Genomic DNA, 72,089 nt, shown 5'->3' with positions numbered 1-72,089 from the left:
GAAAGCAACAAATAGCATAATCCAGAGATATCGAAAGTACAAAAAAAAACAAAGAAGCGAATCCATTATTTATTGGGGAAAAAATAAAATAAATTACAGACACATACATACATTTGTGAGAAATAGCCGTGTGTATGTGACTTGGAATGAAGACAGAAGAGCTGACCTTCGGAACATGAATGGTTTTTGTTTGATCACTTTGCTCTTGTTTTGTTTTACTTGCCAGTTTTGTCATACCCAGTATTTGTCTCCAGCTGAGAAAAATAAATGAAATAGTTCTGGTTGGCAAGTTTGATGCTTTGATTTTAAGGGGTTGGCTTGCAAATGCTCATGCTGCCATGGGAGGATTGAAGATTAGAATTTGGAAGTCAAGTTCCACATTTGAAATATGCGTTTGGAACCGAACACCCCCATGTCTCAATCATATGTGTAAATTTTTTTAATTTGATGAGTGTTAGGTAATACAGTAAAAATTGTGTTTTTTAAAATTTTAATTTTTAAAAAATTATTTTTATATATTTTTGGATTATTTTGATATGTTGATGTTAAAAGTAATTTTTTAAAATAAAAAAATATTTTTTTATAAATTTTCAAGTAAAAAACATTTTAAAAAATAATGATTATGAATACTTACTTAAAATTCTACATGGAAAAAAGTTTTTAATAAATGATTTTTTCACATCTTGTATCAATTCCAAAAAATATATGTATACATTTCCTTTTAATTTTTTTAATTAGTGAGTTTTCAAGAAAGAACTAATGTAACATCCTTAAATAGTTTTACCATTCAATATTACATCACGTGTAATTATCACAAGAATTTTTTTTATTTTATATTTAATAATATAACAATTCTGATCCAAAATCAGTAAACATCTATATACCAAGTTACTAATATTTTCACTTTAATCCACCATTTCAAATTATTCAATCTCAATTTTGATTTCGTCATCTAGGTGTTAAAGTAATTCAAATTAACAAAAAAATATCTATATAAAAAGAAAAGAGATTAGGTTTCATTAATCACAATATTATGAAGTGTTACTTTAACCTAAATATAAATATAAATATATTATATATAAACTAAACTAAAAATATTATTTTTAATATTTCTTCTTAAACTCACGATGTAGTAGCTACAATTATTGAGATTTTTGCCAACTAGAAAATAAAAACTAAAAATAAAATGTAACTTGGTAAAGAAATCTACAAAAAAAAAAAGAAATAAAAAGCAGAGTAATGGTGTCATGTTTAAAATGATGACTAGTAAAATAATAATTAATTTTATTGTGCTTAGTTTTTTCATAAAAAATCAAGTTGTGAGTAATCTAAATAAAAATCTAATTGTTACAATACATAAGCATGGTGGTCAAGTGGTAAAGACTTGAGACTAAGGGGTTTGTTCTCTCTGTGGTCTCAGGTTCGAATCCTTGATTGCTCATATGATGGTCACTGGAAGCTTACATGGTCGTTAACTTTAGAGCCCGTGGGATTAGTCGTGGTGCGCGCAAGCTGGCCCAGACACCCACATTAATAAAAAAAAAAAAAAGATTAGAATTTGGAAGTCAAGTTCCATATTTGAAATATGCGTTTGGAACCGAACACCCCCATGTCTCAATCATACGTGGAAATTTTTTTAATTTGATGAGTGTTAGGTAATACAGTAAAAATTGTGTTTTTTAAAATTTTAATTTTTAAAAAATTATTTTTATATATTTTTGGATTATTTTGATATGTTGATGTTAAAAGTAATTTTTTAAAATAAAAAAAAATATTTTTTTATAAATTTTCAAATGAAAAACATTTTAAAAAATAATGATTACCATATTCTTAAATACTTACTTAAAATTCTACATGGAAAAAAGTTTTTAATAAATGATTTTTCCACATCTTGTATCAATTCCAAAAAATATATGTATACATTTCCTTTTAATTTTTTTAATTAGTGAGTTTTCAAGAAAGAACTAATGTAACATCCTTAAATAGTTTTACCATTCAATATTATTTCACATGTAATTATCACAAGAATTTTTTTTTATTTTATATTTAACAATATAACAATTCTAATCCAAAATTAATAAACATCTCCCTGCATAACAATGTACCAAGTTACTAATATTTTCACTTCAATCCACCATTTCACATTATTCAATCTCAATTTTGATCCCGCCATCCGGTTGTTAAAGTAATTCAAATTAACAAAAAAAAAAACATAAAAAGAAAAGAGATTAGGGTTTCATTAATCACGATATTATGAAGTGTTACTTTAACCTAAATATAAATATAAATATATTATATATAAACTAAACTAAAATTATTATTTTTAATATTTTTTTTCAAACTCACGATGCGGTAGCCACAAATATTGAGATTTTTACCAACTAGAAAATAAAAACTAAAAATAAAATGTAACTTGGTAAAGAAATCTACAAAAAAAAAGAAACAAAAAACAGAATAATGATGTCATGTTTAAGATGATGACTAGTAAAATAACAATTAATCTCATTATGTTTAGTTTGTTCATAAAAAATCAAGTTGTGAGTAATTTAAATAAAAATCTAATTGTTACAATACATAGAAATAAGATTAAAAATAAAAACTTTCATGTCTGTAAGTAACCAGTATAATTAAAAAAAAATTATAATAAACATTATAATACAATATTTTATTTCAATTGAAAATTAAAAATTATTACTTCTAGGTGTTCCTCTCATTTTGATTTTATTTTTAAAATGATGTTTTATTGTTTTTTTGTATTAATATCTTTCTATTACGTTATGTTTTTGCCTCACTCATTTTTTTACATGATACTTTTAAGATTCTTAATTAAAGACTTTCATATTTTTAAGACTTTCTATCAATATTTTCTTTTATCTAAGTTGAACCTTTAAAAAAAAACTCTCATTTTGTAAAAAAATTAAATTTTTATTTTGAGTGATTTTGTAAGAAATTTTTGTTGAAAAATCAAAATAATATGATTGTGGAATTGCTACAAAAAAATAGTTTTATTACAAAATTGAGACTATCATAATAGTAAATTTGATGTTCTTTTCAAAAACAAATAGCAAGTAACCATTTCAAACATAAAATTAAAAATAAAAGGTAAGGTCTCACGGAAATTCTATGATACTCAAATTGTAATTACAAATATTTAGTGAGCTAAACATAAGAAAAATAGAGAAATAAAAGAGAGGAATTCCTATCATTTTTTTAATGAGAACGAATGTGATTTTTTATTTTTTGTTTTTATATCCCTTTTCCATTTATTTCTCTTCTAATACTATAAAAATAACTTGAATATCATAGAATTTTTCGGTTCTTAACTCCGTATATAAAAATTTAGCAAATTAGCATTGTCGACAAGGACGTGAAGGGACGCTCTCTCCCTGTGGATGGGGAACCAAAATACAGAAACATGGAAAAGTGAGCAAAGCAAGTCAAAGTGCAGACTCTTCTTCATACACGAGGAGCGGCGGTGGCCGGAGGTCACGGGCTGCTGCTCTGCTGCCATGATTCAATTGTCAACATATTGCTTTGCAACTGGCTTGTTGGGTCAACTACTCAACCTGCTTTGCATGTGAATTCACCTAACTCACTTAGCTTTTCCACTAAGTTATATGTTAAAAACAAAATTATTATAATGGATAAATACCTAAATTTATCAAAAAAAGATATCATATATTTTTTTAGATTAATATAAATATTTAAATCAATTTATATATATTTTAATTTATTTTATGAACCTTTAAATTAATAATTATATAAATTTTTAGTGTTTCTAAATTTTATAAGACTTGAATTAGTAATATTTAAAAAATAAATTCGGAATCTAATCAATTAAGCTATATTACTCAGAATTAAAAATAATATTATAAAATACTCTAACAGACATGGAAAAATTACGGTAGCTCTCCCACACTTTTCACTTTCCCATCTTTAATATATTATATTATTATATTATAATTATATTATATTATATACTAAAAATTAAATAAAATACTAAATTGTTTTTTTTTAATTTTTTTGTTTTTTTCTTTTAATAAAACTTTTTTGTTTGATCTCGGGTTTGATGAATTAGCCTAATTTAACGAGTTAACTCGGATTTTTTTCTTTTTAATTAATTTTTTCATTTAGTCTAGTTTGTTAATGTTAAATTTCTTTATATTTAATTGTCAGACTTTCATCACACGTATTTCGGGCTTGACAGGTTAACTTGGTTTGATAGGTTAACCCAGTTAATTTTAGGTAAACCCATCACACGTATTCCGGGCTTGACAGGTTAACCCAGTTAATTTTAGGTAAACCCGTCAATTATTTTATTCTATTTAGTTATCAAACTTTCATTATACGAATCCCAGGTTTGAAGAGTTAACCTAGTTAATTCAGTTTTTTTTTCTTCATTAGTTTTTTCTTCCTAATGGTTTTTTTCTTTGTTTTTTTAATTAATCTATTTAATTATTATACTTTTATAACACGACCTTATAGCTAGACTCACATCTAATGCTCCAGGGCCCGGTGTTGCAGTCAGACTCACTTAAACTTAAGTAATGTAAGTTTAATGTTATTATTAATATTATAAATAGTATTCTTAGGTCAAACATTTCAGCTAGACCCAAGACTTTTGAGTATATCTTTACAGAAAGACCTAACACTTTTAGATCTTAGCTTTTTTTATATATATTTTTTATTCAAGAAAAAAATTAACTCGTGGCGTATGTTTTTGTTTTTTTCTTTTTCTTTTTTTTTAAAGCTTTTTACTGTGAAAGCATGGTGCAATTCACAGTGAAAAAGCGTATACCTTTAGTTTATTTTTTTTTATTTATAGTTTTTTAATATTAAATTTTTTCTATTTAATTATTAAACTTTCATGACACAGATCCTAGGTTTGATGGTTTAACCCAATTGATTTATATTTTTTTCTTTTTCATTAGTTTTTTCCTTCATGTAGGTATTTTTCTCTTTGCTTTTTCCTTTTTAATTATTTTTTTAAATTAGTTCATTAATATTAATTTTTTTTCTATTTAATTATCACACTTTCACGATACGAATCTCATGTTTGACGGGTTGACCTGATTTGGCGAGTTAACTCAATTGATTCTGAATTTTTTTCTTTTTTATCATTATTTTTTTCTTTTTGTTGGTTTTTTCTTTGTTTTTTTAATTAATCTATTTAATTATCATACTTTTATGACATCACCTTACAGCCAGACCTACATCCAATGTTATTGGGTCTGGTATTGCAGCCAAACCCACTTAAACTTTGGTCATGCAAGTTTAATGTTGTTATTAATATTATAAATATTATTCTCAGGTCAAACGTTGTAGCTAAACCCAAAACTCTTGGGTGTAGCTTTGCAAAAAAATCTAATACTTCTAAATTTTAATTTTTTTAATATCTTTTATGCAAAACAAGTTAACCTGCAGCATCGCGCGGGTCATATAACTAGTCTATTTACAATAGCATGTTGTAGCACATTGTAAGATACTTGAATATATAATTATTAGATTTAATTCAATATCTAATCTAAAAAGAAATTTAAGTTATTAAGTCAATTTGCAGAATTAAATAAATTTATTATTTTATTTAAAATAAATCATTTCATTATTTTATTTTTTTAAAATTAAATTTAACTTAATCAATTAAATCATGAGTTAATCTAACTAAATCAATTAATTTAATTGAGTCAATATCAAAACAATTTTCACGTAAAACCTGCCTTTGAGTTAAAAGTTTTCCAAGTCATTTAGTAGGAGGTTGTGCCTTGTTCAACAGTAATAGTAAAAGCAAACTCCGTAGTGTCGTCTCGAGAATCATGGATACATGTGATTTTGGGATACGGTTGAACCATAAGGAAAAAAGGTGTTTATTTATTATGAAAATCTCCCGTCGAAAACGTTATTGCATTTGAAATTGAGGTGTAATGATCAAAGTTTTGTTCACATCCTTTATAGAGCATTTCATTGGTTCGTCCTTTATCACATATATTACTTTTCATTTTGGTCGGATCAAATTCAATAATTTAGGTTTTAGATTTTTTTTATTTCTTTAAAAATTATTGATATTATCTAGATATTATTTTTTTAATATAAAAAAACACAACTTATATAATGAGAAGGAAACAACTTCAAAATTTTTTTTGAAACCAAGTAAATATTAAAAAATAAAATTTAAAAAATTAATTTAAAAAAGAATAAAAAGTTGATTCACAATTGTTTGTCAAACCCTCAACTTAAATCTTGTAATCATGATAACTCTATATAAAAATTAAAAAAAAATTATAAAATTAAATTTTCAAATCAATCTAAGGCTGAAGGGAAAAATTAAAGGAAAAAAATTAATTTAAAGAAAAAGTGAAGAAAAAATAAGAACCAATTCAATTCGAGATAACCTGTTAAACCTACAATCCAAATCAAGAGATCAAAATAATTTCATAAAAAAAAATAAAAACAAATTATGAAAAGAAAATCCTTAATAAATTCAACGTTGAAGAGTGAAATTAAAAAAAAATAGAAAAGAAAATAGAAAAATACAAAAGTGAATTTGAGCTAATTTTTTAAATTTATGACCTAGGTCAAAAGACTGGTATTACCTCATATAAGCAAATCATAAAAAAATCATGAAGTTCACTTTCCAATCAACCTAATGTTGATGAATGAAATTAAACAAAAAAAATTTAATTTTAAAAAATAAAACAAATAACAATAAAAAAATAAAATTCAAATTTGATATAAAAATAAAAAGACAAGACACATTGCTATTCTGGAGAGAATTTTTAAAAAGAATAAAGGGAGAGAGGAAAAGAGAAAAAAAATAAAAAATAAAAATGAAAATACATGTGCCTCGAACATCCACACGCGTCACTTCACCAACAAATCCTTATCGAGACACTTCCAACTTCACCAAGAAAAAGGGCATTTTAGCATTGGTGTAAGTTGCATGCGCCTTCAAAGCACGATGACTTTCTTTATACATGTCAACCTCCTTGTCATTGTTTAAAAATGAAAATACATGTGCCTCGAACATCCACACGCGTCACTTCACCAACAAATCTTTATCGAGACACTTCCAACTTCACCAAGAAAAAGGGCATTTTAGCATTGGTGTAAGTTGCATGCGCCTTTAAAGCACGATGACTTTCTTTACACATGTCAACCTCTTTGCCATTGTTTGTTATTTCAATCTTTGTAATTATTTTTAATTTCAAATTTGATCTTTTAATTTTTAATTGTGTTGAATCAATAAAATTAAAGTTTATTTTGTAAAATCAAATATCAATCACATATTATAATTTTTTTTCGGTCTTTGTGAGATACCATATCAAGGCAACTAAAAAACACTATTAAATATTATCTCAAATAAATTCAATGTAAAAAGATCAAAATAAAAAATAAAATTAGAAAAAAATAATGGTGTTGATCTTTTAATTGCTTGTGCAATTAAGTCCTTGATTCTTTCAAGAAAAATGGGCTAAATACTTGTTTATTGTTAAAATTTGATTCTCACAACCTTAATTATTTTAAATCAATAAAATTTCATTTAATTTCATCAAACCTAGTGATATAATGTTTTTTTCAATACCTCAAGATCTCATAACCAAAGTAACTAAAACAAACCACCAAGTTAAATTCCAAATAAACATAACTAAGTTCAATTTCAAATAAACACAATTTTAAAGAGAATAAATATAAAGACCAAAATTAAAAAAGCCAAAAAACCAAGGAAAAGAAAAAAAAGAAGAAAATACACTAAAACACTGTTAAAATCCAAAATGACATTGAAATCACCACTCTCTAGTTTTGTTTTAATAATTTTTCAAATAAAACAATTACCTAACTACTATATAACCTTAATAAACTTGATTAAATAATATGTTTGTTTGGTCTTGACTTAAAATTAAAGTTTAAATAAGATCTTGATTAATTAATAAATTTTCATGGTCCTAGTAATATTAATTTATAAAGATTTAACTGTAATAAGTTGCAAGTAAAACATTATTACATATGGATTCTTATGGATTTTAAAAATTATATGGTGAATTCGTATGTATGAATTAATAAACTCTTATAAATCATTAAATTTATTGAAATCATCAATTCAATGAGTTATTGTAAAAATTAGTGAAATGTGCAACAACTTTATAATAGTTTTGAGAAATTATTAGGTGAATATGATTCACCATCTACAATCATGATTAAACTCTTACATATCATCAAACTTGCAAAAAATATCAAATTACACCCTTCCCATCAAAATAAACAAATAAAAATTTCCCAACTTATTTTATGATAATGGATAAAGCTGCAAAATTTAGCATAGATTCCACCACCAACAACCAGAAGCTATTTGTGGAATACACGACCTTACTGCCAGCAGGAAAAAAGGCACTACAAGAAGCTACAATATAATCTTATAGGATCCTCGCTGCCACTAGTTAGTGTATGTTTGAGAGTGTATTTTTAAAATATTTTTAAAAAAGTTTAAATTTTATTTTAAATTAATATATTTTTAATACTTTTAAATTATTTGGATATATTAATTTTAAAAATAATTTTTTAAAAATAAAAAAATTATTAACATACTTTTCTAAATGACAAACATTTTAAAAAACAACCATAATTATATTTCTAAACACGCATTTAAACATAACCATTAAATATAGAGAAGGTTTTTTTTTGTTTTTAATAATAATAGTTGTTAAAACTAATATACATGTATTTTTACTAATCTTTCAAGATATTAAAATTAAAAATCAAATAAATCTTCACTTAGTCTAAAATTTATAAATTAAATTAATAATTTTTTAAAAATAAATTTAAAGTTGATAAACTCAACTACTCCACTCATGGTTATAGAATTTCTTACAAGGTAGGTATACTGTAAAAAATTTCCATTATGTAAATGGTAAATTTTTTTCATAAAGTTCTATGTTTATTATGATATTTTGGCTGGTTACTCCATGGGTTTTTTTACTTTTTTATTTTATTTTATTTTTGGTGCTAGATCATTAGTGATGATAAAATATTTCTTGGTAAGCTTGCAGAAACCGAGGCATTTCATGATACTCCATTGATGGCATCGTGCACCGTTTCAACTATAATGATTGCCAGTTTCCATGCCTTTTACAGCGAGCTGAGAGTTGACATTTTTCATAAAAGGATTAAAAAGATTGTCCACCTTCTATCATGTCCTTTTCTTTCTTCTATTTCGTCCATCAGTCACCTTACTTAGGTAAATTATCACGTTTATTTTTTGTTTTTAAAAAGTTTTGTAAACAAATATTTTTTTTATTTTTTAAATTATTTCTATATATATATAGATGTAAAAAATAATTTCTTTAAAAAAATCTAAAAACCAATTGCTAATAGTTTTTGTTACTTTAATTTTTTAGTATTTCGTTATTAAAAATATTTTAAAAAATAATTATTATTACCTTCTCAAACCCCCTCTTTAAATGTGTTTATCAATATAGGGCTAATCTTAAAAATAAAATAAAAAGATTTAGATGGGCCTAGGTTGTATTTACTGAAATGGGTCATGAGCCTCCATTTCTTATTGGTTGGAATCTAGTGGTTTGTTTGGCTATTGTTTTATTATCCTCTACGTTTCTTTTTACCTTCTAAACAGAGGACGTTCCTTTGACCCAGACTGAATCATGATTACGAAACTCGCATGCAAGACACAGTAAGATTCACAAAAGAATTCGAGAAAATATAATAAAATATTCAACCAAAGCCTACAGGAATTACGGAAATTGAAGGCATTAAGTTCTGTGCTAAAAGATCATAAAGCCACGTTGAGAAGGCAATGGAAACCATATTTTTAGAGCTTTTTTATTTGAGGTAATTTTTTAAATAATTTTTTATATTAAAATATATATTAATAATTTATTTATTTTTTAAAAAACATTTTTGATATTAATATATAAAAATAATTTAAAAATACTAAAAATATATTAATTTAAAATAAAAAAAATAAAAAAAATTAATTTTTTTTAAAAATATTTTTAAAATGTAGACACAAAGTACACAAATATGATAATTAATGGCGCATTCCCGCAATGAGTAATTTCTATGTAAAAGGGTTGGTTCAAGTTAATCATAATTCTCAAATATTATACTATTAATCATTATGGATAATTATACTATTAACAACAAATTATGATTAATAGAAAAATTAAATGCAAGATGACTATGATTAAAAGGGTGTGTTTTTATGATTAATCATTCATTATGGATAATTATACTATTAACAACAAATTAAATTCAATGCAATCCTATAAATGCAAAATGACTATTAAAATAAAAACAGACAACATTCATCCTCCATGACTCTTTTATAAATAAAAAAATTATAAATAAAAATTAAATAAGCATACATTTATCCTCCAACAAAGTTATTTTCACATACATTTCAAAATCAAGAATACAGAGCTTTCGAATCCTCTTTTAACACTCTATATACATTCAATGGTGTCAAGTTTATAATTAGATTTTATATAAAAACTATTAACAAAATATTAATTAAATTAAATAATTATATTAATTAATTACATTTAACAATCAAACATTAGAAGACCAAAACAAATAAAAAATTTAGTCTTAAAAATGTTCGTGATATATAGATAGCAATTGTTTAGCTTAAGTTAAAAGTATGATAACTAAAAATTAAATAACATGTAAGCTTATAAATCAAAATAAATTACTTAAATTTGAATTTGAATTAAAAAAGTTTTTTAGCATGCATATTAAGTATATAGTGAAGTAATCAAAGTTGTAATTGAATAAAAAAAGATCCTAATATATATACTATCATCTACAAAACAAATTATTATACTTATATAAAAGTTATTCAATTAAAACCAATGCAAATATATGACATTTGCTTGTTGGAAATATTTGAATGAGAAAATAAAAATATTGCTGTCAATGATTAAATTTTTTATCTTTATGGCTAGAATGCATATCATTTGATGCAAATGATCTTGTTGTAAATAGTCTCTCAAGATTCTATCAACTAAATTCTTAAGGGATGTACTTCTTTTAAAAGTCTACAAACCAAAAAAATAAGGAAACTTAAAACCTCTCTATAAAGAACAATAGGAGCAAAAGTCATATTGCAAGGTGTGCAAAACATGTTTCATTCAACCCTGTTTTATATTGGTTTTTAAAACCAAAACTAATGCATAATTAATTCTATTTATTATTTAAACTAATTCCCATCATTTTGCCTAAGTTCGCATCATATATATATATATAGAAACTAATAGATTTTATCTTAAAAACTAGATATTTTTACTTAGAAAATAAAACTATTTAGGAAATGGAAGGTTACCATTCATACTTTTAATTCATGAGCTGAAAAAAAAGAAGCAATTTTTTATAGGTCAAGGTATTAATTTATACTGGTTTTTAAAACCAAAACTAATGCATAATTAATTCTATTTATTATTTAAACTAATTCCCATCATTTTGCCTCAAGTACCCATCATATATATATATAGAAACTAATAGATTTTATCTTAAAAACTAGATATTTTTACTTAGAAAATAAAACTATTTAGGAAATGGAAGGTTACCATTCATACTTTTAATTCATGAGCTGGAAAAAAAAGAAGCAAATTTTTATAGGTCAAAGTATTAATTTAAACCAAACCTAAACTTAAGCCCAAACCATGTCTAAAGCTCAGACCTTCGCATACGGTTTAAGTTCATAGCGCATTTTGCTTAGATTTGCTTCTTTTTAAAAGATTTAGTGTTCTATGGGCTCATTTTTAAGTTCTCAATTTCTCATTCTATTATCTACTAAGAAAAATTAATGTTCTTTCAATGTGGATAGAGGGTATTGAGCTTCACAAAACATATTATCGATACATAAGATCATGATAACCAAATGTAAGAACAAATATTCGTTGGAAAAAGGTCTGAATATTTGAAAATAAAGTTGTCACTTAGTATTATAGCTATTAGAAATCCTAACTGCCATACAAAGACCTAACATGAAGAACTGGTTATGCTAAGAAAATATACTATTATCCTTAAAGTATCATACCCAAGGTAAGTTGCATTGTTGATTTTATCTTAAATTGCTAATGGTCTGTTGTATTTAAATTACCAGTGATCTATCTATTGGATCTATTACAATGAGTTAAACTTTAGTATAAAGTTCAATACTTATTCGTTCTAAAAGTTTGGTTAAGTATTTTAACTTGGTCAAACCAGATCATAACTTAAAGTCACGTTTATAAATGTATCAAGGGGCTTTGTTAGGTCTTTGTAAACCTAGCCAAAGCCCTAGAAAAGGTCCGTGAAATATGCATTGAAAGGATTATGTATCATAAAGTACCTAATATATTCTCAACTCTGGTGTTATGAAATATAAGATCGAAAATACCTTTAATTGGCGAGTATTTTAAGAAATTTAGTTTTACCTTTAGCCAAAAATTTCATCGTTATTTTTTTAAGGAATTATTTTGAGAGGTTATTCCTCCTCATATCCAAGGATTAACTCACTATGAGTTCATATACAAAATGATTAAAAATGAATAATTTTTTTTTTAAAGATATCCAAGTATTGGCTTGATATAAGTTTATATACCTAAATATTAAAAGTGTATAACAAAATATTATTTTTTTAATTAGGTTCTAAAATGGTCGTTGGATTTGTATGGATGACGAAAGCAGATTTTAGGCCATTCATGAATCGTTATAATTCAAGCTTGCAAGTTTGTCAATATGTAAATCTAATAATATGTAAACAGGTTTATAAATCTAACAATTCAAAGTTAAGTTTTGGTGTTCTTCCATCCATTCTAACCTTTTCACACACACACATATGAGAAAAAAAATCATCCATTCTAACCTTTTCACACACACACACACATATGAGAAAAAAAAATTGGATGAATTTAGCCAAGGTCTAAAGCTTAAAATCAAACCATTTATCAATTCAAGATCTCAAAAACTCAAACAATACTAATAATCTTCAACATATTCAATAATATTACACACCATCCAATTTTTAGTTGCAAACTCACTAACTTGTTAATTAATTTAGAATTTTCTCAATCAAATTGACATGAAAACTTCATGAATCATCTACAACCATCACATAATATCAAGTTCTTTAAACACTAATGGTTAAATAAATCTTAATAAACCATTTTAAAATCAAATATTCTCATCCAATTTGAATTATATAAACTTAAAATTTATTACCAACAACTCAACCATTTAAACCAACCAGCATAAAAAATCAACACAAGCTTTATTAATTTCACAAACTATATTCAAATCACATACTAATTCAAAAAAGAATCACCGGAAATAACATCTCACTCCTATAAAATTAATCCAAGGTTTATAAAGTTTTAACCACAACTCAAATCAAATATTATTCCATTGTAATCTATTAACAAACATATAAATTATAAAAACCATACACAATATTTAACAAAAAATAATCCATAAACAAAATAAAATTAAGGTGTCATGATTTGAGGGCTCAAAAGTTCAACCTTTCAAGGTGGTTTGTTTAGGTTTGGAGCTATTAGAATTAGGTGAAGTAATGATGGTACACAACAGTGTATATATGTCTTTGTTAGTGATGTAAGAGGCTTGTGGAGGAGCTCCTTTACTTGTCTTCTCTGGTTTTTTTTCTCCATTTCTAGATTGTTTATGATAATAATTTTTGTTTATCATGGGAGATTTAGAGCTTCAAAGTTCTGGTTTTCTTGTTGTTTTTCCTTTCCTTTTCTCTTTTAGCTCTCTTAGACTATCTCTTTTCAATGGGGTGCAATAGTTGCTAGCATTAAATATTGGAGGAGGAGCTTTATGGTGGCTATCACTATCTCTGGTGATGTTTAATGGACGAAAGAAGATGACAGTGTTGTTATGAAAGATAATAAGGAGATCGGGAGATATATGGAGATTATATATTTTTTTTATTCTTATTTATTTAGAGAGAGATACATTTTTGTTGCTTGATTTTTGGAAGAAAGGGTAACTAGTTTTATTTTTTATTTTGAGGGAATTAGGGAAAGTGATAAGTTCTTTTTGCTTTTGGGGAGAGAGAAATGGTTTTTTGATGTTTTAGAGAGAGGGACCAACTTTTGTTTTTTTTTTTTTTATATATATATAGCAAAGTGTTATAGAGAGATAAGTTTTTGAGATTTTTTGATGGGTTTCCTCTTTTGCTTTGTGTAGAAGATTCTCCCACATTGTAAAAAAATAGGTGGTCCTATTTATACTAATTATGAAAACTCTTTTAACATTTAAGTGCTAATAAATTCCACACTTTTATAATCTTTTTATATTTTCTAAAACTTTCTAGTGTTTTCTAAAATTTTCCTTGTTTTTTTTAAATAAAATTTTTTCCCCTCTGTTTTACACAAAATATATTTTCCCCCTTTTGTTTTGAACTTCAAATAAATTTGACTTACTAAAAAATATCTTGTTTGATTTATTGACTTTTTTAGTCTTTTATTGAATTGTTTTGAAAAATTTGTAAATATAAAAATAAGAAGTGAAATGATTGAAAATTACAAAATGACCAAAAATTGGCCAAAACATGTTAAAAATGTATGTTTAGTATTTTTTTCATTTCTTTTGAAAATATAAGGGTTAAAAATTAGATTAAAACATATCTTGATCAACAAGTTTTTGAGATAAATTTATTATTCTAACTCAATTTCTTTTAATTATGTTAATTTTTGTTGTAGAATAATTTCTAATAAAATTTTAACCTTAAAAATAAATCAATTTTATTTTTAATTTAGTTTCAAATATCCTCATTAATCATATTTTCAAAATATCCTTCAAGTTGATCCATTGTTGATCTTAACTTAACTTCTTGCATAATTGCTTGCATGCCCTGTGTGTCCCTTCTAGCGATTTGTTAAAGGTTTGTACCTTAGTTATCTTGGAACTTTGATGGTGATAGCTCATAAGATATGCTTTATCAACAAGATCGTCTTTAAATTCCATGAAAATTAGTGTTTGCAATAGTAATACGATTATAGACAAGGAGAGACGAGCGACTTGCGATAATGGATTGATAGGCACATGCCTTTTCCAACTTCTTTTCCTTTGGCGGCATAGCATTTAATAGATGAATTGCAGATAATAACAATTATTATATTTTTGTTTAAAATCAATTTTTTTTTATTTTAATATATCACTATCAAAAATATTTTTTTAAAATTAAAAAATATTATTTTAATATACTAAAAAAATAATTTCCAAAATAATCATTACCATGCTTATAAATACCCAAAATTCTAATTTATCTATCAAACTAAAAGGAAAAAAATAAAAAAATCATGAAGTTCACTTCAAGTAAAAGTTTATCTTGAAACCAAAGTATGAGCCCGGGACGTGCATGTAAATTATCTTGAAGTTTATCTTGAAACCAAAGTATGAGCCCAATTGGGACGTGCATGTAAATTATCTTAAAATCCAAATTTAAATTGAAAGATAATTTTACTTGGATTCTATACATATACATATAATAGAGTTGATAGAGTTTTAAAAGGACAATATACAAATATAATTTTTTTTAAATTAATTTTTTATAAATTATTTTAATCATGTTAATATATATATTTCAGGTGAAAGAGTTTATATTAAAAAAAGAATTTCAACAAAGTCTCAACTCTAAAAGTTAATGGACCACACTTGTAATTTAAAATTAAATATGTAAATTAACCATGAATTTAAAATAATTTTTCCAACAAAAAGTTAAAAAAAAATCATGAAGACAATCAATATCAGACGGTATTACACTAGTGCTAGTCTTCAACTTACAAGAAAAAAATATTGAAACTTACCATCACATGGTAATGTAAAATATACATGGATGATGGTTGCCAGCTTGAAGATTTTAAATAGAGACAATGTAATCAAAAGGATCCCCTAATTTTCAATATAAGTGGGCTAAAGATGACCCACAGAGAAGAGCTTAATAGGAAGCATTAAGTTCATGCTTGCTCATGGGCGGCCCCATTACGCATTCTAGAGCCGGGCATTATTGGGAAGGCATCTTCTTTATTGAAAGTGATTGATTTGGAATCCTGTCGAAAATAAAGGATTGAAAAGAAGAAAAATAAGATGAATGATGTTATGTAGATAAGAAAGAAGATAGAAAGGCACGGCAAAGCCAAGAGATAGAAAGGCACGGCAAAGCCAAGAGATAGAAAGGCACGGCAAAGCCAAGAGATAGAAAGGCACGGCAAAGCCAAGAGATAGAAAGGCACGGCAAAGCCAAGAGATAGAAAGGCACGGCAAAGCCAAGAGATAGAAAGGCACGGCAAAGCCAAGACTTTTCCTGCACATAGAAGTTCAAGAGAAATTTGGAGACGAGAGGAGAGAAGGAAAAGGTTAGAGATGAAGTTCTTGTTCCAGTGTCCTTGTTGCTCATGTTTCTGCTTCATGAAGCCTAAACAGGGAAGACCAAAGGTGAAGGAAACTACCAAGGAAGCGAAGAAAGAGTGATCATATATTAAATGCAACCACAACGTTGGTGCATAATGTCTGATCTACTTTTAGTGTATGGCTCTTATTCCTTGCTGGTTGTGATCTTGTAATTTGTACGTAGCATTATTTCTAATCCATATGAAATGCCTCTGCCTCTGATTACTACGATTGGAAATAAATGTTACCACTGCATTTTGTTTTTCCCGAGTTAAAACAATGCATCCTCCATTTTCTACTTCTGCTTGCATAATTGCCTGCATATCTGTTTGCCCTGTTAACAATTCTGGAAAATACAAATACTTACATCCATCTGTAAGACCTCTCTCTCTCTCTCTCTCTGTCTCTCTGTGTCTGTGTGTGGATAGGTATATTTTACATTACAAGCTCTTGTAATGGAGCTCACGTTACCCAGCTTGCTACACAACTGGGGTTATTTTTAGCTTTCGCGCAATTTGTTTTTTAAAAATGAAGGAAAATATTACATATTGGGTATGAATAACTCAGAACTCGTATCACATAATGAAGGTAAACATTACATATTGGGCATGAATAACCCATAGCAACATGTCTGGCCAGTGATGAGCTCATGCATGCTCCCAAGCGAATGAAGAGATCAAAGTATGCTAATCCGCGAGACAGCTAAATTGATTATATGTTTTAAGTTTGTTAATAATAATTACAAGTTTGTAAATTAATAATATTATATTAATAATATTAAAAACATAAAAGTAGGAAATAAAAAATAGTGTAAGTAAAAGTTTTCAGAGAAAATCATAGGGTACAAAATTGAAAGAAGAAGGGGGGTTTGACGGGATGTTTTCAATAATTTTTCAAAGGATTAATGTCGCTGGTCTCTTTCCATGAGACGTCAACATCCAATACCTAACGTTTTAGAATGGTTGGGATTGGAAAAGGACTTCAATTTGGTGCGCACTCAATTCTTGACGTAATGGTTAGGACCATAAAACTAAGGTTTTAAAACTGAAGTGTATATATACTTGAATGCCCACGCTTCTTAAAATATTGACGTTTACCAAAAATAATAGTAAGGCCTCCTGTTTTGCTGCAAACAGTGGCTACACGCAGACCTGGCTTACCGTACGCTAAGGCCTCCTGTTTTGCTGCAAACAGTGGGTACACGCAGACCTGGCTTACCGTACGTGTGTGTGTGTGTGTGTGAAACATGTAATTATTTTGATGACTTCAATTTCTTTGATTATAATATGATATAAGAGGGCCTCCTCCCATTGCCTGTTATGCTAAAACGATATATTTTCGCCCTCTAATAAACTTAAGAAATAAAAATAAATAAAAATCAATATCCCCTTGACACGAAAATCCAAATCAATCCCAGGTAACTAGCTGGCTTGTGATGAGCTGCAAGCTATAATAAAGAATCTTTAAAGCAAAAAAAAAAAAAAATATTTTTAATAATGTCATTAATTCCAATATAAAGGCAAATTTTTATCTAATTTGAATTTTAAATTAAATTATTTAAAAGTTATATTGATGTGATTTAGTTGATTACTTTATAAATTCAAAAACAATTTAGATAACTAATAAAAATATAATTTGATTTTATAAAGAATTTGAGATAATATTTTGTTTTAATATTAAGAAGACAATGTATTGAATTGATTCAAGTTTTATGATTTAATTCATCAAACTCGTGATCCGAGTTATAAACTATATTGTATTTAATAATTTTTTTTGTAATTTTTTTATATAATTATATGATAATAAAAATAGATACTCAAAAAATTAAACACCAATCAAATATTGCGATACTTGTTTGAAACTGCATTAATTTATTGAAAGTAAACTGAAACAAGTTATGAAGTCAATTCAAAATTAATCAAATATTAAAAAATAAAAATAAAAATAAAAAATTAATATTAAATAATAAAATTAAAAAACAAAAAAATGTAATATTAATGGATTATACCCATGTACTTGACTTTAATAAAAACACTCAAGCGCTCCAAGCTTGGAAGCCCAAGCTCGCGCATAGGTTTTTTTAATTTTTCCATAAAAGTGAATGATGAATCATCCACATCTGGATTTTTTTTATATGAATGACAACATAAAATTTGATCATGGTAACTAGAAAATCAACAGAAAGGTTTTTAGATTTGCAAGTTATTTTCACCTTAAAACACCTAAAAAAAATCCAAGAACCACCTACCAATCCTAAAACACAATAAAACCACTTAAATATATTATCTGGATAAAAAAATAATCTAAATCCATCCTCATCTACCTTTTCAAACATATTTAGAGTAAAAAACCAGTACCGTAAAACTTTCCTTGTTGAATAACAGGCATTAACTAGTCAGAAGCAGTAGAGCTTGTAGTTTGTGGATTTGTTTCTTAACTAACCCATCACACTTGAGCTCAGGCCGAATATAGGATTTGATTTGATCCACCATAATGGATTAAGATTTTCAAAACGACTTGAGCCTGGGTGGGTGCATAGATTAGGCCACCTAGCCCATTATCACCCATCTATTTTTAATGATTAACGTCTGTATTATTATTGTTGTTTCTTGTATATTAAGAGGGCCTCCTCCCATTGCCTGTTATGCTAAAACGATATATTTTCGCCCTCTAATAAACTTAAGAAATAAAAATAAATAAAAATCAATATCCCCTTGACACGAAAATCCAAATCAATCCCAGATAACTAGCTGGCTTGTGATGAGCTACAAGCTATAATAAAGAATCTTTAAAGCAAAAAAAAAAAAAGTAAAGAAAGTTTTTAATAATGTCATTAGTTCCAATATAAAGGTAAATTTTTATCTAATTTGAATTTTAAATTAAATTATTTAAAATTTATATTGATGTGATTTAGTTGATTACTTTATAAATTCAAAAACAATTTAGATAACTAATAAAAATATAATTTGATTTTATAAAGAATTTGAGATAATATTTTGTTTTAATATTAAGAAGACAATGTATTGAATTGATTCAAGTTTTATGATTTAATTCATCAAACTCATGATCCGAGTTATAAACTATATTGTATTTAATAATTTTTTTTGTAATTTTTTTATATAATTATATGATAATAAAAATAGATACTTAAAAAATTAAACACCAATCAAATATTGCGATACTTGTTTGAAACTGCATTAATTTATTGAAAGTAAACTGAAACAAGTTATGAAGTCAATTCAAAATTAATCAAATATTAAAAAATAAAAATAAAAATAAAAAATTAATATTAAATAATAAAATTAAAAAACAAAAAAATGTAATATTAATGGATTATACCCATGTACTTGACTTTAATAAAAACACTCAAGCGCTCCAAGCTTGGAAGCCCAAGCTCGCGCATAGGTTTTTTTAATTTTTCCATAAAAGTGAATGATGAATCATCCACATCTGGATTTTTTTTATATGAATGACAACATAAAATTTGATCATGGTAACTAGAAAATCAACAGAAAGGTTTTTAGATTTGCAAGTTATTTTCACCTTAAAACACCTAAAAAAAATCCAAGAACCACCTACCAATCCTAAAACACAATAAAACCACTTAAATATATTATCTGGATAAAAAAATAATCTAAATCCATCCTCATCTACCTTTTCAAACATATTTAGAGTAAAAAACCAGTACCGCAAAACTTTCCTTGTTGAATAACAGGCATTAACTAGTCAGAAGCAGTAGAGCTTGTAGTTTGTGGATTTGTTTCTTAACTAACCCATCACACTTGAGCTCAGGCCGAATATAGGATTTGATTTGATCCACCATAATGGATTAAGATTTTCAAAACGACTTGAGCCTGGGTGGGTGCATAGATTAGGCCACCTAGCCCATTATCACCCATCTATTTTTAATGATTAACGTCTGTATTATTATTGTTGTTTCTTGTATATATATTCTAAGATATTTTTTTAATTTGGGTTTTTTTTTGAAAAAAACCATTCATATCTAGATTTATATATTAAAAAAAATTCCAATGACTGCTCCTTTAATTCAAATCCTAAACAATAATGTGAAAAACATTATTGATTTACCGATCAGATTAGATTTTTTAAAGAATTTCTGTGTAATTATAAATGTTCTACTATGTCATAAATAGAGTACATCAGTGGGCTGCTGCTGTTTATTTTCTAACCAAATCTTTCACTTCTTTTTCAATTTTCAGCAATTAACAATATTTATTAATACTTCCTCCTCGATTTAGAAGGTTTTTTTAACTGTGAATATTGTTTTTTTAAATATTTTTCATGTAAAAATATATTAAAATATTTTTTTTTTATTTTTTGAAATTTATTTTTAACATAACACATTAAAACATGATAAAAAATAAAATAACTAATTTGTTTTCATTAAAAAACTGTCCTAGCAGCAGCTCTAAACACCCCCCTTTCACCTTCTCACTCTAAAATTTAAAACCTCAAGCAAGCATTCATGACATACTGAGCATTTGGTACTACCGAGTCAAAATTATAATTAAATACAAACAGATATGATAATTACGATAGTTCAATTACCTAACGAAAGGGACCAAAAAATAAAAAAAATAAAAAAAATTAATTGACTACAATTTAAGAAGAAGGAAAAATCCTTGTCGGCTTGGCCCTTACACGTTTCTCTCAGTTCTGCTTTAAAATAATTGCATAGAATGAAGATCTTTGACTTGTCTTTTCTCAAGGAAAGATTTTAGGGCACAAACTCAAAATCACCATGAATGACCAATAAATGCTGCAGCTATTATTTATTGGTTGCATGTGCCCCAATAAATGAATGACTCGAGGAATTGATGCTTGACACTCCTCTCTCTATAATTTTCATGTCGTTTATTGAATGATAGTTTTTAATCTTGATATTTTCTTAGAAAAGGGTGAAAATGAGATTGAGTTATGAATTTCAATGGTTCTTAACAATTACCAAACAAAACTTCTATAAAATCTATTATCTATATATTTTCAGTTATCATACAAATTCAATTAATCCATGCACGTTTATTTTTAGTAATGGTTTTTTGTTATTTTCCTAAAACATTTAATATAAAATATAAAATTGAAGGAAACATGTTTGTTAATATAAATTGAAACTATTTTTTCAAAACATGTATTTTCTATTTCTTTAATTCTCTAGAAAATTTAAAAAACACTAAAAGGATTATCCAAATTTTCTAATGTAAAATTAAGGATTCATCTAATAATTATTCATGTCATTTTTGTTTTTATTTTGATATTTTATTACATTTTTAAGGTTTTTTCTTTTAGAATAAACAAAAAATAAAATCAAGATGGAAATAAAAAACCCTTGTAATTCAATTTGTAATACTAAATTTGTATTTAGCAAAGTTGACCCTGAAACATATTTTATTAAACTTTTATATTATTTTTAGATATTAAACTTTATTTTTAGAAAGAATTAATAGAATACTTGTTGATATGCTTTATTCTATGTTAGTGAATGCCAAATTGTCTAATAGTTTGTGGAGGGAAGCTTTACTCATTGCTTGTTATATATATATATATATATATATATATATAATATAATTCTTTTTAGAAAATTAAAAGTTTCTCTATACAAATTATGGAAGAAAAGAATACCAAACTTAATTTTCTTGAAGTTCAAGGCTGCCTTGCCTTTTATAGAGTTCCAGATCCTAAAAGAATAAAATTAGAACCTAGAGCTTTAAAGGGAATTTTGCTAGTTATGCTAAAAATTTAAAAGCATATAAAATATTGGATTCAATTTCTAATGTCATTGTCAAATCCAGAGATGTTGAATTTATTGAAAATAAATTTCAATTTGATTGCAATTTAATTAGTGAACGAACTAATAATTATAAAATTGAAATAGAGTCAACAAATAATTTAGGTTTTGACCCAAGTTGTAGAAATAAAAGAGCTCAAATTGATTATTACATTGAACTTAGAAGAAGCTAACATGCTAGAAAAGAAAAAAAAGTTATATCTGAATCATATATCTTTATAATCTATTATTATTTTTAGTTGAAGGCAATAAGTCTAATGTGTTTAATAAGATGTCAATCTTATTAATAGTTGAAGATGATTCTAAAACATACAAAAAGATAATGATGTCTCGAGATGTTGCTTTTTGGAAAGAAATAGTTAATGATGAGATTGTCTCATTATTATATAACAATACTTGGATTATTATTGATTTAGCTCCAGACTCCAAAGCAATTGGATATAAATGAATTTTCAAAAGAAAATATAATGAATTTTCAAAAGAAAATATAATAGTGATGGATCAATTCAAACTTTTAAAAGAAGGTTAGTGGTTAAGAACTTTAGATAATAGAAAGGAATAGAATATTTTGATATATATGCTCTAGTGGCTCGTATAACATCTATAAGAATAATTTTGGCTTTATCATTAATCTATAATTTATATGTACATCAAATAGATATTAAGACAACTTTCCTCAATGATGAATTAGATAAAGAGGTCTATATAGAATAATTAGAAGGTTTTGCTCTACCAGGAAATGAGCATAAAGTCTGCAAATTAATTAAATTTCTATATAGATTGAAATAAGAACCTAAGTAATGGCATTATAAATTTAATTATGTAATTTTCTAATATGGTTTTAAACATAATAGTGTGATAAATGTATTTATCTAAATTTACAAATAATTTTAGTGTGATAATATATCTTTATATGCATGACATGCTCATTATTAATACTAACATGAATGGTGTTAATAATACAAAGAAATATCTAACCTTAAAATTCAAAATGAAATACTTAAATAAGGTAGATATATTTTTGGGTATTAAAATAAAAAAACTTAGTGGAGGGTTTTGCTTTTTATCAATTTCATTATATTGATAAAGTCTTAAATAAATTTAATCATTTGAATGTCAAAGAAGCAAATACTCCTTATGATGTTTTCTTTAGATATACAAAAAATAGTGGTAGATCAATTGCTCAAATTGAATATGCAAGTGCAATTAGTAGCTTAATGTATGTCATGCATTGTAATAGGCCAAATATTGTTTTCACATTATGTAAATTGTCTAGATACATAAGTAATCCTAGTAAGGATCAATGAAAAGAAATTATAAAAGTACTGGGTTACTTGAAAAGACTATGAATCTTGAATTATTTTATAATAATCTTTCAGTTATACTTAAAGGTTATATTGATGCTAGTTGGATAACAACTGTAAGTGATAATAAGCCAACCTCTGAATGAATATTTATTTTAGAAGGTGGTGTTGTTTCTTGGACTTTAAAGAAATAAATATGTACAACTCATTCTACAATGAAATTCAAGTTCATAGCTTTAGTATTCGTAGGTAAAGAGGCAACATGGTTAAGAAATATGTTATTGGATATTAAGTTGTGGCCACAACCGATACCATCTATCTCCTTACATTACAATAGTCAAGCAATTATGCCTAAGACATTTAATAGAATTTACAATGAAAAATCTATATAAATAAGCTTGAGACATGAATATATAAGATAATTAATTTCTGACAGGATAATTACCATTGTGTAAGTTAGATCTTGCAATAATCTAGCAAATCTTTTCATTAAAGATCTCACAAGAAATGTAGTTATAAATACTTAGTAAGAGATTAAGACCATTTAATTAAACTTACTAATAATAAGTACCCAACTTTTACTAGTACTTTAATTAGTTAGGAGTTTTATAGGTAATAACAAGTTGTTAGTAAAAGTGGTATGTACTAATTTGTGAATGAAATCAAGTTTTACAAAATTAGCATTATAAATAGATAGGAGGATGAATGATTAATATTCTTAATGAAATCTCAATGTAAGAAGGAGATTTCACCTATATGAAGTGGTGTTGCTTCAATAAAAGTTTTGAAAACTTTGTAAATGTTCATGAATTTAGGAAGTAGCACAAGGCTATATTATTGCTAAAATAATGGTGAATTTCTGTTTTGGATTAACTGGATCACATATGTAGTATTTTCAATTCTATTGAATGAAATCTTGTTTTAAGCTTTTTTGTCATCATGATTTCTTTAGAGTTTTGAATGCTTACACTAAAAAGAGGTTTAAATCTAAAAATACCTTCTTTTATGTATGAAACACGGTACCACTTAATTTACAAGCTAAGTTGGGGATTGTTGTTAAAATATATCTTGTATATTAGGTAGTTAAAGAGAAATTTATCCCAAATTGAAAAGGTAAGAGGTTTTGTTATATTTTATAATGTGAGGGACACCAATAGGCAACAAAATTAGCTGCATAAAGTAGCTTAGATGGTTGAGTTCTATTGAGACTAAATCATAGTAAGGAAGATTAATAAATATGTTACCTTCATAAAGTCCTGGAATATGAGGATTTTTAGGCATAATTATAAGAAAAACCTTTCATTTCATGTCTATAGCTTTGTTGCTTGATTTCTAAATTCAAGAAGACGAGTACAAAATTGTAACAATGCAACAATAAAAACAACATTTAAAAAAACCATGATGGTTAACAGATCCTCCATTTAAGGGAAAATAACATAGGAAATAATTATACATAAAAAAATAAAAAGTCTAAAAGAGAAAACATGCAAGGAGTCATATAAATAAAAAAACATAGAGCAAAACTAGCATGATTGTTTTCCTCCCTTTGTATTTTACTATTAACCTTAATCATATAAGGAAAAAAGGATGCATACCTTGAACCAAATTAAAGAGGAGACATAAATGTAGCATTAATCTTGTGATAACAATTGAAAGCAAAATAAAATGTAAAAAAAATACAAAAAATTAATAAAAGTTAAGGAGGATAATTAAAACGAGGGGAAAATGAATTTGATTCTTAGGAGTTCGACTTAAACTCTAAACATACTAAAGGCAAACTTAAATAATATCATGCACTCTTACAAAATATCACTACTTACCAATAAGCTCTCCAACAATAAGTTTTACTAAGGTCAATAGAAAATCTCAATTTGGATCGAAAATACATATCTATAAAAGAACCCAACAACTAGAAAACTCAAATGCTCTTTAGAAAGTATTAGTATTTAGTATAACTTAACTATTGTTATTAGAGTATAATATAGATCATATTTTAGACCTTTATCTATCAGTTTAAGTTTCTGGATTGAGATGGTTCCTTAACATTGTATCAGAGTATTATTGACCAAGTAGTCATAAGTTTAAATCTCACTACCTCTATTTTATTTGATGAAATTAAGCACAAGATAATGGTAGGTCTGTGCAAGTTTAAAGCTCAAAAAACTTTTTCATTTAAAGAAGTGAGTTAAAGAATAATATAAATCATATATTACAATCTTACCTAATAGTTTAAACTTTTAGGTTTAGATAGTTATTTAACATGGTACGTGTATTGTTGATCAAATGATCATGAATTTGAATCTCATTATTTTTTTCTATATAATAAAATTAAGTAAAAGATAATAGTGGACCTATACATATTTCAAGCTTAAAAGACTTTACTTGATAAGAGTGTGTTTGAGTTTAATATAAATCATATCTGAGCTTTTATATAATAACTTAAATTTTTAGATTTTGATGGTTCTTTGATAATCACAACATTATTCACCTATACATAGTTCGAATTTTATCATAATGCACTTAAAAATTTAATTGTTTAACAAATTATAAGACTTAAAATCTAACATGTGTTATCCTACCAATATATCAAGTTTTCCAAATGTGGTTTTGAGAATTAAGTCAAATAAGAAATGGTATAAGGTTTAACCACATCTAGCAGATAGAAAACCATAAACTCAAGGAAGATGACATTTTTTCATCTTTTAAATAGCTTCAAAAACCCTTTTCTTATCTTTGACTACCAAAACTATAATAATCCATAAAAAGTCAATTGCCTACATATTTTCAACCTAATCCCTTTATTCGCTCATGTCACAATTGTATATATGAGACAAATTAAGAATGTGTAGTTAGTTAAGGAACTTAAAAGTATAATAAAAATTCAAATCAAGGCCTGAAAATGAAAATTTAAAGCCATCAAATCATGTAAACTCATATTAGATTGTGAAAGAAAATTAAAAAAATAAAATCAGCAATGATTGCTATAAAAACCTATACTCTATACGAGTAAAAATAATAATAAAAAAAAATCTAAAAAATTTGTTCTAAAAAGCATTGAAAGATGAAGAAATATCAAGCTACCTTTGAATTTTCCATGACCACACCATTTCAATCCTTTATTACTGAAGATTCTTCCTCATCCATAATAACACAAAAGCCTTATTTTTAGTTTTTATTTTATTGTATGATAATAGGAATGTGATCAGTAGAGAGTGAACTAAAGTTGTTGTAATGGTGTTTTGTAGTGATTGACAACTACTTTGGTAAGAAGATATAAAGTCACCATGGTCAAAGAGAGAAGGTTGTGTAATCACTACCTTGAAGGAAAAAAAGTGTGGTGGATAGATTGCTAAACTGATGATATGTTATTTACTAGGAGATTAAAGTTACTTTGACACTACGAAGTTTGATGGTTCTCGTACCATTCATGAGCATAACATTAATATGATAAATATTACAACAAGACTTAAATCTATGAGAGAAGATGTGTATTAGAATTATTTTTTATAATTTAGCATTAACTCATTACCTTCTAACTATGGTCTTTTATAAATGAACTATAATACTATAAAGGGCAAATAAAATATACATGAATTATATAATATATTTATTCAGGAAAATATTTGATTTAATAATCAAAGAATTCATTCAATTCATTTTGTAAGTAATCAAAAGACTAGGAAGAAAGTTGAAAATAAGCATAAAAAAGGTAAGAATAAAACTTTTAAAACAAATGAATCTTTTTTCAAAATTCAAGAAAGAACATAAGAATGACAAAAGTCATTTCTATGAAAACCTAATCATTTTCAGAAAGCTTGCCTAAATTATAAAGCAAGGTTCTGGAAAAAAAAGAAAGAAAAGAAGATAAGCACAATGCTACTATATGTTAAGAATTAAATTTATATGAAGTTACTTATAATACTTGATAGATTGATTTAGATTGCAACTTCTTTAAACTATACATAGTGATATATGATTAGTACTTAAAAGTGCATTTTTATCATGGTTTTATATCATCATTTTGCACTTGAAATATCAATAACTCCTTAACTAAAATATGTTTTATAATAATGTATCTAATAATATAAGATACCTATAATTTATGGTAAATGTCTATTTTTAATGCAGGCCTATCACATAAATGAAAGGATTGATTGATGACTTGAAGAACTTAAATTGCAAGGATAAAGAGATGACCAAACTTAGAAAAGAGATGTCGGTGCAATCCAAACCGGAACACTGTTCGGTAATTGGGTCATATCTGGAGCTACAGATCTCAGATTTAGGTCTAATTTATATGGATGGAAAGGTAAGACATAGGCCTACAACTTTCATATGGAGCCCAAGATCTAAAAAGGCCATTATCAAGTCCAAATTGTAGCAACAACAAAGAAGCCCGAATCTGTCTTCTAGCCCGAGCACTGTTCGGTATTTTGGCCATATCTGGAGTTCTAGAAGTCCAAATGAGCTGAATTTTTTACACCAGAAAGCTGAGACAATTGCCTACAACTTTCATGTTTGCAACTGGCTCCAATTTTGACGTTATCAATGACGTTTTGGGCAGATAAGAGAAGATAAGGATTGTCACCAAGTCAAAAGTTGACCACCCACTTATCAATTAGTCATCAAATCAATAGTTCCCAATTTTGGCCTATAAAAGGAGGCATTTGCCATGCATTTAGGCATCTTGGTTTCCAGATCAAGATCATGCTCTTCCTTTCTCTCTTTGTATTTTTTGTAATGTTTATGCTTTGCTTTCATTAATATTAAGTTTATGCTTTTCATTTCCTTTCCTTTACTTAGTTAACTTTTATGTTCTTATTTTGTTTATCTATTTTGCTTTCTTTCATTATGTCTAGCTAATTTAGTTATATCAAGGTGAAAAGGTTACACTAATGGTGTAAGAATAAGTATAATGTAAACTTAATATGGACTTTAATGTTTGATACTAACATGTTTTGTATTTGTTATCTTGTTCACTCTTTAATACTTTGCTTGTTAAATGACTAATCTTGATTTATGTTGTATAACACTTGGTACAACAAATGCTTGGCACTTTCATAGCCCATAATGTATGGTATAACCGACACCTGAGCTATGAAAGGAACTTGATTTGTTGTTAACATAAGTTATAATCATGAATGCTTGACGAGATTTACAAGTATTAGCATTAATTGAATAAGATGACTAATGTAATCATGTTAACAATATATAATCTGATTGGAACCTCCTTTGTGTGTGGTTTCCAATTCAATAATAAGAGTTTATACTATACTTGTTTGATATACCATTAGTGGAACCTCTAACCTTGACATTTGTTATTATTATTGTTTAATCCTTACATTAATATTTCATCTCTAAATTCTCATCATCATCATCTTCTTCTTCTTCTCTTTCTTTATTATTATTATTATTGTTATTATTATTATTATTATTATTAGTACTACTACTACTACTTATAATTGTTGTTTATAATTTGTACAATTAACCTCCCTGTGGTTCGACCCCGGTCTTGCCGGGTTATTATTATTATTATTATTATTATTATTATTGTTGTTGTTGTTGTTGTTGTTGTTGTTGTTATTGTTGTTTTATAATTATTGTTTATAATTTATACAATTAACCTCCTTGTGGTTCGACCCCGGTCTTGCCGGGTTATTTATTACTTCGACACTCCTGCACTTGGGAGAAGACATCAACCTTTTAGTCGTGTCAATATACATTGACCCTTTAATGTTAACTTTTTTAATAATAAAAAATATTTTATTATCTTTATTGATGACTACTTACATTATGGGTTTGTCTATTGATTGCATAAGAAATCTCAAGTAATAACCCTAGAGATGTTTATTAACGAGGTTGAAAGAAAACACACACACACACACACACACACACATAAAGGTAAAAGTTGTAAGGTTAGATAGAGTTCATGAATATTATGAAATATATAACAAAACTGGACAACAATAAGTCCATTTTATAAATTCTTTAAAAAAAATAACATTTATACTAAACATATAATGTTAGGTACATCATAACAAAATGATATAGCAAACAGAAAAAAAAATATGTTTTATTAGATATGATTAAGAGTATGTTAAGTTATTCATTTTACCTATATTATTGTGTATGTATAAATTGAAAAATACCATGTATATTTTAAACAGGTCCCTAGTAAGGTAGTTTCATAACATCTAATGAATTATAGACTTGTCAAAAACCTAGTTTAAGACACCTGTATATATAGGGTTGCCTAATAAAAATAAAAATTTATAATCCACATAAAAAAAATAGATTCAAGAACAATAAGTGAAATCTTCATTGTTATCCAAAAAGATCTAAAAGATATAGATTTTATTATCCATTCATAACACATGAATTTGTAAAACTAATATTGCTAAGAGTTAGTGGGAATGAAGCATCATGTAATTATATCTTCTAAAGTTACTGTTTGTTTAATTGTTGAACAATTTAATCATTACCAAAAGCAACAAATGAATGATTATATACCTTTCTAATGAAAATATTATTATTAAGCTAAAAGAAATAGCATTAAAAAGGTCTCCAACATAAAGAAAAATTGTTATTAAGGATTATGTGGTATATTTATAAGAGTCAAAATTTAACTTAAGAATTAATAATGATCCTATTTTATATTTCACAAGCCACTAAATAATATTAGTAATTTTGATAAATGAGTAGATGTCATAAAAGATGAATTGAAGCAAACAAAATAAAATAACATTTAGAACCTTGTTGAAATACCTAAAGTTTACAAAATAGTTAGATGTAAAAGGGTCCTCAAGACCAAATAAGACTCAAATGATAATATTGAACAATATAAAGCTAGACTTGTTATCAAAAGTTTTACTCAAAAAGATAATATTGAATACAAAGAGACCTTTTCACCGGTTTCTAAAAAAAACACTTCAAATTATCATAGCTTTTGTAGTTATTATGGCTTAGAGTTACATTAAATGAATGTGAAAACTACCCCTCTAATAGAGAATTTAGATGAATAAGTCTGTATGGATCAACCAGAAAAGTTTTTAGCTAATGGAAATGAGCATATGGTATGTAAACTTAAGATATCAATATAAAAAGTTAAACAATCATCCAAAAAATGATATTTAAATTTTAATGATATTATTATTTCCTTTGAATTTAAGAAAAATACTATTAACTAGTATATAAATTCAAAGGTCAATGAGAACAAATTTATATTCATGAACTGTATGTTGATGGAATTTTATTTACATATAATGATCTTGATTTAATATAAAAGAATTAGAAATTCCTCTATAATAAATTTGCGATGAAATATATGAGATAGACAACTTATATGATTGCGATAGAAATATTTTAAGATAGATCACAATGATTGTTATAAGGTTTTCTAACAAAACATATATCTACAAATTTTTATTGAGATTTGGAATAGATAAATCATAGCAAATATGGTTCCAATTAAAAAATGAGATAAATTTAATTTCTTACAATGCCTAAAGAATGAATTAAAAAACAAATAAATAGAAAGAATTCTTGATGCATCAATTGTTAGGGGCTTGATGAATTATCAAACTTGACTAGGCTAGATAATAGTTTTGCTTTTTAAATGCTAGGAAGTACCAAAGTTATCCATGTTTGGATCATTAAAAGACTAAAAGGAAAGTATTAAGATAATTGAAAATAATAATTTTTTTTATTAATTTATAGAAAACTAGATCATATTGAGATGGTTGAATATTTAGATTCAGATTTTGTTAGATATTTGGAGACAAGAAAATCAATATTTGAGTATTTGTTCCCTTTAGCTAAATGAAAAAACTCATGGTAGAGTGCGAAGGGTCTATTGCTATCGTATCCACTATAAAAGTTGAATTTGTGACATGTTTTGAGACCACAACTTAAGCAAATTAGTTATAGAACTTTTTTTCAAGATTTAAAATAGTTGATGGTGTCACCAAGCCATTAAAAATTTATCATGATAATTTCCCAACTATTTTTTCTATAAAAACAACAAGTTGTCAAATAGTGCAAACATATGGAATTGAATATTATATTGTTAAAGAATAATTTCAAAAACAAAAAATACCAATTGAAAACATAGCACCAATCTTATGATTGTTGATTCATTAACAAGATAATTACCGCATAAAAGCTATCATGTTGAAAGAATAAGTATTATTGATGTCATGATTTTTTATGATGCTTATATATTTAACACTTAAAGGTAATCTTACGTATATATTTACTATATTTTTTATTTTTTAATTAGAATATATGTTTAAATTAGCATGATGATAGCATGAATTGTTTTTGATAATGACATTATTGTTGGATCAAGTACATGCTTCGCATTTATAGGTGATATTAAATAAGAACTAATATTATATAGTTCGAGTCCTTGGTTGCTCATATGATGGCCACTGGAGGCTTACATGGTCGTTAACTTCAGGGCCCGTGGGATTAGTCGTGGTGCGCGCAAGCTGGCCCGGACACCCACGTTAATTTAAAAAAATAAAAATAAAAAAATAAGAACTAATATTATATAGTACATGGAAAGAACCACGTCGAACAGATGATATACAACCATGATGACTCTTATTAGTTCTCTTGCTTAATAATTATGATATATGATATGATTAATATATATATAGTTTTAATGTTACTCTAAGCGGATTATGGTAGTATATTTATTAAATCATGAAAAAAGATAATATTATGTGAGCTAAGTAAGAGAATAGAAAATATGGCTTATATCAATGAAATAATGGGCTCTTGAATAATTTAATAAATATTAATATTGAAACCATATTGGTTAATTTTGAGAAGTGGTTTTTTATTATAACCATATAAAATGGATGGATATACAAGATTAGAAGTCTATTAAAAAAATTTAAAAAATTGGTCATTTTTTTATCCTATAACTATATGTTTTCTTCCATAGAAGAAGCATGTGTGAAAATAATTTTTATTCTCTCAAACGACTTTCTATGGATCAAGGCACATTTTCTTTTAATAACTATTTGAATATGAAAATCATAAAGTTACAAGATTATGAGCATTATGATTTATATTTGATTGTTGTTGTTTAAGAATTAAAGAAATATATACTTACATTGAAAATATCCATAATTCAAAGAAAAGGATCGATTGGCTGAACTTATCAGCTTTTAATGGCCCGCTGAAGTTGTTCCAGCAATGAGAGCAGATCAGGTCTCCTGGTGCCTTCTCTTGGTGTCAAAAGGTAATATTATGACTAACACGAACAAGGAGAACTCAACTGTTTAACTAAAGAAGAGAATAAATGGGTTGTCTGTTGAACAAAACAGCTGAAGGAACAACCAAAAACAAACACTTTCTATTATATTTGTAATACGAAGAGCACTTGCAAAACGCTCACACAAAGCAGCTTACTCAATTTTCACTCACACTTCTCTAAGGCACACAGCACAGGGAGGGATCTTGAAAACACAGAGAAGAACGCTCACTTACACAGCATAAGTCGATTTATATGTCGTGAAAATTCTTATGAGCAAGTTCCAGTGAAAATTCTTCTCTGCGCTCATTGGCTGCAACTTGAATACTAAGTTGGCTGCTTTGTCGTGACGCGGTTGGCTTGTTTCTTGTGCTAGTGGTTTGAAGCTTGGTTCACAAGCTAGCATTTTATGATATCTCACCCATCTGGCATTCATATTTGTTTGGTAAGGAGATTGAGCGTATATTAATTAGATTGATCACACATGAACTAAAATCGGGTTGATCTAATGTCTCTCACAAGACCTTGCTTTAAATAAATATCGTCCTTGTGTCTCAAGTATGCGAGGACACATGGAGCCCTAACCCTTCTCCTTACTGCTTCGACCCATAACCTTCAAATAAATATGTGTGAGGTCATGTGAAATCAAACGACTCTTCCTAAACCATTGAATAAAAAAAACCTTACCCTTTAAAATATAAAATAAAAGGAACATAACAGGACTGATTCACCACGTATAAATCTCCTTCATTTTCACCTTTTGTTTAATGAAAAAAGAACTATCAACATAGTATAAGCTTGAAGATAGACGATAAGGCTGGAGAAGGTAGGCCAAGATCAAAGAAATGTTATCGAACACAAGTTTTGAAGCTGCCCCTTTGTTGGGGCGTAGCAACAGTACTGTAGAAGAAGGTGAAAAGAGGAGGCTGCGGTGGAAGAAGGTGTTAGATGTAGAAGAGGCCAAGAACCAAATCTTGTTTTCACTGCCCATGATTCTTACTAATGTTTTCTACTACTTGATAACTTTGGTCTCTGTCATGTTCGCTGGTCATCTCGGAGAACTTGAGCTTGCTGGAGCCACCCTGGCTAACTCATGGGCTACGGTCACTGGTTTTGCCTTCATGGTAACCCAACCTCCCCCTTCATTTCATGATTTTTTTCCGAGTAATAAGTCGGGCTCATATCTTAGTTCTTGCCTTGTATTACTTCCTTAATTCCATCTTCATCCCATTTTTAACGTCTGATTCTAGAATTGTTTCAAACCGATAAGATGTGTCTGCCAGAATTGAAATGTGAGATACTGTCAAGATTTTTGTGCTCCACATGTTGCTGTGTGATAAGATTGACCACTTAAAAAACAACAAACGGAGAGCTTAGTCATTATTGCCATCAAGACTAGGACTCCATAATGTTCGCTTTCAATTCTATTGTGGTATGGTCACCATCATTTGTGATGATGGCAGTAATGAATTTAGCAGCACGTTATCATTGGCTTTATAAAAACATGTAAAAGCCCAGCACATTAGCTACATCAAGGATACATGATTTATCGGGCTGGGCTGAGTTTTATTTAGATCGTTGATTGTATAGTCTCTAGAGCAGTAGAAGAAGCCTGTTGAAATGGTAAGAGTCCAGGTGGGTTGCATGTTTGTTCCCAGATCACTAAAGTAAATTAAGAACAGAGTTTCCATAGGCACCAGGCAGGTGGCGGTGATCAGAATTCAAAAGGTGTTGTAAAATAAGAATTGGTAGTGCATGATTGTGTCAAAACACTGTACAGATCATGATAATATTAGTATAATTAGCTAAAAACACTATGATACGCTTCATTCAATCATAAGTTGCCCTTCCTCTTTTTTTAATGATCAAGGTGTCTTTGGACATGCTTTAGCTTTTGTATCCTAAAATGAAGTATTTTCTCTTTCTGTTCTTAGACGGGTCATCCACATTAGAATTGGTGCATTTACCAGATATTTTTTTTCTGGCAGACTCAGTTTTGATTCCAACTACATACAACCCTTAATTTAGGTTTTTTTTCATGGTCTCGGTGTCCTTTGAAAGCCTCTTTTGAGACGATGATATTTAGTTGATCCTATTTTTATCCTCACCTGTTGTTTTTCTTTTTTTTTCCAGGTAGGTTTGAGTGGAGCACTTGAAACACTATGTGGTCAAGGATTTGGTGCAAAGATGTACAGAATGCTAGGAATTTATCTTCAAGCATCCTGCATTATATCATTCATCTTCTGTATTACCATATCGGTTATATGGTTCTATACAGAGCCAATTCTGTTATTACTCCATCAAGATGCTCACGTTTCTATGACTGCTGCTCTCTACATGAAGTATCTCATTCCTGGATTGTTCGCATATGGCATTATGCAGAACATCCTAAGGTTTCTTCAGACACAATCTGTAGTAATGCCCCCTGTGATATTCTCATTAGTACCACTGTGCATTCATTTCGGCATTGCTTATGCATTGGTTCACTATACAGCTCTTGGGTTCAAGGGAGCTCCACTGGCAGCATCAATTTCACTATGGATATCGGTCCTAATGTTAGCAGTTTATGTGATTTGTGCAAAGAAATTTGAGCATACATGGGGTGGGTTTTCATTTGAGTCATTTCATTACATTCTTCATGACTTGAAACTAGCCCTGCCTTCTGCTGCAATGGTATGGTAAGAGAAAGTTTACAGGATTCTGTTCAGTTCTTGATCATGACTAATAAAATCTCACTAGCATTCCACTTCCCAAAATGTTTTGCCAGCTTAGAGTATTGGGCCTTTGAGATTCTGGTGTTCCTAGCAGGACTGATGCCGAGCTCAGAAATAAGCACCTCGTTGATCGCAATATGGTACGTTCAATTACTATTGTCTGTCTTTACCATCTCTTGAAATAAAATTTCTGTTTCTCGTTCTTACTTTGGTTGTCCTTTTTTTATTTTATTTTAATTTTCAGTGTAAACACAGAAACTGTGGCCTACATGTTAACCTATGGTCTCAGTGCCGCTGCAAGGTTTGCTGATAATTTGAATTAAAATTTCGTTTGTTTGGTTATTGTTTCATTTTTCTGTTTTAGATATTGAAATTAATAACTTCATGTAACAGCACAAGGGTGTCAAATGAATTAGGAGAGGGCAATCCAGATAGAGCTAAGAATGCTATGGCTGTGACTCTCAAGCTCTCTGTCCTTCTTGCTCTTCTTGTTGTTCTGGCTCTAGCATTTGGTCACAACATCTGGGCTGGATTTTTCAGTAGCAGCCCTACAATAGCCAAGGAATTTGCATCAATGGCTCCCTTTCTTGCAATCTCGATTACTCTTGATTCTGTGCAAGGTGTCTTGTCAGGTTCGAAACATGCACTTCTCTGTAGATATGGGAAGTTAATTATTTGAGGATTATTTCCAATTTTTCTCATATTTGTCATCAATGAAAGGGAATCAGATACACTTTCTGATTAGAGGACTAATCACAATTTCCTTGATCATTCTTTTCTCAGAATCAATTTGCTTAGATTTTAGAAATGGTTTAAAGAATGAAGTTATCGTAATTTATTTTATTTATTATTATTATTTTGAAGAATATAAGGTCCTGGAGGGAATATCCTTCAATGATGTGCTTCTTCTATTTCACTAAATTCAGAAGCTCCTTATCATCTATATACAAATCTTTCCTGTCAAATTGAAAACGAAAAACCTTTTTTCACAAAATGCATTTGACATTCTGCAGGGGTGGCCAGAGGTTGTGGCTGGCAGCACTTGGCTGTTTATGCGAACTTGGCAACATTCTACTGTATTGGCATGCCTGTAGCTTGTGCTCTTGGATTCAAGTTAAAGCTATATGTTAAGGTAAAGCAACATTGTCAAAGAAATGTAACAAGGCTGGAGCCTGTACTAACTCTTATGAATTCTCATGTATTCACTTTGGTGCAGGGTTTATGGATTGGCTTAATCAGTGGCCTTTGTTGCCAAGCCGGTACCCTCTTGTTAATCACAATAAGGACCAGTTGGACTACAACAGATCTGTCTATAACCAAAGAGAGAGAGAACCCCATTGTTGTCTAACGGTATGTTCTCCATTAATTGTCGACAGACAGTTTAGCTGAACTGCAAGTTACTAGCAAGTAGCAAAAAGTTAGTCATGAAATCAATATGCATGTGGTAGAAACAAGCGTTGTCTTATGATGCAGTGGCTTTCTATAAAGAAATAGATTTTATATTCACTGACCAAGAACAATGACTCTGTCAAAATATCAGGCTGGAGAGAGCATTTGAACTTCAGTTGCATGCATGCACGACGTTAAGCTCAGACGTTTGTGTACTTGATTGGGATTTGTTTCAACTAAATTGCTCCCTCAAATTCTGTCATGGTTGTCATTCAGATTAAAACAAGTCGGCAAAAACCTACAATCAACTTCTCACTTTTGATGTCCCACGAATCTCGTTGCTTACCACCTTCAGAGGGATTTTACCCCAAAAAGGACATAATCTGAACCATTTCAACATATAATTCAAGGACTCATTTGTTGAGACTTGCCGAGTGTTTCTTCAGAAATCTTAAGTTGGGATATGCTATGTATTTTTTTTTCCCTTTTTTTTAATGAAAAAATACGCATATAATAAGAAAAAGAAGGTGCAGATCCGCTTGGAGAAGCTGCTGCGTAGCCAAACCAACATAAACAATGACTTGTGATGATGTGTGCCCATATCGGCTCATAATAGGCCATCCAAGAGATATTATCCCACTGAACTATATGGTAGGTTTTGTCCTAAAAACAACATTTTTTTTTTTTAGATTAACATGGATGTCCAGGTCAGCTTGCGCGTACCACAACTAATCTTACGGGCCTTAAAGTGAACGACCATGTAAGCCTCTAGTGGCCATCATATGAGCAACCAAGAATTCAAACTTGAGACCATAGAAGGAGCAAACCCCTTGGTCCCAAGTTTTTACCACTTGGCCACCACCTACATGGTTTTTTTAAAAAAAAAACAACATCTCTTGAAGAGAGAGGTTGAGTCTCTGGAACTATATAGTGGCATTATCATAGCCTCCCAGGCGATTTAGACACCGTCAATGATAATGACTAGATAGCGTCAACGATATAAGTTAGCGATAGTACCAATGATGATATCTGTCTACATCCGCACGTGACAGATCCTCTAAGATATATTATCTCACTAGAATCATATGATACGTTTTATCTTCAAATTGTATCTTCGAAGGATGGTTATAAGTAGTCAAGGCTCTCGTCTCCTAATCGATGTGGGATAATAACATCAACTTAGAAGACCATGCTTAATAAGCTACCTTTCACTAGTAGACCACTTATCTTTCACAGCTAGTTTAACAATGAAGCAATACTAGGGATTTGAATGAGATTTGAACAAGAATCATGAGACTTTATATATCCTATAAACTTTTTCTCTAGGTTCCCATGGTTTTAACCTTACTAAATCTTCCACATTGATAACTAACGAAAATATAAAGATCACTTTCATCCTAATAGATTTCTTTTCAAAAAGCTTATATTTTTTTGTTTTTGTTTTTATCTATCTTGCTTTTAAAAGCATTGCGTCAGCCAATATATTTTCGTATACAATTGTAACAGCTAGTCTAAGACTTTGTTATTTATTAGACTCTAGTTACATTGGTTGTTCAAGTTTGAGTTGATAAGCTCTGAGTTTGTAATTCCTTAGGAATCAATCTCCTTGATAAATAGGAGGAACCAGTTAGCATTTGTAATTATATATATGTCTTTCATTAATGAAATTCTATAGAAAATTCTCTCTCAAAGCTAAGTTTTGTTATGGTATCAGAGTAGTCTCTGATCCTCCATTTAATTTTATAAAATGTCAAAATCAATTCCATTAAACATAGACAACCACCTTATCACCATTAACACTGCTCAAGCTCCTCTCAAACTGAATTCTTCCAACCATACTTCCTGGAAAATTCAATTTGAAACTATCTTTGTTGGCTATGATTTTCTTAGTTACATTATTGGATCAAAGTCGTGCCCACCAACAAACCTCATAATTGATGGCACCAGTGCTTTTAATCTTGCCTACAGGCTCTGGGTTAGGCAAGACCAACTCATCAAAAATGCTTTCATTAGCAATCTCTCTCCCCTATTAGTTTCCTTTGTGGCGTGAACCACCTCTTCTCGTGAAGCATGAAATGTTCTTACCACCTCATATGCAAAACCTTCCCGTGGTCGTATCAAGCAAGTGAAAACGCAGTTGAAGAATCTCACCAAATGCACCATGAGCATCATAGATTTTGTCTATTTTGTCAAGGCAAGATCCAATGAACTCGCTGTCTTTGGTGTTTCCATGGATATCAAAGATCTTACTGAAAGGATTTTGGAAGGTTTAGATGACGACTACAAGGAACATGTCCAAACTGTCCAAGCCCGAGATATTGCAATCTCCTTCGATGAGCTTTATGAGAAGCTTCTTTCATTTGAAGCATCGCTTTAAACACAATTGCGTTCCTCTAATCTTGGACCTGTTACTACCAATTCCATGACTCAAAACTCTAACAACACCAACTGGAGACCCTTAAAAACCAACTAAAGACCCTCGTTCTCTCTTCCGGGGAACAATTTTCATCCATCATCCAACACCAACTTTCAATCGTTCATGCCCAACACCCCTACAAATCAAGGCTAAAAAAATTGATTGCCTGCACAGCCCTATCTGGGACATTGTAAATATATGGAATTCAGGGGCACATTGCTAAATAATGTCCCTCATTTCATTTGGTGCCAATTTTAGGTTCTAGGAATGCCAACTCCTTTTATGGTATGACATCATCATGACATCTCCATACTAAATTTACTTTTCAATCTCCATCCAATAATGCAACGTTGTTACTGGATAGTGGAGCATCTCATCACATCACTGCAAATCTGAACAATCTTTCCCTTCATGCACCTTACACCGGTCACAATGATGTTATGATGGAGACGATACCAACCTTCCCATAAGTCACACTGGTTCAGTATTACTTATTACATCCAACTTTTCCTTTCATTAAAAGATGTTTTGTGAGTTCTATAAATGCAAAAAAAATTAATTTTCATTGCCTTGTTTTGTATAACTAATAACGTCTTTATTGAACTTTTCCGTACTTGTTTTCATGTGATGGACTTATAGATGGGGGACATCCTTCTGTAAGGTGGAACTAAAAATGGTGTTTATGAATTGTCAATTGCAAGCTTTCCCTCATCTTCTATTCCCGTCTTCTCCACTATTAAAACAATAGTATTCATTTAACACCAACGACTTGGTCAACCAACCTCTTATATTCTTAACTATATTTTATCATTTTATCATTTACATTGTTTTTCTCAAAAGGATTTATGATGTAATGCATGTTTAAGCAATAAAAGTCATAAACTATCATTTTCTACATTTACCTTGATCACAACTCGTCCTCTTTAAATTATATTTTCTTATGTTTAGACCTCTCCTATTGTCTCACATGATGCTTACAAATATTATGTCATTTTTGTTGATCATTTTACCAAGTACATATGGTTCATCCATTAAAACAAAAATCTAATGTTCAAATAATGTTCAAGCATTATAAAGCCATTATTAAAAAACATTTCTAACAAAACATTATCTCCCTTTATTCAAAATAACGTGGTGAGTACATTGCTCTCAAAGCATTTCTTTCAGAAAATGGAATAAGTCATCTCCTTACTCCACCACACGCACCTGAACATAATGGGTATTCTGGACGGAGACATCTTCACATTGTTGAAACAGGCCTTGCACTTCTTTTTCATGCTTGCATTCTAACCATATTCTGGACTTATGCTTTCACCACCACAGTTTATTTAATTAATAGAATGTTTACTCCCATGTTAAACATGTCTTCTCCATATGAGTCAATCTTTCACAGGAGTTCTAATTTTTCTAAACTTAAAGTGTTCTGGCGTTTGTGTTATCCTTAGTTAGGTTCATGCACATCTCATAAACTTATACAAAGTCCAAGCCTTATGTCTTTCTTGGATATTCTTTTTCTCAAAGTGCATATCTATGTTTTGATAAATCCACCAAAAAAATACATGTCTTCCATCATGTGCAATTTATAGAGTCTGTCTTTCCTTATAACTCTTCTCCCACTGCCCCATCAAGTCCTTCATCTCATGTGTTTGACTGGATTCCTCCACTCATTACTATTTCTTTTACATCTTAGTAGCAACTAGCTCTCTCAACTCCATATCAACAACGTCATGCAAATGTTTCTCCTTTTATGGGCTCTTAATTGTGTCCTTCATCATCTTCTTCTTACACTACCGAAGCTCTGCCCACTATCCCCTCTTCACCGGTACTTTCTCGTTCCTCTCCTATTAACCCTATACTTCTCACTCTGTCTCTCATGTCTCAACCACCTTTACCATCACCTCAAAAAAATCCCAACCACTCCATAATCACTCAGCCCAAGAACAATATCAAGAAACCTGTACAAAAACTCACACTTCACACCGTTAAATCATCCAACTCCTAAACTAAACCTTCTACCATTTCTCAGGCGATCAAAGTTCCCAACTAGTATAAAGTTATATCTGAGGAATATGATGCTCTTATTCGAAATGGCATGTAGGAACTTGTTTTTTTGTGATGGTATCACTAACCTTGTTAGATATAGGTGAGTTTATCGCATCAAAAGAAACTCTGATGGTTTCATTGATCGGTTTAAAGCATGTATTATTGCTAAAGGCTTTCACCAACATCTTAGAGTGGGCTATCATAAGACCTATAGTCTTGTTATTAAGACAACAACTATTCATTTGGTGCTTAGTCTTGTTGTCAGTCAAGGATGGTCTCTTAAATAAAAAGACATCGACAATGCTTTCCTTCAAAGCCGCCTCTTTAAAACTGTGTACACGGCGCAACCACCTGGGTTGGTTCATCATGACAATCCCTCCTTTATCTGCAAACTCTATAAAGCTATTCATGGGCTTAAACAAGCGCCTCAAGTCTGGTACGTTCTATAATTCCCACTTTGATACCTCTCTATTTATCTTTAGCAGTGCTCAGAATGTTATATATTTATTGGTTTATGTAGATGACATAATTGTCATAGAAAGCAATGATGATATTCTCTCATAATTTTTCAAGCCTTGCCTAATGTTTCTCTCTTAAAGATCTTAGTGATTTGTCATACTTCTTAGTATTGAAGTTGTTTCTCACAAGTATGGCCTCCTACTCTCTCAACGTAGGCATATCACTTACCTACTTACTTGCCTGACTGAAAGCCAAACCGGTCCTCATACCCATACCAAGCACTATCTTTGTTGTTTCCTTAAAGTTTGGCTCGTCAATACCTGATCCCACCATTTATAATGAAGTTGTAGGAAGTTTTTAATATTTCTCTCTTACAAGACTGGATGTGTCCTTTGTTGTGAACAAATTATCTCAATTTATACACAGTCCAACAGATGCATAATGGATTCTTGTCAAGTGCATTCTATATTATCTCCTTAGTATGCTAAACAAAAGCCTTCTTTTGCGTTGTGACTCCTTTTGCTCTTTTCATGCTTTTGTTGACAAACTTTATGCCTTTTCGGATGTTAATTGGGCTGGCAACAAAGATGATTATTCCTCCACCAGTGCCTATCTAGTTTATCTTAGGTGTAACTTAATTTCTTGGAGTTTGAAGAAATAAAAGACCATTGTCAAGTCCTTAACAGAGGCTGAGAATCGCTCAATTGCAGCCACTACTGCTGAGCTAAGTTGGGCATGTTCGCTAATTCAGAACTTGGCGTTGCTTTTCCCTCTTCTTCTATAATCTACTATGACAACGTAGGGGTGATTCAGTTAAGTTCCAATCCCATTTTTTATTCTTGTATAAAGCATGTTACAATGGATTATCTCTTCATTCATGATCAAGTTCAATCTGGTAAGCTTCATTTCGCTCATGTTTCTTCTACTAACTAACTCGCTGATCTTCTAACTAATCTATTATCCACCTCTCAATTTTAATTATTCCATGACAAGATGGCCTCTCTAATCGTGGCCTATCTTAAAAGGGTATATTAGTATAGGACAATGTTATTTATTATACTCTAGTTACGTTGGTTGTTCAAGTTTGAGCTGATAAGATCTTAGTTTGTAATTCATTAGGAATTGGTCTCCCTGCTAAATATGAGGAACCAGTTAGCATTTGTAATTATATATATATATATATATATATATATATGTCTTTCATTAATGAAATTTTATAGAAAATTCTCTCTCAAAGCTAAGTTCTGTTACACTGAACATGTCATTTACCAAATTAGCTTATATTTCCTTGTCGTAATCAACACCTTTAGCAATAACAATTGTTAATATTTTTCAATAAAGAATGAAATGAAAAAATAAAGTTGGATTTGCTATTTCATTTTCTCAATAAGTTTCTCTATTCTGAAAATAACTTAACCTTCAGTGTAAGGACCTTCACTCTTAATATGACCCAACTCCATCTAGTAATTACCCTTACCTCACACTCTTCTCACCAAAAAGTTTTTATCTAAGGTATTGATAAACCAACTAAGAATTTTTTTATCTTTAATCTCTTAAAGATCCATTATAGCCTAGATTATCCATCTTCAGGAAAAGCATCATGAAAACAAGTCTCAGCAACTAGGGAGGTCGTTGCAGTTGAAATAAAAGGTGAGGGCATTAGTGGTGCCACAAGAGAGGTTTCTGTAACTGAGGCTATAACACCAAGCTTTACAGGGGTGGAAACCATTTTCCTCTTAAAATTTACAACAACACCTACAATCACTTCAAAAGGGGTCATCTACAGTTGATCCTCAACTAGAGAAGTAGTGGTTCCTATCATTTCTATGAGAAAATGGCTATCGTCATTATTTCATCATGTACAGATTTCTCAAGAAAAGAAAGCTCATCTATATTGATGGGATCATTTTCCATCTTTACTCTAGTCCTAACTCCACTCACGTCAAGAGATGAAAATCTCCTCTTTGATGCAGACAAGTTGAAGTTTCTCATTCTCCTTCAACTGTTAACCCAGCCCAAAACTAAAGTCAGAAATTAATATTTAGATGAACAAAAATAAGAGATAAGGAAGCTGCATACTTTATAACAAAGCACGGTAATTCCCTTTAGCCATTTTATAGACGCCATACTCAGTTAAGGTGGAGGTCAACATAACACATGTTTTTTCCTCATCTGAGCTTCGATGGAGCCTATTGTTCACATTAGGGAAGGTACTCTCTAATAGTAAGAATAACCCTAAATTATTTACATCTCATCTATGAGGTTTATCATCTAATTGTATCTTACTATCATCCACCCCCCCTCTATTTCTTGACGTATACATGTTTGCCGTAAAAGATCCCCTTCATTAATCCAATGAGTTTGTTGTGAAAGTAAAAAACTAACACACATCATTTTCATCATCAGTATTAGCAACTAAATAGTAATAAGTTCTAAATATATTTATGATAGGCTTGATTTCTACAAGCTTAAAGAACCTATCATAGGTAGACAAAATTATTCATCTATTAGGATGTAACTAGCCTATAATACCAAAAAGCTTCCCTTACAAACCCTTTAAGAGAGAAGTTATACCTTAACTCATATATCCATATTGGGAAAGTAATCTCAAAATATACCTGAGTAGAGGCCAAAGTCAATTGGGTAATTCTTTCATTCCTGGAAGGCCAAGTAGCCATGTACTCCTCTAGTTACCAATTATTTACAAATACTACTTCATCTGTACTTAAGGTGATAAGTGCATTGTCCTCGGAAGCTTAAGGTAGCCTCTCTCCCTCTCTTTCGCTCTCTCTCCTAGGTTTCCTAGAGGAAATAAGGGAAGGAATTCTTCGATGTTGAGAACTACCTTCCCCCCTTCAAGAGGTGGAAGTTAGATTTCTACCCCCTCTAGTTTTATAACCCATTTTAATAGATCTTTAGCCCTTACGATTTCCTTTAGTTTGTGGTTGGAACCTAAACTCATCACCAAAAGAAGCAACATCCTTATTTCTAACTTTTTTAGAGTTTATTTTTTCTCATAAGAATGGAAAAGAAGAAGAAGAAATTTTTAGGGTGGAGAATACTTAAAATGATAGTTTCTTCTTAACAAATAGAGAAAATCTCGCTCAAGGCTTTTTCAATAATTTATTTTTATAGAGAAATTACAAAGAGTGAAAGTAAAAGAAAAATACAAACAAAATAAAATAATTTTTTATCCTCACTATTGGATTCACAATTTCTATTCTCTAAGTATTTATACTTTAATTCTTGGAGTATTTACAATATAAAAATAAAAAACAAACACTTTTATTTTTAGATGACTTTATCACTTGAGAGTCCTCACTAAAAGGGATTATTTTACAGGTGAACTTTAAAGAAGAGAATATTGATGTGAACGTGTGATTATCTATTGTTCAAACACTCAAAAAATCTCATTCCTAATCATATCGATTTTAAATCATCAACTATTAATTAATCATTCTCTTGATCGATTATCAATTTATTCCTTACACATTAATTAATGCAATGAAGTCTAAATTATATTAGGATTTTTTTTTTCTTTTATCATGATAACCTTTAATTTTTGTTTAAATTAAAATATTTTTCATTCAAAGATGATGATGCTATAATAAAGCCATGATTATTTTAGTTGTACTCAATAACAACCATTAAAAAATATTGCAATTAATGTACTACTAATTTGAATTATTTATGAAGGTGGATATGATTGGACTAAAGTCATTGATTTCGGTAAAAAAATCATTTATAAAATTAATAAATTAACTTTATAAGAAAATTTATTTTTGATTTAAAATTATATAAAAAACCTATATTATTTATACTTGTGAGATTGTTAATTAAAAAATTAAGCGACATATGAATGCTTAATTGGTTATTACTTTAAAGCTATAAAATTATTTTTTGATACAATATATTTTAAACAACTTGTTATTACTATTAAAACCTATAATTACGGTGCAATTACAAAAAAAAAAAGATATTTAGGAAACCAATTGAAGATTAAGGCGTAAAATTAGTGTGGATTGTAATAATGGTATCATTTGTGTTTTTTTTTTTCTTTTTTCACTCAAGTTTTCTTTTACTCTTCAATTTTATCCTTTCAAATTGGTTTATTTAGGATGACTTGATAGTTTGCTTCAATTGACTTCATGTTGGGTTATTACGATGTCGAGGAAAAATTCTAGTACTTGTTTGATGCTTGATTTGGCAAAATACAATTTCATTTCATTGATTTAGAACAATTGAAGTTTTAGAGATCGAGTTTGAAATTAAAATTAATATTTAGGGACTGGATTGAAAGAAATAGAGGGAAATGGTTGGTATATGCAACATATGCATCAGCGGTGGCGCATACAGTGGCTACCATTATCTATTAGCAGCCTTCCTTAATATTATTTGATTTGTCTCGACAACCTCTTCCCTCCAAGACAACATAAATGCATAAAAAAGGTTTGGTTTGGCTTTGGCAGCCTAATCTTCCTTTTCTCTCTCTCTCTTCTCTCGCTTTCCCTTGATTTTTGCACTAACATTATCTAAAATAGCAAAGTATTGGATATCAAATTTGGTCCTCAGTCTTTTACCTTAGGTTTTTTTTTTAATTTTATCCTTAAATGTTAAATTCTCTAGAAATTGTGTTTTGTAATTGTATTTAGTTTACTTTGTATTTGGTTATCTTGGTATAATGAATTAAATCACGAGTTTGGTTGAATAACTGAGTTGTTTTTCTTTTTGTTCTTTTTTAATTATTTTTTAATTTCATTATTCATCATCGGATTTATTGAGAATTGAGTTTCATGATTTTTTTTTGTTTGATTCCTATTGGGTTTTTTTAGTATCGAGACTTAGGTCATGATTTTAATAGGTTAGTCTAGGTTAACTGAGGTCAATTTTATTTAGTACTTTTTGTTATTTGATTTTTTTTAATCAAATGCATCCTTCAACATTGAGTTAGTTGGGCATTAGGCTTTGTAATTATTTTAATTTGCTTTTTATAGACTTATCTCAATCTCATAATCCAAGAAAAATTGACCTAGGTTTCAAGTTTGATAGGTTAACTCTGGTTAACTTGCATCTTTTTTGTCCTTATTTTTTTCAAATTAATTTTTTCTCTAATTTCATCCATCAACATTTAATTAATGAAAAATTAAGCATCTTATGTTTTTCTAAATTGCTTTTCATAAGGTTATGAGGCTCTCGTGATCTAAGTTGTGAGTTTAGAAGGTTAAACTAGATTGACTTATATTGTTTTTTTATCATTTTTTTAAATTAATTTTTTTTTAATTTTATCATTCAATATTTTGGTGATAGAAAATTTAATTTCATTATTTATTTTGAATTATTTTCTATAGAATTATCACGATTTCATGATTCTAATCATAAATTTAAAAGTTTATCACAAGTTAGCACAAGCGTGTTATAATCTAAATATTTTTTTTAATGTCATCTAATATACCACTATCTTCGGATTTAAAAAAAAGGTTTCGTACACTATTAATATGCATAGAATTTTGAATTCTTGATAATAAAAAAGCTATTAAAAAGCAAGTTAGCAATACATGATAGGATTCGTTCTAACGGCAAAGGGTTAGTCCTCCCTGTGAGGCAAACACAGTTTGAATCCTCGCTTACAGGGGAACCCACTTCAAGATGCCCAGCGATACCAGGAAGAGGATTGATCTTCTGGTTTGGAAAGGGTTGGAGAATACCCTGGTACAACAACAAAAAATACATTAGCATTTTATTTTTTCGATAAAAAATTATTACAATCCTTAGCAAAGCGCGAGCGAGTTACATGTCTAAGTATATTACTGCTTCAACTCATGACAATAAAAAGGAAAAGAAAACACGACTCGGGGGGGACATGTGACATAGCTCTTCTGCCTTGCTATTTTATTTCTCCTTTCCCTGATCAGAAATGGCAGCCTTGGCCATTCATAATCTCCAGTATTTATTTAAAAAGTGCTATGAAAAATGGAAGTCAAATTCATCTTTTCAACTTTTCAAAATATTTCTCTGCACTGCATAAGTACCAATTTATTGCAGAAAAGAGAGCTTTCATGGACAAAATTCTTCATGTTGTCCCAGTCAATAGAGCATTATGGCATCTGAATTTCTCCTATCTGTCCCTCTGTTCATCAAAAGCATACTTTGGTGATTTTATCAAGGCAAGTTTGTATTTTCCTTACCGTTTTCCTCTGGTTCTGAGAGATCCATTCTAGTCCATTTTGCACGCAGTGTAATCAACAACAGAGTGCAGGTTTGGCATGACAGACCGCAGATTAAACCAATCCATAATCCCTGATCCCAAATGTTCCGACAACAGAATATGAAAATCGATAGAAGAAAGATTGACAATAAGATGAGTAAACAGAATATGAAAATCCAGAGGACAAAGATTGGGAATAAGATGAGTTACTAGGTGCATTTTCCTCAATTTTGTATGCAGGGAAATTGCTGTCATAGAAGGTGAAAATGTCTAATACGTGTCTGTGAATAGCTGCATGCTCGTGTAAGTAAACGTAGAAACAGACTATTTTTGTTTCGTTTCACCTTAGAATAAAGCTTAAACTTGAATCCGAGGAGGGTTGCCATCGGCATACCAACGCAAAAGAATGTTGCTACATTAACAATAACAGCCAGATTCTGCCAACCACACCCTCTAGTTACCCCTGCGTAAAATTAAAATACTTACATTAAGATTTGAACAAGTCACACAGCTAGCCACCTCAAGGAAAGGATAGAGAAATTAGAGCAGATAAGGAAAATAGGATCCTTGAAACCTGTGAAGACGACTTGGAAGGCATCAAATGCGATAGAGATAGCAAGGAAAGGTGTCATCGAGGCAAAGGCTTTTATAATGGAAAGGTCATCAGTGAAAAAGCCAGCCCAGATATCATGACCAATGGCTAGTGCTAAAACAAATAGAAGAGCAAGAAGGACAGAGAGCTTGAGAGTCATAGCCATGGCTTGTTTAGCTTTATCAGGATTTCCTGCTCCCAACTCATTAGACACCCTTGTACTATTAACAGAAATTCGTAGTTTCATTATCTAAAAGCGTATAGGATTAAATTATGGAAATGCTATAAATAAGAAGTGTCAAATTAATTTCCAGCCATTTACCTCACAGTAGCGCTTAGACCTGAGGTACACATGTAGGCAATGTCTTCTGTGTTCACACTGAGGAGAAACGAAAACATCACCAAAGTCAAGTCAGGAAAATAAGTGCAGAACATTTGCATTTTGGCAAAGAATGTGTTGTGGTGTAAACTGTAAAGCATACCACATTGCAATCACAGATGTAGTTAGTTCTGCGTTTGGCATCATTCCTGCTATGAGCACCAAAAGCTCGAATGCCCAGTACTCCAAACTAGCAAATCATCAAAGAGAGCTTGTAAGATATATTACATCACAAACCTGCTACCAATAAAATGAAGCATTTTCTGTTCCCTTACCACACCATTGCAGCAGAGGGCAGGGCCAGTTTCAAGTTTATTGGGATGTGACGTAATGATTCAGAAGAGAACCCCTCCCAAGTATGTTTAAATTTCTTTGAATAAATCACATATATGACCAACACTAGAGTTGAAATCCAAAAAGATATTGAAACCGCCAACGAAGCTCCTCTGAAACCAAGATCTGTCTTATGAACCAATGCATAAGCTGTACCGATGTGAATGCACAATGGGATTCCTGAAAGCAGGATGAGGGGCATGACAACAGATTGTGTCTGAAGAAACCTCAAGATGTTTTGAAGGAATCCAAATGCAAATATGCCTGGAATCAAATACTTTAAGTAAAGAGCAGCAGCTTTTGAAATTTGAGGATCTTGACGAAGGAAGATGAGTAAAGGCTCTGTGTAAAGCCAGATAATGGTTATGATTATGGAGCACAGAAAGGATATGATGCAGGAAGCTTGAAGATGAATTCCTAATGTTCTGTATAGTTTTGCACCAAATCCTTGACCACAAAGTGTCTCAAGTGCTCCACTTAATCCAGTCTGAGAGAAGGAAAAGAAAGAGAAAGAAAATTAAAAAGCAGGATCATATGCATTATACTTGATCAACAAAAAGACTTGATCGAAGCATTAGGCCCAAAAGGACTAAGACATTGCTCTATGTAGCAGAAAAAGGAATCAATTCAAATTAAGGATGCAAACCACACTTCAGCCAGAGCTCTGCCATGCCTGCTCCAAATCATTTTCTTTGATTGTATGTTCATAACCATATATATGATAATATCATAAATTATTCCTCTTTGTGTGTGTGTGTGTGTGTGTGTGTGTGTGTGTGGAAGGGGGTGGGGGATGAGAGGGAGAGAAACGTACCATGAAAGCAATGCCAGTGACAGTGCACCATGAATTCCCAAGAGTGGCGCCGGCAAGCTCAAGCTGACCAAGGTGACCGGCAAACATGACAGAAACCAAAGTTATTAGATAGTAGAAAGCATTAGTAAGGATCATGGGCAGCGAAAAGAAGACTTGGTCTTTGCCTTCTTTGACATCCAATAGTTTGATCCACCAGCATCTTCCTTTGCCATTTTGATCTTCACAATGATGATCATAAGCCTCCAACAAGGGTAAAGCAGCATCTAAACTTGTTTTTGACATCTCTACAGCTATCTCTCTGATCCTTCTTTCAAGAAAAAAAGATTTATTAGTTTTATGGTTGATTTTACATTAGATATGTATGCCATTATCGTAAAGTGTCAGTGTGTCACTGCACATTTTTTCAAGTCCAGTTTATAATATAATATTGTCCATTTGGAGAAGCTGCTGCGTAGCCAAACCAACATAAACAATGACTTGTGATGATGTGTGCCCATATCGGCTCATAATAGGCCATCCAAGAGATATTATCCCACTGAACCATATAGTAGGTTTTGTCCTAAAAAACATCTCTTAAAAGAGAGAGGTCGAGTCTTTAGAACTATATAGTGGCATCAACATAGCCTCAAGGCTTAGGTAATTGCGTATGGCTGATATCCTTAGAGATAGTGTCAACGATGATATGTGTCTATATCTGCACATGACAAGTCGTTTAAAATACGTTACCTCACTAGATTCATAAAGTGAGTTATGTCTTCAAAATGCATGTTGAACCTTATATTTATAAGCGATCAAGGCTCTCATCTCCTACTCGATGTGGGATTGTAACATCAACTTAGAAGGCCATGCTTAATAAGCTGCCTTTCACTAGTAGACCACCTATCTTTCACAGCTAGTTTAACAATGAAGCAATACTAGGGATTTGAATGGGACCTGAACAAGAATCATGAGACTTTATATATCCTATAAACTTTTTCTGCAGGTTCCCATGGTTTTAACCTTACTAAATCTTCCATATTGATAACTAACAAAAATATAGAGATCACTTTCATCCAAATAGATTTTTTTTCAAGAAATTTATATTTTTTTTTGTTTTTTGTTTTTATCTATCTTGCTTTTAAAAGCATTATGTTAGCCAATATATTTTTGTGTACAGTTGTAACAGCTAGTCTAAGACTTTATTATTTATTGGACTCTAGTTACATTGGTTGTTCAAGTTTAAGCTGATAAGTTCTGAGTTTGTAATTCCTTAGGAATCGGTCTTCCTAATGAATAAGAGGAACCATTTAGCATTTGTAATTATATATATGTCTTTCATTAATGAAATTCTATAGAAAATTCTCTTTCAAAGCTAAGTTTTGTTATGGTATCAGAGTAGTATCTGATCCTCCATTTAATTTTATAAAATATCAAACTCAATTCCATTAAACATAAACAACCGCCTTATCACCATTAACACTGCTCAAGCTCCTCTCAAATTGAATTCTTCCAGCCATACTTCCTAGAAAATTCAATTTGAAACTCTCTTTGCTGGCTACGATCTTCTTGGTTACATTATTGGATCAAAGTCGTATCCACCAACAAACCTCATAATTGATGGCACCACTCCTTTTAATCTTACCTACAGGCTTTGGGTTAGGCAAGACTAACTCATCAGAAACGCTTTCATTAGCAATCTCTCTCCCCTATTAATTTCCTTTGTGGCACGAACCACCTTTTCTTATGAAGCATGGAATGTTCTCGCCACCATATATGCAAAACCTTCTCGTGGTGGTATCAAGCAAGTGAAAAACCAGTTGAAGAATCTCACCAAAAGCATCATGAGCATCATAGATTTTGTCTATTTTGTCAAGGCAAGATCCGATGAACTCGCTATCCTTGATGCTCCCATGGATACCGAAGATCTTACTGAAAGGATTTTGGAAGGTTTAAATAATGACTACAAGGAACATGTGTCAAGGTTAGAGGTTCCACTAATGGTATATCAAACAAGTATAGTATAAACTCTTATTATTGAATTGGAAACCACACACAAAGGAGGTTCCAATCAGATTATATATTGTTAACATGATTACATTAGTCATCTTATTCAATTAATGCTAATACTTGTAAATCTCGTCAAGCATTCATGATTATAACTTATGTTAACAACAAATCAAGTTCCTTTCATAGCTCAGGTGTCGGTTATACCATACATTATGGGCTATGAAAGTGCCAAGCATTTGTTGTACCAAGTGTTATACAACATAAATCAAGATTAGTCATTTAACAAGCAAAGTATTAAAGAGTGAACAAGATAGCAAATATAAAACATGTTAGTATCAAACATTAAAGTCCATATTAAGTTTACATTATACTTATTCTTACACCATTAGTGTAACCTTTTCACCTTGACATAATTAACTTAGCTAGACATAATGAAAGAAAGCAAAATAGATAAACAAAATAAGAACATAAAAGTTAACTAAGTAAAGGAAAGGAAATGAAAGGCATAAACTTAATATTAATGAAAACAAAGCATAAAAAATACAAAGAGAGAAAGGAAGAGCATGATCTTGATCTGAACACCAAGATGCCTAAATGCATGGCAAATGCCTCCTTTTATAGGCCAAAATTGGGAACTATTGATTTGATGACTAATTGATAAGTGGGTGACCAACTTTTGACTTGGTGACAATCCTTATCTTCTCTTGTCTGCCCAAAACGTCATTGATAACGTCAAAATTGGAGCCAGTTGTAAACATGAAAGTTGTAGGCAATTGTCTCAGCTTTCTTGTGTAAAAACTTCAGCTCATTTGGACTTCTAGAACTCCAGATATGGCCAAAATACCGAACAGTGCTCGGGCTGGAAGACAGATTCGGGCTTCTTTGTTGTTGCTACAATTTGGACTTGATAATGGCCTTTTTAGATCTTGGGCTCCATATGAAAGTTGTAGGCCTATGTCTTACCTTTCCATCCATATAAATTTGACCTAAATCTGAGATATATAGCTCTAGATATGACCCAATTACCGAACAGTGTTCCGGTTTGGATTGCACCGACATCTCTTTTCTAAGTTTGGTCATCTCTTTATCCTTGCAATTTAAGTTCTTCAAGTCATCAATCAATCCTTTCATTTATGTGATAGGCCTGCATTAAAAATAGACGTTTACCACAAATTATAGGTATCTTATCTTATTAGATACATTATTATAAAACATATTTTAGTTAAGGAGTTATTGATACTTCAAGTGCAAAATGATGATGTAAAACCATGATAAAAATGCACTTTTAAGTACTAATCATCCGAGCTGTCCAAGCCCGAGATATTGTATCTCCTTCGATGAGCTTTATGAAAAGCTTCTTTCATTTGAAGCATTGTTTCAAACACAATTGCGTTCCTTCAATGTTGGACCTGTTATTGCCAATTTCATGACTCGAAACTCCAACAACACCAACTAGAGACCCTTAAGAACCAACTGAAGACCCTCGTTCTCTCTTCCGGGGAACAATTTTCGTCCATCATCCAACACCAACTTTCAACCTTCCATGCCCAACACCCCCACAAATCAAGGCTGAAAAAATCGACTGCTTGCACATCCCTATCTGGGACATTGTCAAATATGTGGAATTTAGGGGCACACTGCTAAACGATATCCCTTATTTCATTTGGTGCCAATTCCAAGTTCTAGCAATGCCAACTCCTTTTATGGCATGACATCGATATCTCATTTAGTGCCAATTCCAAGTTCTAGCAATGCCAACTCCTTTTATGGCATGACATCATCATGACATCCCCATACTAAATTTACTTTTCAATCTCCATCCAATAATACACCGTGGTTACTGGATAGTAGAACATCCCATCATGTCACTGCAGATCTGAATGATCTTTCCCTTCATGCACCTTACACCGGTCACGATAATGTTATGATGGAGATGATACCAACCTTCCCAAAAGTCATACTGGTTCAATATTACTTATTACATCCAACTCTTTCTTTCATTAAAAGATGTTTTGTGTGTTCTATAAATGTAAAAAAAATTAATTTTCATTGCCTTGTTTTGTATAACTAATAACGTCTTTATTGAACTTTTCCCTATTTATTTTCACGTGAAGGACTTATAGATGGGGGACATCCTTCTACAGGGTGGAACTAAAAATGGTGTTTATGAATTGCCGATTGGAAGCTCTCCCTTGTCTCCTATTCTCACCTTCTCTACTATTAAAACAATAACATCCATTTAACACCAGCGACTTAGTCATCTAGCCTCTTCTATTCTTAACCATGTTTTGTCATTTTATCATTTACATTTTTCTTCTCAAAAGGATTTATGATATAATGCATGCTTAAGCAATAAAAGTCATAGACTACCATTTTCTACATTTACCTTGATCACAATTCGTCCTTTTTAAATTATATTTTCTAATGTTTGGACCTCTCCTATTGTCTCACATGATGGCTACAAATACTATGTCATTTTCGTTGATCATTTTACCAAGCACATATGGTTCTATCCATTAAAACAAAAATCTAATGTTTAAACAGTGTTCAAGCATTATAAAGCCATTATTGAAAAACATTTCTAACAAAACATTATCTCCCTTTATTCAAAATAATGTGGTGAGTACATTGCTCTCAAAGCATTTCTTTTAGAAAATGGAATATGTCATCTCCTTACCCCACCACACACGCCTGAACATAATGGGTATTCTGAACGGAGACATCTTCACATTGTTGAAACAGGCCTTGCACTTCTTTTTCATGCCTGTATTCCAACCACATTCTGGACTTATGCTTTCACCACCATAGTTTACTTAATTAACAGAATGCCTATTCCCACGTTAAACATGTCTTCTCTATATGAGTCAATCTTTCATAGGAGTCCTAATTTTTCTAAACTTAAAGTGTTCGGGTGTTTGTTTTATCTTTGGTTAAGTCCATATACATCTCATAAACTTGATACAAAGTCCAAGCCTTGTGTCTTTCTTGGATATTCTTTTTCTCAAAGTGCATATCTATGTTTTGATAAATCCACCAACAAAATACATGTTTCTCGTCATGTGCAATTTATAGAGTCTATCTTTCCTTATAACTCTTCTCTCGCTGCCCCCATCAAGTCCTTCATCTCATGTGTCTGACTGGATTCCTCCACTTATTACTATTTCTTTTACATCACAGTAGCAACTAGCTCTCTCATCTCCATCTCAACAATGCCATGCAAATGTTTCTCCTTCTATGGGCTCTTCACCGTATCCTCCATCATCTCCTTCTTACACTACCGAAGCTCTGCCCACTATCCCCTATCCACAGGTACTTTCTCCTTCCTCTCCTATTAACCCTATAGTTCTCACTCCACCTCTCACATCTTAACCACCTCTACCACCACCTCAAAAAAATCTTAACCACTCCATGATCACTCAGCCCAAGAATACTATCAAGAAACCTGTCCAAAAACTCACACTTTACACTGTTAAATTAGCTAACTCCTAAACCGAACCTTCCACCATTTCTCAGGCCATCAAAGATCCTAACTAGCGTAAAGTTATGTCTGGGGAATATGATGCTCTTATTCGAAATGGCATGTGGGAACTTGTTTTTCGTGATGGTATCACTAACCTTGTTGGATACAGGTGGGTTTATCGCATTAAAAGAAACTTTGATGGTTTCATTCACCAGTTTAAAACACACATTATTGCTAAAGGCTTTCACTAACATCCTAGAGTAGGCTATTATAAGACCTTTAGTCTTGTTATTAAGCTAACAACTATTTGTTTGGTGCCTAGTCTTGTTATCAGTCGAGGATGGTCTCTTAAATAAAAAGACATCAACAATGCTTTCCTTCAAAGCCACCTCTTTAAAACTGTGTACACGGCGCAACCACCTAGGTTGGTTCATCATGACAATCCCTTCTTTATTTGCAAACTCTATAAAGCTATTTATGGGCTTAAATAAGCACCTCAAATCTGGTACTATGAATTGTGCCAGTTTCTATTGGCCTCTAGGTTCTGTAATCCCACTCTGATACCTCTTTGTTTATCTTTAGCAGTGCTCAAAATGTTATATATTTATTAGTTTATGTAGATGACATAATTGTCATACAAAGCAACGATGATATTCTCTCATAATTTGTTTCAAGCCTTGCCCAATGTTTCTCTCTTAAAGATCTTGGTGATTTGTTATGCTTCTTAGGTGTTAAAGTTGTTTCTCACAAGTATGGCCTATTACTCTCTCAACGTAGGCACATCACTGACCTACTTACTTGCCTGAACATGCTAAAAGCCAAACTAGTCCTCACACCCATACCAAGCACTATCTTTGTTATTTCCTTAAAGTTTGGCTTATTAATACCTGATCCCACCATTTATAATGAAGTTGTAGGAAGTCTTTAATATTTCTCTCTTACAAGACTGGACGTGTCCTGTTATGAACAAATTGTCTCAGTTTATACATAGTTCAACCGATACATACTGGATTCTTGTCAAGTGCATTCTATATTATCTCCTTGGTATGCTAAATAAAAGCCTTCTTCTGCGTCGTGACTCCCTTTGCTCTTTTCATGCTTTTGTTGACAAACTTTATACCTTTCGGATGCTAATTAGGCTGGCAACAAGGATGATTATTCCTCCACCAATGCCTATCTAATTTATCTTGGGTGTACCTTAATTTATTGGAGTTTGAAGAAACAAAGGACCATTGTCAGGCCCTTAACAAAGGCTGAGTATCGCTTAGTTGCTGTTATTGCTGCTAAGCTAAGTTAGGCATGTTTGCTAATTCAAAACTTGGCATTACTCTTCCCTCTTTTCCTATAATCTACTATGACAACGTTTAGGTGGCTCAGTTAAGTTCCAATCTTATTTTTCATTCTTGTATAAAGCATGTTGCAATGGATTATCTCTTCATCATGATCAAGTTTAATTTGGTAAGCTTCATTTCGCTCATGTTTCTTCTACTAACTAAGTCGTTGATCTTCTAAGCAATCTATTACCCACCTCTCAATCTCAATTGTTTCTTGACAAGATTGGCCTCTCTCATCATGGCCTATCTTGAAGGGGCATGTTAGCCAATATATTTTCGTGTACAGTTGTAATAGATAGTCTAGAACTGTGTTATTTATTGGACTCTAGTTACATTGGTTATTTAAGTTTGAGTTAATAAGATCTCAGTTTGTAATTCATTAGGAATTGGTCTCCCTGTTGAATAGGAGGAACTTGTTAGCATTTGTAATTACACACACACACACACATATCTTTCATTAATGAAACTTTATAAAAACTTCTCTCTCAAAACTAAGTTTTGTTTCATTGAACATGTCATTTACCAAATTGGCTTCTATTTCCTTGTCGTAATCAACACCTTTAACAATAACAATTGTCAATATTTGTCAACAAAGAATGAAATGAAAAAATAAAATTGGATTTGCTATTTTATTTTCTTAATAAGTTTCCCTATTCTGAAAATAATTTAACCTTCAGTGTAAGGACTTTTACTCTTAATGTGACTAAACTCCATCTAGTAATTACCCTTACCTAACACTCTCCTCACCAAAAAGTTTTTTTCTAAGGTATTGTTAAACCAAGTAAGAATTTTTTTTATCTTTAATCTCTTAAAGATCTATTATGGCCCAGGTTGTCCATCTTCAGGAAAAGCACCATGAAAACAAGTCTCAGTAATTGGAGAGGTCACTACAGTTGAAATTAAAGGTGAGGGCATTAGTGGTGCCACAAGAGAGGTTTCTATAACTAAGGCTACAACACCAAGCTCTACAAGGGTGGAGATCATTTTCCTCTTAAAATTTACAACAAAACCTACAATCACTTCAAGAGGGGTCATTTATAATTGATCCTCAATTAGAGAAATAGTGGTTCCTTTTATTTCTATGAGAAAGTGGCTCTTGTCATTATTTCATCAAGAACAGATTTCTCAGGAAACGAAAGCTCATCTATATTGATGGGATCATTTTCCATCTTTACTCTAATCCTAACTCCACTTAAGTCAAGAGATGAAAATCTCCTCTTTGACGCAGACAAGTTGAAGTTTCTCATTCTCCTTTAACTGTTAACCTGGCTTAAAACCAAAGTTAGAAATTAATATTTAAATGAACAAAAACAAGAGATAAAAAAGTTGCATACTTTATAACAAAGCACGATAATTCCCTTTACCTATCTTATACACGCCATACTCAGTTAAAGTGGAGGTCAACATAGCACATGTTTTTTCCTCATCTAAGCTTAGATGAAGCCTATTGTTCATATTAGAAAAGGTACTCTCTAATAGTCAGAATAACCTTAAATTATTTACATCTTATCTATGAGGTTCATCATCTAATTGTATCTCACTATCATCTACCTCCCCCTCGATTTCTTGACATATACAAGTTTGCCCTAAAAGATCCCCTGCATTAATCCAATAAGTTTGTTGTGAAAGTAAAAAACCAACACACATCATTTTCATCATCAATATTAGCAATAAATAGTAATAAGTTTTAAATATATTTACGATAGGCTTGATTCCTACAAACTTAAAGAACTTATCAAAGGTAGACAAAATTATTCATCCATTGGGATGTAACTGGCCTATAATATCAAAAAACTTCCCTTACAAACCCTTGAAGAGAGAAGTTATACCCTAACTCATATATACATATTAGGAAAGTAATTTTAAAATATCCCCGAGTAGAGGCCAAGGCCAATTGGGTAATTCTTTCATTCTTGGAAGGCAATGTAGCCATGTACTCCTCTAGTTACCAATTATTTACAAATACTACCTCATCTATACTTAAGGTGATAGGTGCATAGTCCTCGGGAGCTTAAGGTAACCTCTCTCTCTCTCTTTCTCCTAGGTTTTCTAAAGGAAAGAGGGGAAGGAATTCTTCGATGTTGAGAACTACCTTCCCCACTTCAAGAGGTGGAAGTTGGATTTCTACCCTTTTTAGTTTTATAACCCAATCTAATGGATCTTTGGCCCCTATGATTTCCTTTAGTTTGTGGTTGGAACCTAAATTCATCACCAAAAGAAGCAATATCCTTATTTTTAGGGTCATGTCTAACTTTTTTAGAGTTTATTTTTTCTCATAAGAATGGGAAAAAAAGAAATTTTTAAAGGTGGGGAATATTTAAAATGATAGTTTCTTCTTAACAAACAGAGTAAATCTCGCTCAAGGCTTTTTCAATAATTTATTTTTATAGAGAAATTACAAAGAGTGAAAGTAAAAGAAAAATACAAGCAAGAGAAGCTAGGTTTATAAAGGAAATATTTTTTTATCCTCACTGTTGGATTCACAATTTTTATTCTTTAAGTATTTGTACTTTAATTCTTGGAGTATTTATGATACAAAAACAACAACAAACACTTTTATTTTTAGATGACTTTATCACTTGAGAGTCCTCACTAAAAGGGGCTATTTTACAGGTGTTGAGCCTTCTACCATCAACCACCTACCTCGTAAAATTTAAAGAAGAGAATATTGATGTGAACGTGTGATTATTCATTGTCCAAACACTCAAAAAATCTCATTCCTAATCATATTGATTTTATTGATTTTATATCATCAACTATTAATTAATCATTCTCTTGATTGGTTATCAATTTATTCCTTGCACATTAATTAATACAATGAAGTCTAAAATATATGAGGATTTATTTTTTTTCCTTTTATCATGATAACCTTTATTTTTTGTTTAAATTAAAATATTTTTCATGATGATGCTATAATAAAGCCATGATTATTTTAGTTGTACTCAATAACACCCATTAAAAAATATTACAATTGATGTACTACTAATTTGACTTATTTATGAAAGTGGATATGGATGATTTTTAAGAGTTGGACTAAAGTCATTGATTTTGATAAAAAAAATCATTTATAAAATTAATAAATTAACTTTATAAGAAAATTTATATTTGATTTAAAATTATATAAAAAAACCTGTATTATTTATACTTGTAAGATTGTTAATTAAAAAATTAAGCGGCATATGAATGCTTAATTGATTATTACTTTAAAGCTATAAAATTATTTCTTGATACAATATATTTTAAACAACTTGTTATTACTATTAAAACTTATAATTACATTGCAATTACAAAAAAAAAAAAAAGACTTTAGGAAAACAATTGTAGATTAAGGCACAAAATTATTGTGGATTGTAATAATGGTATCATTTGTGTTTTTTATTTTTTTCACTCAAGTTTTCTTTTACTCTTCAATTTTATCCTTTCAAATTGGTTTATTTGGGATGACTTGATAGTTTGCTTCAATTGACTTCATGTTGGGTTATTACGATGTCGAGAAAAAAATTCTAGTACTTGTTTAATGCTTGATTTGGCAAAATACAATTTGATTTCATTGATTTAGAACAATTGAAGTTTTAGGGACTCAGTTTGAAATTGAAATTAATATTTAGGGATTGGACTGAAAGAAATAGAGGGAAACGGTTGGTATATGCAACATATGCATCAGCGATGGCGCATATAGTGGCTACCATTATCCATTAGCAGCCTTTCTTAATATTATTTGATTTATCTCGACAACCTCTTCCCTCCAAGACAACACAAATGCATAAAAGAGGTTTGGTTTGGCTTTGGCGACCTAATCTTCCTTCCTTTCTTTCTTTTCTTTCTCTCTCTCTCTCTCTCTCTTTTCTCTCCTTTCCTTGACTTTTGCACTAACATTATCTAAAATAACAAAGTATTGGATATCGAATTTGGTCCTCAGTCTTTTACTTTAGGTTTTTTTTTTTAATTTCATCCTTAAATGTTAGATTCTCAAGGAATTGTGTTTTGTAATTGTATTTGGTTTCCTTTCTTTTTGGTTATCTTGGTATCATGAATTAGATCACGAGTTTGGCTGAATAATTGAGCTGTTTTTCTTTTTGTTTTTTTTATTTCATTATTCATCATCAAATTTGTTGAGAATTGAATTTCATGATTTTTTTTGTTTGATTTCTATTGGGTTTTTTAGTATCGAGACTTAGGTTATGATTTTAATAGGTTAGTCCGGGTTGACTGTGGTCAATTTTATTTAGTACTTTTTGTTATTTGATTTTTTTTAATCAAATGCATCCTTTAACACTGAGTTAGTTGGCCATTAGACTTTGTAATTTTTTTCTTTCTTTCTATAAACTTATCTCAATCTCATAATCTGAGAAAAGCGAACCTAGGTCTCAAGTTTGATAAGTTAACCCTAGTTATCTTGTATCTTTTTTGTCCTTATTTTTTTCAAGTTAATTTTTTTTCTAATTTCATGCATCAACATTTGATTAATAAGAAATTAAGTATCTTATGTTTTTTCAAATTGCTTTGTATAGGGTTATTAAGCTCTCGTGATCTAAGTTGTGGGTTTGGAAGGTTAAACTAGATTGACTTATATTGTTTTTTATTTTTCTTAAAAAAATTTTTAATTTCATCATTTAATATTTTGGTGATAGAAAATTTGGTTTTATTATTTATTTGAAATTGTTTTCCACATAATTATCACAGTTTCATGATTCTAGTCATGAATTTAAAAGTTTATCACAGGTTGGCACAAACCGATTTTGTATGTTATAATCTAAATATTTTTTAAATATATCATCTAATATACCACTATCTTCGTGCAATATTAATATGCATAGAATTTTGAATTCTTGATAATAAAAAAGCTATTAAAAAGCAAGTTAGCAATACATGATAGGATTCGTTCTAACGGCAAAGGGTTAGTCCTCGCTACGAGGCAAACACAGTTTGAATCCTCGCTTACAGGGGAATCCACTTTAAGATGCCCAACGATACCAGGAAGAGGATTGATCTTCTGGTTTGGAAAGGGTTGGAGAATACCCTGGTACAACAACAAAAAATACATTAGCATTTTATTTTTTCGATAAAAAATTATTACAATCCTTAGCAAAGCGCGAGCGAGTTACATGTCTAAGTATATTACTGCTTCAACTCATGACAATAAAAAGGAAAAGAAAACACGACTCGGGGGGGACATGTGACATAGCTCTTCTGCCTTGCTATTTTATTTCTCCTTTCCCTGATCAGAAAATGGCAGCCTTGGCCATTCATAATCTCCAGTATTTATTTAAAAAGTGCTATGAAAAATGGAAGTCAAATTCATCTTTTCAACTTTTCAAAATATTTCTCTGCACTGCATAAGTACCAAGTTATTGCAGAAAAGAGAGCTTTCATGGACAAAATTCTTCATGTTGTCCCAGTCAATAGAGCATTATGGCATCTGAATTTCTCCTATCTGTCCCTCTGTTCATCAAAAGCATACTTTGGTGATTTTATCAAGGCAAGTTTGTATTTTCCTTACCGTTTTCCTCTGGTTCTGAGAGATCCATTCTAGTCCATTTTGCACGCAGTGTAATCAACAACAGAGTGCAGGTTTGGCATGACAGACCGCAGATTAAACCAATCCATAATCCCTGATCCCAAATGTTCCGACAACAGAATATGAAAATCGATAGAAGAAAGATTGACAATAAGATGAGTAAACAGAATATGAAAATCCAGAGGACAAAGATTGGGAATAAGATGAGTTACTAGGTGCATTTTCCTCAATTTTGTATGCAGGGAAATTGCTGTCATAGAAGGTGAAAATGTCTAATACGTGTCTGTGAATAGCTGCATGCTCGTGTAAGTAAACGTAGAAACAGACTATTTTTGTTTCGTTTCACCTTAGAATAAAGCTTAAACTTGAATCCGAGGAGGGTTGCCATCGGCATTCCAACGCAAAAGAATGTTGCTACATTAACAATAACAGCCAGATTCTGCCAACCACACCCTCTAGTTACCCCTGCGTAAAATTAAAATACTTACATTAAGATTTGAACAAGTCACACAGCTAGCCACCTCAAGGAAAGGATAGAGAAATTAGAGCAGATAAGGAAAATAGGATCCTTGAAACCTGTGAAGACGACTTGGAAGGCATCAAATGCGATAGAGATAGCAAGGAAAGGTGTCATCGAGGCAAAGGCTTTTATAATGGAAAGGTCATCAGTGAAAAAGCCAGCCCAGATATCATGACCAATGGCTAGTGCTAAAACAAATAGAAGAGCAAGAAGGACAGAGAGCTTGAGAGTCATAGCCATGGCTTGTTTAGCTTTATCAGGATTTCCTGCTCCCAACTCATTAGACACCCTTGTACTATTAACAGAAATTCGTAGTTTCATTATCTAAAAGCGTATAGGATTAAATTATGGAAATGCTATAAATAAGAAGTGTCAAATTAATTTCCAGCCATTTACCTCACAGTAGCGCTTAGACCTGAGGTACACATGTAGGCAATGTCTTCTGTGTTCACACTGAGGAGAAACGAAAACATCACCAAAGTCAAGTCAGGAAAATAAGTGCAGAACATTTGCATTTTGGCAAAGAATGTGTTGTGGTGTAAACTGTAAAGCATACCACATTGCAATCACAGATGTAGTTAGTTCTGCGTTTGGCATCATTCCTGCTATGAGCACCAAAAGCTCGAATGCCCAGTACTCCAAACTAGCAAATCATCAAAGAGAGCTTGTAAGATATATTACATCACAAACCTGCTACCAATAAAATGAAGCATTTTCTGTTCCCTTACCACACCATTGCAGCAGAGGACAGGGCCAGTTTCAAGTTTATTGGGATGTGACGTAATGATTCAGAAGAGAACCCCTCCCAAGTATGTTTAAATTTCTTTGAATAAATCACATATATGACCAACACTAGAGTTGAAATCCAAAAAGATATTGAAACCGCCAACGAAGCTCCTCTGAAACCAAGATCTGTCTTATGAACCAATGCATAAGCTGTACCGATGTGAATGCACAATGGGATTCCTGAAAGCAGGATGAGGGGCATGACAACAGATTGTGTCTGAAGAAACCTCAAGATGTTTTGAAGGAATCCAAATGCAAATATGCCTGGAATCAAATACTTTAAGTAAAGAGCAGCAGCTTTTGAAATTTGAGGATCTTGACGAAGGAAGATGAGTAAAGGCTCTGTGTAAAGCCAGATAATGCTTATGATTATGGAGCACAGAAAGGATATGATGCAGGAAGCTTGAAGATGAATTCCTAATGTTCTGTATAGTTTTGCACCAAATCCTTGACCACAAAGTGTCTCAAGTGCTCCACTTAATCCAGTCTGAGAGAAGGAAAAGAAAGAGAAAGAAAATTAAAAAGCAGGATCATATGCATTATACTTGATAAACAAAAAGACTTGATCGAAGCATTAGGCCCAAAAGGACTAAGACATTGCTCTATGTAGCAGAAAAAGGAATCAATTCAAATTAAGGATGCAAACCACACTTCAGCCAGAGCTCTGCCATTCCTACTCCAAATCATTTTCTTTGATTGTATGTTCATAACCATATATATGATAATATCATAAATTATTCCTCTTTGTGTGTGTGTGTGTGTGTGTGTGGAAGGGGGTGGGGGATGAGAGGGAGAGAAACGTACCATGAAAGCAATGCCAGTGACAGTGCACCATGAATTCCCAAGAGTGGCGCCGGCAAGCTCAAGCTGACCAAGGTGACCGGCAAACATGACAGAAACCAAAGTTATTAGATAGTAGAAAGCATTAGTAAGGATCATGGGCAGCGAAAAGAAGACTTGGTCTTTGCCTTCTTTGACATCCAATAGTTTGATCCACCAGCATCTTCCTTTGCCATTTTGATCTTCACAATGATGATCATAAGCCTCCAACAAGGGTAAAGCAGCATCTAAACTTGTTTTTGACATCTCTACAGCTATCTCTCTGATCCTTCTTTCAAGAAAAAAAGATTTATTAGTTTTATGGTTGATTTTACATTAGATATGTATGCCATTATCGTAAAGTGTCAGTGTGTCACTGCACATTTTTTCAAGTCCAGTTTATAATATAATATTGTCCACTCTTTTTCTTTTTTTTTTTGGAAGATAACATGTGAAATTAATGCTACCCATAATGTTTTTTAATGCACATTAAATTGGAACAATGTCATCGTGCAAATTAATTGATGGGGCACCCAAAAAGAAATGAACATAACATTCAGCAGTTCGAGCCCAACACGCGGCCAACCAGCTCCATATTTGGTGATTAATTTGAAGTGTCTAGAATATAATAATAATTGTTTTTAAAAATATTTTTTATTTAGAAATATATTAAAATAATATTTTTTTTATTTTTTTAAATTAATATTGATATTAACAAAACAAAATGATTAGAAAATACTAAAAAAAATTAATCATCCGTCATTTGAAAAGCAATACTGAAAATAATAAAAATTTATATAAACCAAAAGTTGATCAACCAACCTAATATTCAACCAAGCCACCCGACATCTAATCAATTAGTCAAATCTTTAGTTAAATAGAGACAACAACAAAAAAAAAAAAAAAGAAATGGGTTGGATAGTCTAATATTGGACTAACCTAAACCTTGAACTCTCTATTATAAAACCTAATAAAACCTTTAATGAAATTCTTTACTAACCAAACCCAATATAAGGTAAGAAGGAAAGAAGGAGGGGAGAAAATTTAAGCCCAATTATACTCTTTTTAAGGCAAGTCTAATTAGACTATCTTTGATTTTAAATTTTTGTCCGACCAAACCTTATGCATGGACCATCCTCTCTCGCCAATAAACAACCTTTTTTATACCAATTTTTTCATTAATTATTATTTTTAAGCCTGACTCAGTAACTACTCTCCTGACATGACCATCATTTTTACTAGTGGTTATCTCTAAGCTTTATTTTATGTCAATTATCCTGTCTTGACTATCTTTTTTACTAATAGTTATTGTAAACTTGACTTTACATCAACTTTTTTCAACTTTTTTAGTCTAATTTGTAAACTTGACTTTACATCAACTTTTTTAGTCTAACCACTTTTTTTTACCAATAACTTACTCTTGTATCAATCAATGGCAAATATGACATACCAACTATAACACCTTATGTTTTAGAGAATTTTGCTAATGCCTTTTAGAATATTAATGAAAATAAGGTAACTTTTAGATAGATCCATTCTCTTTTCTAACTCTAATATCACTTCCTTTTATCTTCTTCTTTTTTTTCATATGCATTTATATGTTGTATATCATCAAACTTTATATTTTGAATAATAACTTTTGTATTCTTATATTCTCTTTGTTACCAATTATTTATTATCATATCTTTATTAAATTAATTTTTTGAACTTTTATATGCATTTTGTATTAAAGGGAAGATGAATTAATATTTGTATTATTTCAATATGGATATTACAACACATTTCAATACTTGATTTGCATCTTTGTGTTTCTCTTCTAGAACAACATCCATTTCATATTTCATAATATATCTACATATCTATTTAAAAGACTTACTAGATTTAACAAAGTTTCAGTAAAGTCTTTTGGCTAATTCAAAAGAATTTGTTCCATCATATCCTATATTAAACACATTCTCATATTTTCCACATAGATGATTCGGGCATACTACTAACACAACCAAAAGATTGATTTTTTCTTACAAATATAGAAATGTCAAAGTAATAAATAATCTGACAGGATTTATAGAAATGTCGAAGTAATAAATAACCTGATAGGACCAGGATTGAACCACAGAGAGATTAATTATATAAATTATAAATAATGATGATGATGATGATGATGATGAGTTGATGAGGATTTTGAGATGTAAAATTAATGTAAGGATTAAACAAGGATTAAATAATTATGAAATTTAGAGGATCCACTAATGGTATTTCAAATAAGTATAGTATACACTCTTTTTATTACTTAACTGAGAACTACACATAAAGAAGGTTCCAATCGGATTATAAATTGTTAACATAATTATATTAGTTATCTTATTCGAATAATGTTAATACTAGTAAATGTTGTTAGGTATTCATGATTATAACTTAAGTTAACAATAAATCAAGTTCCTTTCATAGCACAGATATCAGTTATACCATACAGCTATGAAAATACCAAGTATTTGTTGTACCAAGGATTATACAATATAAATATAGATTAACCATTTAATAAGTAAAGTATTAGGAGTGAATAAAATAACAAATACAAAACATGTTAGTATCAAACATTAAAGTTCATGTTGAGATTATACTATAGTTATTCTTACACCATTAGTTTAACTTTTTCACATTAACATAATAAACTTAACTAAACATAATGAAAGAGAGAATCATAAATAAACAATATAAAAGCATAAATAAGATATAAGTTAACTAAGTAAAAGAAAGGAAATAAAAAGCATAAACAAAAGATAATATAAGTAACATTTAAGCATTATAAAAATATAAAGAGATAACAAGAACATAATCTTGATCTGAAAATCAAGATGCCTAAATACATGGAAAATACCTCCTTTTATAGACCAAAATTTGGAAGTATTGATTTTTTGACTAATTATTGAATGGGTGACCATATCTTGACTTGGTAACAATCCTTATCTTCTTATCTAAACAAAATATTATTACTAACATCAAAATTTAAACAAACTATCTTCATGAAAGTTCTAGGAAATTGTCTTAATTTTCCAATAAAAAAATGAGGTTATTTGGATTTCTATAACTCAAGATATAGATTTAACATTGAATAATGTCTAGGCTACAGGACAACTTTTGACTTCTTTATTGGTGCAACAATTTAAACTTGAAAATGATATTTTTGAATCTTGTACTCCTATGAAAGTTTTAGGCATATGTCTTAGCTTTCTATCTATATAAAGCAAACCCAAATCCAAGTTCTACAGCTCTAGATATTACCCAATAATTGAACAGTGTTTCAGTTGAACTGAACCAGCATATATTTTATAAACTTAGTTTTCTCTTTATCCTTTCACTTTCAATAGTTAATCGCATCAATCAATCCTTTAAATTATGACATATATCTGTATTTAAAATAAATATTTATAATAAATTAAATCTATCTTATATTATCAGACTTGTTATTATAAAACATGCTTAAGTTAGACAATTTAATGATACTTTAAGTGCAACATGATGATATAAAACCTTAATAAAAATATACTTTCAAGTACTGATCAATTACCAGTTCATTTATTAATCCATTACAATTTCTCACAGTTCATTTATAGTCAAGTTTATTAATACTAGTCTTTCTTCCATTATTACATTATATACTTGACACAATGGATGCTTGAATGTATTTAACATAAAAAAGTTTAATTTAAAAAATATTTAAGTAAAGAGGCATAATTAAACATGTATCAAAATGAAATTATTACAAAAACATGATATTTAAATTATATAGATTATATACCTTACAAAATATAATTTAGTAACTAATGTTAGCATGGTCCCACTAAATGAGATAGACCTATAAAAACTATAGTATGTAAAAGTATAATTATTTATCAATTTAATATTTTATACATGTATTTTCCAAACAAATACAATAAACTTAATGTTTGTAATGACTCGAAGTTTCCACCACCATATCATAAATTTATTAGTCCAAACATATCAAATAAGTCATTACTAAAGTAGCTAATGCAACTATATTATTCGATAGTTTTACCCGCATTTAACTAGTGTTATGCCTATGTTTTATATATAAAATGCCTTGATATTCTTTGTCGCATGTTTTGAAGGCACTTTTGGATGAAAGATGCAAAAATGAGTAAATTTAAGGTAATTGGCAGATTTAACCTTTAGTCAATGTTTTGTGCAAAGAGTGAGCTCTAGAAGTCGAAATGAAGTGACATCTAAGGCAAGAAAATAAAATAAAAAAGAGCATGGAAAATGCAGCTTTCAAAGTCAAATCTTGTAATCTGTCAATGTTGACCTTCAGCCATTCCGACTTGAATATCTGGAGCTACAGAAGTCCAATTGATGCAAACTCAATTGTTTTGGATTCCTGACTTAAAGTTGTATAAACTCTCAAATTTTCAGCCAAAAAAAATTCATATGAAGGAGATATGATTTTCTAAAGATAACAATTGAACTCTGTCAATAAACAAGTTTCATGAAGAAACGAGTTCAAATTACGTTTTGAAGTATCTAAATCGATATCCAAGTTTATATTTCAGTAATTTAGCTCCTCTAAGTCAAAGCTTGAAGATTTCATGCAAGGTTATCTCTTTTTTTAGAAAAATAGTTATTGAAGTACTTAAATATAAACTATCTACTTAAGGAAGGACTGTTTTATAAAATAAAGACTACAGTTTTCTAGGATATAAAAATAATGAGAAAAGAGAAGGGGGCAGCCAGTCAAGAATAGAAAAACACCCCATCCTCTAAGAAACTTGAAATTATGCATTCTTCCTTCTTTTTCATTAGTTGTTTAACAAACATACATGACTAAGCACTTTTTCTTGGTTGCAAGGACACAGAAACCTTCGGATTTCAAAAAATGTGAGATTTATTTTACCTTTTATTTTCAATTTATATGATGAATATGTTTGTTCTCCTAAGCTTATTTTTCCTATGATTTTTATTTTAATTGCTAGAGCAAACTCTAAGTTATTATTGTAGGCAATCTATTGCTAAGTTTAATATCAAAACTGAAGTTGTGGTATATGAACTTGTGAAGCAACTGAGTTTAATAATTATGGTGGATCTATGTTATTAATTTAAGAGAGAACATTTAATCAAATCAAACATAGACTGCAGATAGTTATGTTTTTGTGATTAATCAACTTATCTAGTTCTTAAAACTGCCATTAAATTAAATTACTAGTGCGGACACTATCGTTGTTTGATAGTTAAGGTTATTTATATAGCGGATCCATTAATTAACCAATGTTAAGAAGAGATAAATATTCAGAATATAAATTGATGTTTTGTTTCCATGATCAGTTCTGATTTCTGTAGGTGGATGTGTGTTTGTGACCAAAGTTTGTTCTCTTGATAATTTTTTGATTTTATTTAATTGTGCTTGATAGTTTTCTAATTTATTTTGTTTTAGCCTAGATAGCATCCAAAACCCCTCCAAGTTGCATATCATCTAGCATAAAAATCTGACTTGAACCTTCCTAGCGGGATTGACCCCTTGCTTACTCTATATTATCTTGTGTGTTGTATTTTAAGCTAGGCTGATTAATTTATGAGACCGCAACATTGCAATAGTAGCCAAATAAGATTTACTTAAATTTCTCATCATCAATATAGACGACTAATATCGTATTCTTTAAGTTAATCATCATCTACGTGACTCACTAAGTATCAGAAATCATCTTTTTAATTAACATCAACACGATTAAACTAAGTGTTGGAACATCTCTTTATGTTATGTCAATTTAATCAATTAATATCGATAACATTTCTTTAGCTACCATCAATACAATAATCTAAGTATCATAACTTATATGTTTGTTAATATAATCAATAACATTTCCTTATTTATTGTTAACATAATCAACTAAATATTAGAACATCTTATATGTTTGTCAATAAGATCGATTGACATCGATAACATTCCATTAGCTACTGTCAACGTTCTAAACTAATTATTAAAACATCTTATATATTTGTCAATAAAATCATTTAATACTGATAGCATTCCTTTAGCTACCATCAACATGGTAAACTAAGTATAAAAATATCTTATATGTTTGTCAATACAATCAATGAGCATAAATGGTTAAACATTTCTACTTAATTCAAATCAAACATCTCTTTTATATTTTATTTATAAATTATCATTTAAAATTTAGTCATATATTAATTACATCTCAAAATATAATTCCACAATTTCCATTTCAATACTCAATTAACAATAACAATGATACAACATTTTAAAAAAAAATTAAAGAAAAAATAATAAGATTTAAATAGAATGAGGTGCAAGGCATCTACCTACTTCTATGATAAACTTAACTCCTCCCATTAATTGTCAAGCTCATAATACTTCTTTTTATTTCAAAAAAGAGATACAACACCAATTAATAAATCCTTCAAATCGACTTATTAATATTCAAGTAAAACCACTTTTTATTTAATATTAACATATTTCACACTTTCTTAGCAAAATAATAAACAAGTGTTATATAATCCAACAAATCTCTTCTTCATGAAATCCTACAAACAAAAAACTATTCAAAACCATATTTTAAACTTCTATATATAATTTCTAATAAATAAACACTCTAATTTCAATTTCAATATATAAAATCAATTATTCTTTTCCAACCATCACCATCTCATTAATACTACAAGAATAATCAAAATTTCAAATATTTATTTTTAATTATTCAAGTTCTCCAGAAACCATATACTTGGCCGACCCCAAGGGCCTCTTTTTTCTTCCATGATTTTCCTTAAATTTCTTCATGATTTTAACTAGTAATTAATCACCTCATACTAATTTAAACGATATCATAGATACACTTTGTCACCATTATGTCAAGAAATCCTATTTCAAAGCATGCAAAAATTTCAAAAAAAGTTGATAAGGTAATCCATTCGCCCTCTAAACATCATTATTATAATAATACATATAAATTACATTTAGTTAAGACATATAAATTACATTTAGTTAATAAGTATTTATACCAAACAAGCCAATCTCTTTTTTGTCTCCCTATTTAGCCAGCCTTAGGCCATGAATCACGAAGTTCGTTCTTTAATTCCTAAAGAATTTATGTACTTTTTAACCTATTTCATCTTTAATTAATCAATTTACATCAATTTTATATTTTTCATAATTTTAACCAATAATCCTAATTTAAAAATTAAGCCCAAATTAATCAATTTTATATTTCCTCCTATTTTAACCATGAAACCTAGTTTGAAAGTTAAGGGATTTTTGCTTAATTTTCCTAATATCATCAACAATAAAAGAAGTGGTGTAAAACACTTTACCCATAGATGATTTTGTGCTCAATATAAACCCTATGGGTGAATTTCTTTCACCCCTTTTTTGGTTTCTCTCTCTAACTCTTACTTTCATCACTCTAAAATTTGTTTTTATGTGTTTAAACTCTATCAATCTCATTTGTGATGCCCTAAACTTCGTTTATATACAAGATATTTGCTGGGAAAGAAAGGAAGAAAATAGAAAGAA

The 72,089-nt window shown here is 30.1% G+C and overlaps 3 protein-coding genes and 2 long non-coding RNA genes across 7 annotated transcripts; 2 read left to right on the top strand and 3 right to left on the bottom strand.

The window, feature by feature from the left end:
* Positions 1–4,319: 4,319 nt before the first annotated feature.
* On the bottom strand, positions 4,320–5,122 carry LOC105129229 (uncharacterized). The gene is made up of 2 exons (XR_843033.1): positions 5,088–5,122; positions 4,320–4,373 (listed from the first exon to the last, which is right to left on the bottom strand). It is a non-coding gene; the product is annotated as an uncharacterized LOC105129229 (long non-coding RNA).
* Positions 5,123–15,975: 10,853 nt separating this feature from the next.
* Positions 15,976–16,669, top strand: LOC105129228 (uncharacterized). Its single transcript, XR_843032.1, has 2 exons — positions 15,976–16,142; positions 16,299–16,669. It is a non-coding gene; the product is annotated as an uncharacterized LOC105129228 (long non-coding RNA).
* Positions 16,670–33,528: 16,859 nt separating this feature from the next.
* On the top strand, positions 33,529–37,190 carry LOC105129227 (MATE efflux family protein ALF5-like). Of its 3 annotated transcripts, none has more exons than XR_843031.1 (8): positions 33,529–33,903; positions 34,913–35,457; positions 35,547–35,633; positions 35,738–35,794; positions 35,887–36,125; positions 36,507–36,625; positions 36,710–36,910; positions 37,049–37,190. XR_843031.1 is itself a non-coding variant. In XM_011031201.1 (7 exons), exons 1-7 carry the CDS (start codon positions 33,625–33,627, stop codon positions 36,839–36,841), a joined length of 1,458 nt encoding a protein of 485 aa, XP_011029503.1. In that variant the 5' UTR covers positions 33,530–33,624; the 3' UTR covers positions 36,842–37,007. The 3 variants fall into 3 exon arrangements, 1 of the variants encoding a protein (XP_011029503.1); XR_843030.1 differs by having other exon boundaries at positions 33,530–33,903; positions 37,034–37,190; XM_011031201.1 differs by lacking the exon at positions 37,049–37,190 and having other exon boundaries at positions 33,530–33,903; positions 36,710–37,007.
* Positions 37,191–47,300: 10,110 nt separating this feature from the next.
* LOC105129226 (MATE efflux family protein LAL5-like) lies at positions 47,301–50,491 on the bottom strand. The gene is made up of 8 exons (XM_011031200.1): positions 50,124–50,491; positions 49,252–49,796; positions 49,080–49,166; positions 48,920–48,976; positions 48,580–48,818; positions 48,350–48,468; positions 47,986–48,097; positions 47,301–47,506 (listed from the first exon to the last, which is right to left on the bottom strand). The coding sequence occupies exons 1-8, from the start codon at positions 50,403–50,405 to the stop codon at positions 47,442–47,444; spliced, it is 1,506 nt and encodes a 501-aa protein (XP_011029502.1). The 5' UTR covers positions 50,406–50,491; the 3' UTR covers positions 47,301–47,441.
* An 11,331-nt stretch (positions 50,492–61,822) lies between these two features.
* On the bottom strand, positions 61,823–64,899 carry LOC105129225 (MATE efflux family protein LAL5-like). The gene is made up of 8 exons (XM_011031199.1): positions 64,532–64,899; positions 63,670–64,214; positions 63,498–63,584; positions 63,338–63,394; positions 62,998–63,236; positions 62,768–62,886; positions 62,404–62,515; positions 61,823–61,923 (listed from the first exon to the last, which is right to left on the bottom strand). Exons 1-8 carry the CDS (start codon positions 64,811–64,813, stop codon positions 61,859–61,861), a joined length of 1,506 nt encoding a protein of 501 aa, XP_011029501.1. The 5' UTR covers positions 64,814–64,899; the 3' UTR covers positions 61,823–61,858.
* Positions 64,900–72,089: the final 7,190 nt, after the last annotated feature.

This window comes from Populus euphratica, unplaced genomic scaffold (assembly GCF_000495115.2).
Source record: "Populus euphratica unplaced genomic scaffold, PopEup_1.0 scaffold86.1, whole genome shotgun sequence".
NCBI lineage: Eukaryota > Viridiplantae > Streptophyta > Magnoliopsida > Malpighiales > Salicaceae > Populus > Populus euphratica.
This window is presented reverse-complemented; position numbering and strand designations above follow the sequence as displayed.

Excerpts from the sequence above, each read along its gene's own strand:
- LOC105129227 (XM_011031201.1), top strand. The coding sequence starts at position 33,625 with ATGTTATCGAACACAAGTTTTGAAGCTGCCCCTTTGTTGGGGCGTAGC. Across the intron at positions 35,458-35,546 it reads CCTTCTGCTGCAATGGTATG|CTTAGAGTATTGGGCCTTTG; the intron begins GTAAGAGAAAGT and ends ATGTTTTGCCAG. Across the intron at positions 36,626-36,709 it reads AGTTAAAGCTATATGTTAAG|GGTTTATGGATTGGCTTAAT; the intron begins GTAAAGCAACAT and ends ACTTTGGTGCAG.
- LOC105129226 (XM_011031200.1), bottom strand. The coding sequence starts at position 50,405 with ATGTCAAAAACAAGTTTAGATGCTGCTTTACCCTTGTTGGAGGCTTAT. Across the intron at positions 49,797-50,123 it reads TCACTGGCATTGCTTTCATG|ACTGGATTAAGTGGAGCACT; the intron begins GTACGTTTCTCT and ends TCCTTCTCTCAG. Across the intron at positions 48,098-48,349 it reads AGTTTAAGCTTTATTCTAAG|GGATTATGGATTGGTTTAAT; the intron begins GTGAAACGAAAC and ends ATTTGGGATCAG.
- LOC105129225 (XM_011031199.1), bottom strand. The coding sequence starts at position 64,813 with ATGTCAAAAACAAGTTTAGATGCTGCTTTACCCTTGTTGGAGGCTTAT. Across the intron at positions 62,887-62,997 it reads CTTCCAAGTCGTCTTCACAG|GGGTAACTAGAGGGTGTGGT; the intron begins GTTTCAAGGATC and ends AATTTTACGCAG. Across the intron at positions 61,924-62,403 it reads CTCAGAACCAGAGGAAAACG|GGTATTCTCCAACCCTTTCC; the intron begins GTAAGGAAAATA and ends TTGTTGTACCAG.